The sequence below is a fragment of the Aythya ferina genome (genome assembly GCF_964211825.1).
Source record: "Aythya ferina genome assembly, chromosome: 5".
Taxonomy (NCBI): Eukaryota; Metazoa; Chordata; class Aves; order Anseriformes; family Anatidae; genus Aythya; species Aythya ferina.
The window spans coordinates 32607604-32678334 of record NC_140301.1 but is presented as its reverse complement, the minus strand read 5'-3'; the positions used below and the strand labels follow the sequence as shown (position 1 = coordinate 32678334).

At 47.4% G+C, this 70731-nt stretch overlaps 2 protein-coding genes and 2 long non-coding RNA genes across 5 annotated transcripts; 3 read left to right on the top strand and 1 right to left on the bottom strand.

Annotated features, from left to right (window-relative positions):
* Positions 1-6694: 6694 nt before the first annotated feature.
* LOC311437976 lies at positions 6695-7366 on the top strand. The gene is made up of 2 exons (XR_014693875.1): positions 6695-6745; positions 6876-7366. It is a non-coding gene; the product is annotated as an uncharacterized lncRNA (long non-coding RNA).
* An 18324-nt stretch (positions 7367-25690) lies between these two features.
* On the top strand, positions 25691-37745 carry DLL4 (delta like canonical Notch ligand 4). 2 transcript variants are annotated; one of them, XM_084521383.1, is made up of 11 exons: positions 25697-26439; positions 26580-26843; positions 27088-27145; positions 27888-28157; positions 29225-29285; positions 29405-29535; positions 30907-31076; positions 32131-32350; positions 32804-33512; positions 34270-34378; positions 35869-37745. In XM_084521383.1, exons 1-11 carry the CDS (start codon positions 26386-26388, stop codon positions 35872-35874), a joined length of 2052 nt encoding a protein of 683 aa, XP_084377509.1. In that variant the 5' UTR covers positions 25697-26385; the 3' UTR covers positions 35875-37745. The 2 variants fall into 2 exon arrangements, with proteins under 2 accessions (XP_084377508.1, XP_084377509.1); XM_084521382.1 differs by lacking the exon at positions 35869-37745 and having other exon boundaries at positions 25691-26439; positions 34270-34423.
* Positions 37746-42176: 4431 nt separating this feature from the next.
* LOC311437736 lies at positions 42177-61052 on the bottom strand. The gene is made up of 2 exons (XR_014693666.1): positions 55691-61052; positions 42177-43114 (listed from the first exon to the last, which is right to left on the bottom strand). It is a non-coding gene; the product is annotated as an uncharacterized lncRNA (long non-coding RNA).
* A 451-nt stretch (positions 61053-61503) lies between these two features.
* CHAC1 (ChaC glutathione specific gamma-glutamylcyclotransferase 1) lies at positions 61504-63847 on the top strand. Its single transcript, XM_084519506.1, has 3 exons — positions 61504-61775; positions 61871-61906; positions 62075-63847. Exons 1-3 carry the CDS (start codon positions 61521-61523, stop codon positions 62504-62506), a joined length of 723 nt encoding a protein of 240 aa, XP_084375632.1. The 5' UTR covers positions 61504-61520; the 3' UTR covers positions 62507-63847.
* Positions 63848-70731: the final 6884 nt, after the last annotated feature.

The window sequence follows — 70731 nt, the reverse complement described above, 5'->3', positions numbered from 1 at the left end:
TCCCCAGCATGTTGCTACAGTTCCTCTTCTCCCGACACTATTTTGGGGCCCTGTCTTCACACCAATGAACCATTCCAAAACAGTTTCTCCAATACGTTTGGCACAAACAGGCTTTTCTCTGACATGTCGGTGCAACACCACCTACTGCTCATTGCCAGGGTGTATTTGTACTCAGCCCCGAGGAAACCTGCCTCTCCCTTTCTGCAGGAATGCCTCCAGCGAGGTCGGCTCCCTGCCAGGGTTGGCTGTGCCAGGCTAGGGGGCCCATGTTGGGAAGAGTGCATGCACCTAAATCACCACTCACAACCAGCCTGCAGACTGCCTTGAATCCAGCACTTGGTGCCTCAATTTCCCTTGCTAGAAGATGAAGATGACACTGGACTCCTTTCAGGAGTATTTTGCTGGCTTTGGCTAAAACCAGACTAGATAAGCCTTTGTGAACGAGTGAGGAATGGCACCTGCAGTTTTCTATGACAGGCAAGATGTTGCATACCTGGAGCTTACCACTGCCACAGTAGAAAGTAAAAAAAAAAAAAAAAAAACTTTCTAAAATTGTCCTGGGACAGAGTTTTGTCAACCAGCAGTCCGGAGAAATTCCAACTCATGAAACACAGCTGCAGGGAGACCTCTGCAAACTCCTGTCTGTCAGCTGGCAGGATGGGGACCTCCCCCAGCATACCTGTGCCTGGCACACCCCGTGTCCCATTGTGACACAAGTGTGTAGGAACTACTGCACAAAGAATTATCATTAAGTAAAATCTGTATGATGAGGCTGAAGCCAATCTGGTTGGTTCTGAACTGTGATCTGCACAGAAATGAATGGTGACACACAGAAATTGAGATGAAGGAAGGAGGTCCTGGAGGCAGAAAAAGTTCTTCCTGTAAAACAACTTCAGAAGGACTGGAGGAGCCTATCCACCTTCAACAGCTGCCTCCAACTGAGTCAGAAGCACACCTGTGTATTTCATACCTTTTGTGACCAAAGGACTCAGAGGTAAGTTTACATGCTTCAAAGCTGCAGAGGCCCAAGTTCTGCAGGTGGTGGGTGCAGACCAGCCTCCCAAAACACCCCACCAGGTGGATGATCAGAGTCTCTCCCACCACCGACAAACCTGGCATTAGCAATCCCCTGTTCAAGTCACAACTTGAACGCTCTTTGGGTACATGTAAACAGGCCAGGCACTCGCACAGTGACTCCACATCCTCCGCCAGACCCACACGTACTCCATTTGTCCCAGGACTGTTGCCTGCCAGCTCCTCCATGAGACCCACAGATTCTCCCACTCAATGCAAAAAGGGCAACTGAAATGACAGCACCAGCTACAAGTGATGTGGTGAAGCTCCTCCAGATTTCTGGAGGAAACCCAACACTGCTTTTGGAAGAGTAATACACGAAGGTCTCTCTTCCATCCTCTCATCCTTGCTCCCACAAGAGTCTCACTGTTGGGGTTAGGAAGCGTTTCCAGGGAGGAGAGAAGAAAATGAGATCTTTCAATTCCTTTCACCTCGATTGCAAAAATAAGCTTCCCTACTTTTCCTGTTCGAGGCAGATTTTTCCTGGCCTTTAACCAAGTCTTTTCGGCTGATCTGTGCTCAGATCTATGACGCATGGTCAACATGTTCAGTGAAATCTGCCTTTTGCTGTTAACCAGTGAGTGCTTGGGTGTCAACAGAAACAAGACACGGGTGTCAATAGAAAGCAAGATCCAGATTTTCCAAAGTGTCAGAAATTGATTTCCTTTGACATTAGCTGCCCAAACACCTTTGCTGGTTGGGAACTGTTTTCTCCAGGAAAGTCTAAGTCCATATTGATAGTGCTCCATGTGCACTCCTAGAGCAGTTTGTACAACATAAGCTCTGCTCAGCAGACGCTCACTGAGGCTGAACAACTTCACTGATTCTGAACAACCCAGTCCTCCAGATTCTGCGTGATGCTTGGGATGGTCAGAGGCTTTTCCCATAACCTCCCCTTGGGAAAACAGCACTCAACAGAGGTAGTGGGAAGCAAAAGAGCTAATGTGGACAAGTAGAGGCATTGGTGACTGGAGATGTCCTGTCCTTCACATGTTTAAAGCAGGCCCATAACGGATGACTGTCACTTCCCAGCTTGGTTACGCACACAGACTCCAAACTGCACCATCACATGGAGCTTTCCCACCTGATGTTTATGGAGAATAATTGTCATGAGGCAGAGAAGAAAGTTAAAAGAATGAACATACGAATGAAACACGGGTACCAAAAAAATGGTGAAAACTTATGAGATCATCTCGTCCTTCCCCCTCTTTTAGTCAATACTGGATTGTTCCCTGCCGGACTCCAGAACAATGCCACTTAACCTAGATGCAATCATGCTGCAGGAACTGCCAAACACAATGCAATGAAGAGCTGAGAATGAGCTCATATGTGTTAATCCGATTCCTGCAATAAAACAATCCAGAGCTCTGGTCTCCGTCCTGCAACATTCTCCTGAGCCAACCCTTCTGTACTTATGTGCTGACACTTAAACAAAAGCTGCAGCCTCCAGTGGGCTGCTGGCATAACCCAGAGCCAGGAAAATGCAGCACAACAATATTGATTAATGTTCTCGCTACTAAAAACATTGCTTTGTTTAGGTGGAATCCATAAACCTTGTTGTTCACAGACATTTGGGGAGCAAAGCTTTATTTCCAAGAATGCTCATGGAAAGGAAATCCATTGTATAGGCCAACATGAATAGACCCTTGCATGTGCAGTCTGTATGGGAAGCACCCAGGTGGCTAGTGAGAAAATAGCTTCTTATCAAATACAGTTATGCATTACGAACAGCCACAGATGATTCACAAACATTTAGAAGGCATCCCCATCTGTGAGGCGCATGCCACCCAAACGGGAGCCCGAAACAATGCCGCATAGCAAGCATCCTGCAGGAACAGCCAGCCACAATGCAACAAGCACTCTCCGTGGACCACAAAATCCACCACTGGCCAAAGCATTCAATTCACTGATTGCAAAACATGTCCAGAGCAACCACTGCACACTCAGAGGGTGGAAAGGAACATCCCAAATATTCCTTGGGCTGATATCTTACATTCCTTCTATATAAGAGACCTTAAAGCAAAGGGTTAAAAAGCCTGTCCAGGGCCCATCAAAACACTTTCCCAGAACTGGCCTGGGTAGCAAACGCATCTCCTCCTCCTTCTTAAAATCATATAGCTGATAAAAAGCAGAGAGGCTTTCATCACTATTCTGTATGCATAATTAGGTTTAATTTACGGAGCAATGAGTCCTTAGTAAGTGCGCGCACACACACACAGCTTCTTCATTTATGTGACTGATATCCAGAAACACAGCTCCTCAGCCAGAGTTTGGGCAGCAAACGCAAAAATGTATTTTGATACTAGAATGCAACAGCACACACAAAAATACGTCCACCAAGTGCAACATATTGTAAACAGGAGCATAAGTAAAATAAACAAATACATGTCATTTCATCTGGGTCACAAGTTGACTCAACATGACATTTCCTTTTGTAGTGAAGAACGTTTGGGGAAAATAAAGCCTATTTATACATACTGGAATATATTAGGATGGATTTTTTTTCCTAGCTCTCGTGGCTATTTTTGCAGTTAGCTGGTCTCAGAGTTCAGAGGCTTTTTCCCTTTTCAAGGTCAAGATTTTCTTTCTGCTTGATTTCACAGGATCACAAGTCATAATCCTGCATCCTTGAAAGATTCATTGCTGTACAGCTGTGATCAGTGACCTCAGCCACCTGATTTTGCCACAAAATCAGAGAGGACTGTGCAGCCTGGGAACAGTAGCTCTGTGTTCAATAATACCAGATTTTTAAAGGCATCAGAGACAACCTCCATTTCTCCCATGCTTTCTCCTCCTGAATGATGCTTTACAGCTGTGTCTTCTCCAGCAGAGAGGCAGCAAGGACTCCCTGGGGAGCCCATTTACACTGCTGCTCTTGAATAGCTAAAGTGGGAACACGCGTCCCGCGTCTCTAGACGCACATGCTTGTGCACACAGCACTCTGAAACCCGGTGGGTGGTTTTCATGGAAGAGAAAATTTTGGCTGTTGCTTCTCTTGCTCTGCCTGCCTCATGCAGAACAAATGCACCACTGGACTCAGATGTGTCCCTCGTGCTCCCTGAGCTGCTCACCTCCTCATGCAGGTGTCTATCCAGAGCACACCCAGCACTGTACACAGGGCATACAACCAGAGGGAGGTATACGGAGGACAAGAGACTGACCCCATGGTCCAGCAGGCCAGACCAAGAGGTGTCTGGCTTCCTGGTTTTGAGCACCAGGTCTTCAGAGCCCTTGGCTACCTGTTACCATTCTCAGCTATCATCTGCATGACACGGCCCCAGGGCTTCCTCCTGTGCCCCTGATGAGGGGCTCCTCGGGATCACAGCTCACCGTGGCTGCAAGGTTGGCAGGAAAGGCTGACCTAACCCTGCACCAAGCTGGCCCTCAGACCCATTGTCTTGAAATCAGGGTAATGATGGATGCCTAGGATGTTTCATCATTTCCCAGCACTGTTACAAGGTCCACATTTAAACCTCATCAAAAACTTTTTGGTTTCCTTTCTGATTTTTATGTGCCTGGAGTACTGACTATGCCTCCCCCAACCTTTGTTCTCCTGTTATTAAATGAGTGGTCCGTTTTTCTGAGGATGAGCAGTACTGTCGTGCAAACCCATTAGTTAGCTGCCTGCATTAGCGGTGAGAGCCAAGTGAGGGGTTTGCTGCCTGAGACGTGTTCTTCACATCCTCTCCCCCCATCCACCCAGGCTCCATCACTCCCTTCTCAGCTTTTTCCCACACTTGCCACAGGGCCAAATAAACCAAAGGCTGGGTGAGTCAGCCATAGAAAACAGAAATGAGTTTCCAAATGAGTTTGACATATAGATTAAGAGGGGGAGGTTAAGAGCCTCTCCTCCCAGGACATCTCCTTCAGTCAGTCCTCCATGTGTGAGGGCAGCATGGATCTGTGTGCACACATATACATGATGCCATTTTGGCATTTTCCCCTCTATAATTCCTTTCTGCTAGTATTTTCCTGCACCTTTCTGCAGGAATTAATACCCTAGGCTGCCAGTCTTGACCAGGACTTCTCCATCACTGCTGCAATAAGAGCATGTAAAAATTGTAGTAGCCATACCACCATAATTTGGAAAAGTGATCGTGTGCAGCAACTCGCATGTTTCAGTGGCGAACATAATAATGAGGCAATAATATCCCTGCATTGGGCCTGATCCAGCTGTTTGTCCAAGAGGTCCCTGGGTGCAGCTGTTCTCACCACCAGCTCCAGATCCTTTTAGTTACAGCTGTAACGGTGCTATATTCCTGCTCACAGATTTTGTTTTCCTTCTTTGAAAGCACCTGCTCTCTGCACTGCCACTTCTGTCGTTAGATAGCCAGGAAGGGTGAAGCTGAGTTCTGCCTTCAGGTATTTCAGGGAGCAAGGTGCTCCCTCATTTTGAAAGCCTCCTTTCTGCAAGCTCTTAACATAAGCTTGATGCTAACCCAGAGCCATCCCAGAGACAAGAGCAGCCTGGCCTTTCCTCCAAAGGGTGAGGAAACGACCCGCGGCCGCTGGTGGAGGCAGTTCACTGGGGTCAGGTGGCACGTGCAAGCCTCTAGCATCGCGGGTCCTGGTGCCAAGAAAAACACCAGCGCTGCGCTTCCTGCGTGCCGTCAGTGGGCAGGACAGCCCCGGGTGTTTCCTCCAGGCGGGTGGGTAAAGGGACGAGTGGGGATGTTTGTTGTGCTTGGATCCAGACACTCATCCATCTATCAGAGCACAGCATCTACGGCAGTAGGCTGAGCAGCAACAGTGATGAGGAGACACCAAGCCCACCCTGCCCCTCGGGACCAGCAGGTTCCTCTGCACCCACCACCACCTGTCCTTGCTTGCTGGAGGATCATCCTCACCCACTAGCCCCCTGGCATCAGCAGGGACCAGCTAGCCATTGCATGGTTCCAGCTCCTTCATCCTACTGCGCTGTAGCTGCTAAGAAAGAGAACCCAGCAGCTCCTTCTCACCTGCCCAGCAACTGGAGCTTTCACCTGTAGACTTCACACTAAAGCCTTGCACAGAGGCTGCTCATCCTTTTTAGCTGGTGGGAAGAAGATTAAAGCCCAGAAACCTGATGTCCTATTGTCCTGCTTGCATCAATACAGGCATAAAATATGCCGCCGGAGGAATAATTGGATTTCTTCAAAGCCACCAGATAAAGTAGACCCCTCTCAAAAGCTGCGCTCCTTGTCCAGCAGCATCGATGTGCTGCAAAGAAAACTCCGTCATGTGCCACAGCCTCACAAAAGCATGAAAACAGGCTTGCAGCCTGCTCTTAGATAAGCCCCAAACAAATCAGAAACAACAAGCGAAAACTTGATTCAAGGTTTACTCCAGGATGGACGTCTTGCTACGATAAATTAAGGTGTTTTTCATTATTAAAAATAAACAAAGCAATGAAAGTGAACCATGTCACCATTCATACACTTAAAAAACATCTTTAATCTGCTTGGGAAAATCTTTTTTTCTCCGTAACAGGAAAAAATATTAGTTGTCCAGATAACAAGCAAAACAAAATCAACCAAAGGGCATCAAGAGACTTCCTGAAATTGAAAAAACAATGTTTTGTATAACAAGTTTAAAAAAAAAAACAACACACAACATACACAGCAAGCAGAATGATTCCTCCAGTTTCTTCAGGTCGTTCTTAGTTTCAGGAACACAAGGAAAAACTACACAAGTAGGTGAATGTTTTATTTAACCTTGCAGCCTTTTACAGCTGTCCTATTCCTCTTCCCTTCTCCCTCCTCTCTCCCCCCACCCCCCCCCCCCGGAAACCATTTGTCTTTCTAGTGCCTTATTTTTAACAGCTCAGCCCAGCCCCGAAGGGACGTGTGTAAAAACAACGAAAGAACTTAATCTGGCAACTTTGGGGCTCCCGGGACTGAAATAGCAAGCCCAATGCAAATCAGCATCGCACCGGTTCACAAGAGGGAACGACGCCTCCCGTCGTACGAGGAGGGGATGGAAGGAGCATCACGGGCAGCTCTGGTGGGTGATGCTGATGGGGAGGCCCGGGAACCCATTCATCCTGCAGTAAATAAGCCCCTGGAGATGTGGGGGGAAGTTTGCACAATGTCTGCCCCAACGCCGCCTGGATCTCCGCCAGGCCCGCGAGGCTTTCATTCTCAGGAGTTCACAGGTCCCACCTAGGAGCGCCCGACAAAAACAATACTGGATGAAGCCTGGCCTTCTCCCCCACGTCTGCCTCTCAGCCTCTGCACCATAGAGGCCTCAGGAAATCATTAGCTGTGCCTGCTAGGAGCTCCAGGATCCTAAATAATTATTCACATTTGATGTATTCAGAGGTTGTGTTGTGTTTTTTTTGTTGTTGTTGTTGATGGTGGTGGTTTTTAAGGCTATTTATGGTTTCCACAGGTTCTTTTGTTATCTTGATTTATACATTTTCTTATGTTTGGTCCTGTAGATTAATCATTGCAACGTAGGGTTCGAAGACCTCCTGTTACAGTTACTCCAGCCTTCAGTAACCCAGCTGGTTGCAGTCAGGCAGTTAAATCATGAAATTATATCTGCTCCCTAATAAATACACACAACGGCAGGCCCAGCCCTAACACCCTTACAAGCCAGTTTCAAAAGTGGCCTCCAGGATGCTGGAACACACATTCTGTGAATATTTATGGCTGCAGAAGTCAGGCCATTGCATGTTTGTGAAGAGTAATCCCTAGACAGGTGTAGTACCAGCCAAAGCAAATTGATTTAGAAATGTCAACATATATTCATAGATTATTTGCCAAGCTCAAGCACTTATAGTAAATGTCAACAGATCTAAGAATAGAGTTCAGGTACCAGTAAGGAAACCTCCAGCCTTGCAACACGCACATACTGCAACGGGAAAGCAACACAAATCTACCAGCCAAAGGAAATCCCCCCGAAGAGGGTGCCAGGAGAGGAAATCCACTCAAATCCATATCCATGCTTTCTGGGGACACTCCACCAACAGAAGCCGTCAGCCTGCAGCACTCCCAGCACATCTGATCCCCCCAGGCAGCCCAAGGTCCCCACGTTCAGCAGGGTGGCTCCCAGCAGACCAGAGGGCAGGCTCCTAGGCAGTCACCAGCCCAAATGAGGTGCCCCTTTGGCAAGGTGATGTTGTCCCACCTCTCCTCTTCCACCAGAAGCAGCACTTGCCCATGTTTCACCAGCTGACTGACTCATCACCAGGCTGCTGGCCAGGAGAAAGAAAGCCTTTAATGGTAACTTAAGCGTGGAGCCTGGGCATACGCTGAGGCGGGTCCTTCTTAAATACCCTCCATCCCCAGAAGTATCAAAGAGACATGTGGACATGGAGCTTAGGGATGTGGTTCAGTGGTGGACTTGGTAGTGTTTGGTTAATTGTTGGACTTGGTGATCCTAAGGGTCTTTTCCAGCTGAAATGATTCCATGAGGACTTCGCACAAAGTCACCAGGCCCATCCTGAGTCAACACACACTCACCAAGCCACACCATATCCTGACAGGATATCAGCAGTAAACAGTAGGCAAATACTCACGCTTTATCATCGGCTGGTATTTGTTGTTTTTAGAGACCTGCACTAAAATTCCCACTGAAAAAATGCATACAACAAAAGTAGCTTCTATTTTCTGCCCACAGCAGAGCTGTGCGAAGAAAACCATTTCCTTCATTATTATTCTGCACACAAAAATGGTTTGATGATGTCTTTTTTTTGCCTTTTTTTTTTTTTTTTTTTTTTACATCTATTTGCTTAACTCTTGGGAAAAGATTTGTTTACAAGTTTATTTTACAGATCCATAAAAATCTGTCTCCGCTGCCTGCAAGCATTTGCCTTTCATGATGTGTGCCTTACCAGGGCACAGCGGGATGAGTCAGAAAGTCCCACCACCACCACCACCGGGCAGAGCAGGCACCCACCTCAGGCACAAGGATGGATCACGCACATTTGGTTTTGGCAAATGATCATGCATGGCCTTCACATGCAAGCTTTCTGCAAAAAGCACATTCCTGTAAAACCGGAGGCATAAACCTGGAAAGAAAGCAAACCCTCACAGCAGCACTAGCATGACTAAAGCATAAACAGCTATTTGCTGGAAATCGCTGGCAACATTTGCTCAGCAAAGGTTATTGTTAGAAAATATAATTGATATTGATGTCTGGGGCTATCACATCTGATTGTATCAGCAAAATATGCTATCACTCGCTAATTACTTTTAACGTGATTTTCGTGGCTGAGCAACTGATGCTGGAGAACAGAGTTGTCTTTTTAAGCACAGCAAAATCCTGCCTAATTACAAATTAAGCTCCAGACCGAGGCAAGCTAGTTGCTGCGGCATCGAGTTTGAGAAAGCAGTGCTTTCCCATTTAACTTTGGATGATTCTCATCATCATTTCTCCATGGAAGTAACACTTTTCTGAGAAAATAACGCTGTTAGCCTGCAGAACATTGCCACAGTACAATAGCTGCCTGCTTGGGGCTCACTCGCCACCTGCTTTTCCTTGTTTTGTTTTCTAGCCTCTAATTACTGAGCAGAGTCAATTCCTAATGAGGCAGTTTGATTTCCTGTTTTTCATACTTCTTGAGCCACTTAAAGAGCCAGTCCAACATAAAAGGAACCCTTTTCTAAACAGATTTTAAATTAATTATAATAACCTTGGTGGTTGTTGTTGTTGTTGCTCTGCGTGTGTGTGCGCATCTGACTTTTCCATGGCTGTGTTTCTCATTTAATGTTTCCACACGAAACAACCTTTTTTTCATGTGTGTGTATGTGTTTCCCCCCCCCAACAATGTGAACTGGAAACTCTTGTCCAGGAAATTGTAGCCACAGAAACACTGTGTCTGGGGCTGAGGAGGAAAAGCTGATGATGTCATGAATAATTGGGCTGTGAGAAAAGATGGAGCATGAATAAGGAGGGAAATATTCTGACGTCTGTCTTTAAAGCTAGAAGATAAACACTTGTTGTGAATGGTACACACTGGCTTCCAAAAGGGCTGGTAGGAAGAACAGTATTGCATGACCACTCAGGAATACATGAATGATGCTAGGGAGGGCTTTCAGCCCACTGCACACATGTAATGCCTCTCAGGTCACATCTCAGGGCTTCCTATGTGGATACCGGTGGCACTGGAAAGCTGCGGCGGTTCCTGGGATTTAGGGAGGGTCTTAGTCGTCCTCCTCCTTCCTCTGCTGCCTCCTCCCTCTGTCCCCGCTCCCAAGCCACCAGCCCTGCTCCCCTGCCCCAGTCTCCCGGTGGCGCTGACTGAGGCCACTCGCAGAGGATACCTTAGGACCTCACCACAGCGATGGTTCCCCTGTCACCCTGCTTCCTCCATCCTTCCAGGGCAGCCAGTCCAGCTCAGGACTGTCCTGCTGGGCTGCCCAACAAGTGCACAGGAGAGGCAGCAGCTTTGGGAGCTAAATCAGTGTGGTCGTGCCAAGCAATCCCTGGAGTTGTTATACCAGCAAGTGCTGGAGTTTCGCCTTAGAAACTGCATATAAAGTTCATTAGGAGAAAAAAAAAATGCAACCTGCTGCTAGAAACAGAGAAAAATCAGCCTATGCTACAGCTCTAAAAATTAAATTGTACTCAGCCGGGGAGGGCTGCATTCCAACCCCACCCAAATCAGAAAGCTGAGAAAACTTCAATGGGCTCTAGCTTCTGGATTATTATTATTATTATGACAGGGTTTTCCTCTCAGGATTCAGACTCTCTCTAAATGGTGGGAAAAAGGGTTTTATACAACCTCCAGTCTCCACATGACAAAGTGACTGCCTATTCCTACAGTCGTCTGAACAGAATAGACGGAATAAGCTATTGTCTGTGCTCAGAAGTCAGCTCCTGCACCGGCACTTGATTGGTCCAGGATGTAGAGGAACAAAAAGGTCATTGAATAAAAGAAGAACAATACTTTTCATGAAACAAATGAGCTTTTGCTAATTTATAACATGTTTGGTTTGGGTATCATATACATCAAAATGATGTAATTAGTAAATGTCATTTTCTGGAGAGAGAGAGCTCCACAAACCCTTAATGATGGGAATTTCCTGCCCCAGGCTGGAGTCTCTGGACTACCGGGGCATCATAAAGATGCTGTATTTCACCAATAATTACAGTGGGTGCAAAGTGGAACCCAACTGTGCAACAAGGGGAAAAGGAAAAAGTTCACCTATGGCAGAGGTTAGTTGCACCAAAGCGTTAATGAGAGAAACGTAATGGAGCAAAGGCTGATTAAAATGGGCACAGTCAGAAGCTCAGCTCTCAGAGCACCTCGGTCCAAGGGACACTCGGACATGGACAGAAGCTTTGCAGGCTGTGCAGCACTCTGCTGAACGCATCCCATTGCAAGGGTAGTTTTCAAATAAGAGACCTCAATACACTCAACAGAAACACAGTCACACTCACAGCAGAGGTGCTCATGCCAGAGGCTATGTTTTCTAGATCTGAGAGGAAAAGCTGCTCTCACATCGCTCTTCCCTCAAAGAAGAGTCAGAAGTACTGGAGATCTCATGTAAGATACTTCCCTTACTGTTGTTCCAGATTGCACAGGGCCACCTGTACCAGGAGTCTCAAGACTCCTGATATTCACAAACCTATTGCCTCACTGCAAGACATGAGTCATCTAGCAACATAAGGAACCTTCTTGCTAGTAAAACAGTATTTTGCACTTTTTTTCTTTTTAATTTGGCTTGAAACTAAGCTGGGTGTAGGTTTATCCAAAACCACCAGAAAGAGCAACTGGCTACAGCCTTTAAGGCCAAAATACCTGAAAACCTTCTTCAGATACACATCTGCCCTCTTCTAATAAGCATATCAGCCACATCTGGGAGACTACCCAAAAACCTCCTTATTTCACTTCCTCCAGGTCCTTAAGGCAGTCCCAAGTTGAATGTTGTTATAATGACAGTGGAAGGGGAAAAAGGGGGGGGGGGGGTGAGGGGGAGGGGGAAAAGTGTCTCCTTGCACTGTAAGGGATGGAGAGACATAGCAAATAGCTAGGGGTCTATGAGATTTGAAGAGCCTACCAAAAGCGCCATGCCCTGACGTAGCTGCTCAGACTCAGGAGATTACCACAGAGACCCAGTGTTTTGCTTTCATTTCAGATGTTTCTGACCCTTTCTCTGCAGAAGTGTTGCATCATTTTCACCCCCTTGGACCAAGGCTCCTGCAGGAGCATGAAGATGCTCAGGCTGTCTCAAGAGCAGCGTGGTGCTCTCTTCTCCCCAAGGGCTTGCTGCAGCTCAGCTGCTCCCAGGAGTGGGCAAGGTGGTGGTGAACCAAGCCACAACCTAGAAAACCTTTTCTCATGCGAAAATCCAGTAGGCAGCCTTATGAGGAGAAACCTCCTCTGGCAATGGCCACAACATTCTCTGAGCTGTGTGATAAATATGTTATATTAGTTCATGTTTCCTTCTTCACAGGAATTACTCAGGCACACGTGAAACAATAACACAATCTGGAAAAAGCTTCTTTCATCGTTTGTAGTGCAACTTTGTTCTTCATGGCAAGTTAGATGTATGTGGGAACTAAAACCGAAGCCCAAAGGGCTAGTGAATGCTAATCACCAAGTCTCTTCTGCCAGTAATGGGCATGTCTGAGCTGGAAATGTTTAACTGCTAGGGATTTTCACCTCTCTTAGCAAAGGAAGGACACCTCTAAATGTGACATTCTTCTCCCCAGGAAATGCCCCTACATTCTCTGCTGGTCAGAAAGGAAAACACTCCAGTGCAAATAATTTACTTCACACCCGCTTCTTTCCTCCCCTTTAATTTGCTTTTTCAAAAATTCCTTCTGCTGCCAACTTTTCTATCTTTTATGAAGATTAACCCAGCAATTCCCACTTTTGTGAGCAGCTCCAACGGAAATCTGCTAAAAGAATAATCTCGAGTCAACAAAAGTGCACTCTGATGGGCCCCAGCTGAGCCAGCTGTGTTTCTGCAGGTCTGCAAGAAAAAAAAAGGAAAAGCTTGAGTGTCCTCCTTGCAGGTAGAGCTAAGGTGGTACAGCAGAATAGGTGACCGCACATCAGCTGATCAGCTGCTCCTCTGTTCATACATCATTGTTTCTGGGCTCCTGGGCACCAGAAGGCAATGTCAGCAGAACGCACCATGCCCTGCAATGCTGCTGTGTGCAGTCCTGGAGGTGAGCACTGCAGCCAGCTGAGGGGCAGGAGACGTGTTTGGGTGCTGCCCTGCCTGCTGACAGTTCCCTGGGGCCCCCAGGTAGAAGGGAAAGCAGTGGGAGAAGACCCATAGGTGTCCATGTGTGGAGTCACCTGCTTTTACCCCGACAGGGAAGAAGTCTGCAGCCCTTCCCGCACAGCCAGGCAGCCACCAGCATGTGACACATCACCCTCAAGGAACCAGGGCAGCAGGTAAAAGGGCTGACTCACAGACCATCCACCTTTTTCAGCAAGCTTCTCACTTACCATAAACGAATGTCTGCAGCACACTTTCAATTCCTCTAAATCACACTCCAGCCTAGCCCTGCATTATCAGATGCCAAGAGCTTGACTGTGACCTCAAGGTAATACCGCTGCCCACAGCTACTGTAATGCCATGGGCACAATGCAGTGGTCATGTTAACAGACTGAGAAGCTTTGTAGGTGGTGAGGGGAGGAGAACTTGTGAAGATGAGCAGCCTACAGCTGCATGTGGTTAGAGAAATGTGGGTGGTGATGCACCAAAGAAATGGGCGGTGCTTGTTTATTCCAGTGGTTTCCTGCATTATCATATATGTCTGGACAGAGAGAAGCAATAAAGGTGTAATTCAGGTTAAATATTTATTTACTGCCTACTTAGAAAATGTCACTGAGCTAACCGAATAGTCTCTTCTCATCACAGCAGTCCAAGGTCATACATTACCAGTAACTGCAATTTCCCAAGTCTCATCTTTGGCAGAGCCTGTTCTCACAAGTGCCTCACCCAGTCACTGCAGTAGGTGGCATGGAGGAGGAAGAAAAAGTGAATAACAGCAAGGCAGCAGGAAGGAAAAGTCTGTAAAAGGCATGGGGAAAGAAGATGGGGCAGTGTAAGAGCAACTGAAAGAGTTAGTCAAGTACATGCACTTACTGGACTAGAACAAGAAGTGAATTGGAAAAAAAAAAAAAAAAAAAAAACACACCAGCAACCTAAATGCAACAACTGCACTGAGGCACTATTGCTTTTATAGATTCATCCCCCTTCCTGGGACAAGCTCTGCTCAGTAGAATGCAACAGCCAAATGCACTGCTTGTGGATGGGGAGAAGCAGAAGCCAGCATGGGGCCAAAAACCCCAGCACTTCAAAATCTCTGCACCATGAAGACCAATCCAGGTACACAGAGTTGTCTCTGTTTTTGATGTGGAGATTAATATCAGGACAGGGTCTGAGGTTCCCAGTAGCTGAGCTCTCCAAAAGCAAGACTGGGGATCCAAGGGCAAAGTGCTACACAAGAACACTAAAACATTCAGAGTACAAACCCCCTCAGTATGTTTCTTTAATTTTACAGCTTATATAATAACCTGATTTGGCCTTTGACCTTTTTGCTTGCTCAGCCTGGAAAGAGAAAGTAGCCACAGATTCAGATTGAGCAACTACCAGAACCCAACAGGACAGGATGGCAACCCTTCTGGGCACAGCTCTGTTCTGTGGAGGCGTCTCTCATTCCTTCCTCTGCTGCCACATGCCAGAGGACACAGCCGTGATGATCCCAAGGGCTCAACTCAAAGCTTCCAGTCCTCAGAGAGCACTGGCTCATACTCCAAAGAGACCTCTCCATCCCCAGAGACACACTTGCCCTGCTGAGGTGAGGACAAGCCCCTGGGGAGATCTCACACACTGCATCAGCTGGAAAGCTTGCTGCAAAATCAGCAAGGAGAAAACAGGCATGGGAAGGTGAAGTAGGAAACAAGACAAACCTAAGAGGAGCTGTTTGGTTTTTTGTTTGTTTGTTTTAATCCATTTAAGAGTGTGGCACCTGTAACAGCATATTGCCATAAGTTCCAAATTGTAATCACACTTATTAAACAGACAAAAAAACTACTTGTTTTAGAATCAACAGCTAGTAATCTCATTTTGTTCTTCCACATTCTCAAGCTACAAGAAATATTAAGTCATTCCTAAAACGAAGAAAGCAGGGCAGGGTACCCCTCACATGCCCCTCTGACAGCTGCTTCCCTCCTCTGCTTAGTGCCTCCTCACACAGCCACTGTCCCACATCCCCAGCTCTTTTGTGGCCCTTTCCTGTCCCTTTTCTACAGATGGAGCAGGGTTTCAGACAGCAGTATTACAGAACCAGATTGCAGGCAGTTCAGTTTCATCCCTAGTCCCTGTCCTAAAAGGCTGATGACATTTTACCTGCCTATTTGCAAAGGGAGGCATGAACATGACAGCAAACACAAGAGAGCTTGGTCTGTAGACAGATTCAGTGGGCAGAAACTACCAACTCCTGCATAGAAGGGACATCAAATATCAACTGTTATTCAGAGCAGGCTTGTGACACCAAGCCCCACTGTTTGTCCCTGTTAAACTACTTTGGTAAGCAGCTACAACTTCTTTGAAGGCCTCTATCTCCCAGAAAAAAAAAAAAATAAAGTGAGTTTTCCATGTGAAAATCCATATGGCATCAGCATGGCAAGGGTCTCTGTATGCACTCAGAGCAAGAGGTACTGAGCATTAGGTGTTATCCCCCCCACTCACAACCCATTAAAGCAACTTTCAGAATCATGTTTAATCAAGAATTAATGCATGTTTAATCAAGAAGCCTCACCTGAACACTATCACATACGCTGGCTCAGAGAATTGGATATGACTTGTGGCATCTTTCCAGGTCATCACCCAACATGTGCTGACCAAAAGTCACTGCCATCTATGATATCACCCATCATGATTATGACAGCTCTGTTGGCTTCTGCCTTGCTGCCAATGACTATTGATCCATACACAAGGACTGCCTGCATCTTTTTTGATGGGTTTAGTAGAAACACACTGCTAACTACACCTCCACATGAAGGAACATGAGAAGAGCAGCATATAATACTGCTGCTGCTTGGGCTGTAGTGGGTCCTTTAGCAATAGGAGATACCAATCTTTAAAGCTATGCATCCAAAAACACCTCCAAGCAACACCAAATTCAAGGAGAATAAGCTTGAGGCCACAGGAACCTGATCTGAATAGTCACCCACTGATGGAGAATTCAGTGGTCCCTTCTATGGGTTTAACAGCATCTGATAAAGTTATAGGCAGCACATTTCTAGCCTAGCTAAACTCTACATAAAGCACCACTGAAAAAAGCACCACCATAAAGTGCCACATATCTACAGAATGTGTAGTTGGAGGTGCTTTGGAGTCTGCAGCAGTATGAGACTTGGACCCTACAGTAGATCTCTAAATGACAAAAACTCATCAATTCCTGTTATTTTAGGAGCAAACTGGAGTCACTTCGGTGTTTCTACACCATAAGCCTCAACTATACTGTGTTCATTACTATATTTTGCTAAGCCAGGCCCTGTTCTCTAAGTATTTTGTTTGTACAGCAGCTTTTGTTGGTATTTCCTCATTCAGGCTGCAGTCACTCAGAGTATGAGTATTTGTATGAATCATTCCTCTAATCACCCTTGCTGGCTGCCTCTGAATGACTGCTCAGTTAGAAGAAACGTGAATGAAAGTAGTGTGGGTAGCAATTTTAAGACTGAGCTTGATTTCCCCAACTTGTATACGAGGTAAATAAGAAAAGAAACAAGAGCCAGCACTAAGACCTGTTCTAAAAACCAGTGCCAACCAAAGCACAAAGACATCTGCATGCAGCTTCTTCTCCCCCACCCCACCACTTCAAACCATTGCCTTCAGAAGAGCAGATGTACCCACATTTGGGATATCACACACCTGCATGCTAAAACAGGGTCCCAAGAGCCAGTCTCCTACCTTCTGCATCACCTTCTCTATGTCTTCTTTTCAGATACCATTTTTCAGCTTTCCTTCACTCTTTATGTTGAGATCTTCACTCTCCCCTTAAACACCCAGCACATCTCACTGACCTCAGTGGGGAGCTCCAAGCAGAGCTGTAGAACAGGCAAAGAAACCTCCTTTCTTCCCAACCCACCACTTTTATCCTGCCACAGTGCTGACTGATGACAGAACTCAGGTCAGCACAGTGCTATCAGGAAGAGCACATCATGAGGAACACCTGCATCTGGGTTTGCCCAGGGCTTCCTAGCAAGGCTGCCTTGCCTCAGGTGAGCGTAATGATGCCACCCTCATTGAGAGCACCATGGGGACCACAAAAACACATTTCCAGGTGGATATATATTTTATCTTTAACCACTTGCCCACTGTTTGTAGTGTGAAGAAATGGTTCAAAACAGGTCTGCCACAGAGGATATTCTGTGGGATTATACAGCTGCTGTGCCACCAGCCCCAAGCGAACTGGCCAGAAGAGCAGGCAGAGAGAGCCAGCAGGACTTGCATGAGCAGTTGTATCCCTACCCGTCTCCTATCCCCCTACATCTTCTGCCATTGTTCCCTGCTGCAGCCCTGCCGGTGGCAGTCACTGCTGGAGAGCTAACGCAGGGGAAACTGTCCCTGGTGACTTTTCTGCCCTGTCATCTGCACTTGACCTGATACAAAGCAGATATCTGGTGGGTAGAAATCAAGGCAATGGGATGTAGACTGCCCTCCAGTTCCAGCTCCTGCTACCAAGTCTGACGGAGAACAAGGCTTACAGAGGCCTTGCCAAAACTCTTAAATATAAAAGCTCCATCTAGGAATACTTTAAAGCTGGAAGTGGTCTTTGCAAATGATTGTTCACTGTTTTCATCAGTTTGAAGAGTTAGCAAGAATTAATCAGTTGTGAATTGTTTCTAAAATGAGACAAGAAGCAGCACTCATCCACAGGGGACTGCAGCAGGCATGAAATGAAACAGAACATGAAAATATGGCCAAAACTTTTAAATGGGAAAACAAGCAGACACCAAAATAAGCAGTTGTACAATATGTTGTGTAAAGTGCCTTCGCTGGGCAATTCATCATTAACAGAATAAAACGTTTCCCAGTACATGAGATAAAGCATCTTGGTTTGGTGATATTCTTCAAAGGCTTCAGCTGCCACTGTGTAAATTTCAAGACTGAAGGCTAACGCCTGTGCTAGATCCTAGGTAATAAACACACTGGGTATCTAAATTGTCATATGTCTTGGCATATGACCAGCAAAATGCATGTGGAAAACAGTATGCCAGTAAATCTGCCTTCTGCTTTTAAGCTGATTATTCAAGGGTTAAATATGAGATCCTCTAATGAATTAATAAAATATAGATATATTTTAAAAGCTATTAATTCATCACAATATCTATTTTGGAGCATTATGAATGTATAAGAGATAAGATGAAAATGCTTTGTAGCCTACAAAGAGTTCATTAGTGGTGGTATCCATCATTTGAAATCTCCCTTCATCTACACTCACTACAACACCCCTGATTTTATTGAGTGAACCTAAAACAGAATCTTGCCTTAGACTCTCCTTCTCTGAGGTTAAAAGGGTGCTCAAAACCCAGACCCCAGTGTGAAACCTGATTGTACAAGTTATTCCATTCAGCATCACAATTGTGGTGCAGATCCCCAGCTTCATCCAGGTACCTCAGCTTGCACCCTGTCTGGGTTGGATCGATGCCATTTGCTCCTTTGTCTTGCTGTGACATGAGGAAGGTTTCACTGAAAAGAGCATCAAATTGCAAGCCATCTATGAGTCTGTATTTCTTTATATCTAGTAGCTAGTTCTGCAAATTCTGTCACGAGGATTGTGCTCTCACCAGGACTGGGACACCCCCATCCTAAGCTCGATATCCCAAGCAGTGGATGCTCAGAGGTCACCCTTTGCTCCCAGCTCTGCCACAGGCTTCTGCACATCTTGAAAAACCACATCATCCCTGCTCTTTTTCCCCTCTCCTGGCTTCTGACTGACTTGTCCATTCAAACACCAAGGAAGGAATTAATCTCACCTTGCTTTAGCTTCCTAAAAATGAGGGGCCTGATCTAGACATTCAGGATCTTCTAGAGTTAATGGAGAGAGAAGGGTTTCTGTAGATGGTTCACCTGGTCTAATGCAGATTGCCCTCTCAGGGTGGGCGATATGGTCCCATGTCACAGTGCTGTCTCCAGAGGAAATGTGGGTGCTTAACGTGGCCCATATATCTGTTACACAGCTAAAGTAAGGTGGGACAACTCCCACCCTAAGCTGGGTCTCCCACTCTGGGTTTGTGTGTGTGTGTGTACACAGAACCATACACAGAGGTCCCATGTCTCACCCTAAACTTTTAAACAAGATAGTGCCTCAGCCTCACCCTTCTGTTTCATCCCTTCATCACAACAGCTACATCCCCTCCAGGGTGGGGCGGATCTCTGCTCTCTGCCCTTCCACAGGTGGGAAGACAGGCCCAGTGGAGGGAGGAACATCTCCATGGCATCCCAGGGCTGCAGAAGACACTGCCACCATGGGACAAGAGCAGGAGGAAGGAGTTGGGTACCCCATGCCCTCAGTATCCCATTGTTGTGCGTCATTTAGCACTGGAGATGAAGCATGTATTGCACACTCGTTCAGGGCATGCTACGTGGTCAAGCACCAACTTTCCTTAGTTTGCTAAATTACCTGATGAAACTTCTGATTTAGAGAATACAGCCGGGAGCCTGGGCAAGCACAGCTTTTGCCATCCAAATAGATCTGCTGTCACATATGACTGACAAGATATTTATGCTGATGGGTCAACAGACAGACAGACAGATTCATTAATTTTCTTCTCCCTTGTCCCATTATCTAAGCCCCTGTGCCATCCGCAGCCACTGGAGTGAATGTTCATTTCTATTCCATTGTCATACTAACTACTGCTCTAGTTTAAGTATTCTTTTGAACCCCAAGAACAATGTGCGCAAGGCGCAAATCCATCCCACTCCTCCATGGCTAAGTAGGGCCATTAGACAGGAGAAACAATAGAAACGCAGCGGGTGCTCTGTGTTTGCTCCCTGCATGGCCGCACACAAAGACAAAAAGCGAGGAGGGCTGGATGGGCCAGGGATGGGTGTTGGATACCCCGATGCACTCATTTTCCCAGCATCCCCAGATCACAAAGAAAAAGAGGTTTTGCATGGGCCTGCAGAGGCTACATCAGTCACTGGGCACAGGACCTCATTGTTTGGTTTGTTTTGTTTCCCTGAACAATATGTCACATATTTACTTTCCTCTTGGAGGGCTGATGCTAGCATAAAATCATCACCACGTTATGTCAAAATGTCAGCATGCCACATCGCCACAGCTCCACATGAGGCTGCCTCATGGGCCCCCACTAGGATTTCTGCATCCAATCATTTCCCATAAGCAGTGTTCACAGGATGTGAGATCTTCTTAAAATAGGACAAACCCAGAAATCCTGGAGCCGGTGGCAGCCCTTGTTCATGTCTCTGTCTTGAGTGACTCCATCTGGACAATCTAGGATCACTTTTGATGGGCTGTGGGAGCAGCTGCTCCTGGTTAAAATCTTTTTTACTAGAAATAAATAAAAATGCTATGAATAAAATGTCAGGATGGTCTTTCTCTTTCTTCGGTCATTAGCAGGTTTTACCTCTAGCGCAGGGATTTTAAAAGGTATTTTCTCACTTAGGTGTCCAGCTGTGTTTTAAACACCCTTGGCTTTTACCAGTCTGCAGCTTTGAGAAAATACAACTGCCTTGAATCAACTAATCCTGGTGCTCAAGCAGGTGCAGCTCCACCGAATGCCAAGTAGACCTCTCCTCCTGCTATTACAACACTGGCCTCCAAATCTGACCCAAAATTCAGTCCTGGGCATCCAGCAGCCCCTGCCTAATGCTGGGCTCTGAGGGCAGCGAGGAAAGCAGGAGAGCTCAGCAGGAACCTGGTGTGGCCACCACGAACCCCTGCGGGGGACCAGCCCACAGGAGGTGGATGCCACCAGGGTAATGGTGTGTCACGGACCTCTGCTGGGTGCAGGGCTGGAGGCCACGAGCCTTGTCTGCCCCAGAAGGGCTCCCCTATGCCCCGATGCCTTGTTCTTGTTCCTGCCCCAGTGGAACAGCCTGCATGGGGAAAGGGTTAAAACTGCCTCTTACCCGCTTTCTGTGACAGATCCCTTCACTCGGTGCTATATAATGTAGCCCCAAACATATTCTAAGCAGCCAAGGGCAGCCCAACCATCTGCTGGAAGACACAGACCTTCTGATGCAGGAGTTCCCAAAGCCTGGCCCATGGGATATTTACTAAGGAGCAGGCAAAGGAAATTTGCCCCTTTAACCAGAGCCAGCCTGCACTTACTTTGTTAAGTTGCTTCAGGCAGTGTCCCATCCATGACTGTTGACCCATACAGTGCCTTTTGTATGAACAAAGACTTGGGAACCTCTGGTCCCAGTGAGGCACATCCAGCCTCTCCGCTCCACCCTGCCAATCCCACCCATGGCTCTAAGGTTCAAAAAATGACCCAGATTTGGGCATCTCCCAAGTACCTCCTCTCCCAGGTACCTCCTCTCAGGTCTAGTCGTAGTTTCCAGGGGTGCTTTTTATGAGAAATCCCAATTCTGTCCAGCCATCTCAGGTAAAAGTGCCAAATGACTGCGTAGACTTCTTGCTGGCTTCCAAAGGCAATTGGGCTCCCACAGCCAGGTGCATTGAAAGTGGTACCCACAGCCTGCACTGAATTAATTAAGAAAGAAACAGAGCCACATAACTGAAATACATACATATGTATAATTTTTTTATTTATTCAGATTCAGCTGCCTTTGAAAGGCACAATAGCACAATAAATTAAGCAATAAGCGTGGTCACACAAGATCCCAGAAATACTAAAATCGCCTCTGGAGGAGGAAATTGGTCAGCCCGGTGCTGCTCCCTCCCTCTATGAGGAAACTGCCCGGTGAAACCTCCCCATGCCACATTACTCACTCCACTTTCTCATCTCCCCAGTGACGCTGTTTTCTCTCCCCTGAGACCTGCAGGGAGACACCTGGAGAGGTTCCACCCTGCTCCCCCAGCTCAGCTCGGCACAGCACACCTCAGCCCCGACACCCACAGAAGGATGGGGTCGGGTCCCCTGTCCCACAAGGTCCCCGTGCAGGGGTCCCAAGCTAGCCTCACCCCAGCATTAAGATAACACAGCGTTAAGGAAGGTGGGATCGGTGACTTTAGTGCTCGACACAAATAAGAAAGAATAAACAAAAGGCACTTTTTAATGTTTTGTGTCTTTCCCAGCTCCGGTCCGTGCCCTGGCAGAGAGTTTCAGCCGAGGCGAAGCCCCGGGCTGGGCGGCTGTGCCGGTGGGGCGCTGGGCTGGGGTAGGGCTTGGGAGCTGCTGTGGCATCTGGCATGAAAAAATGTCCCGGGAAGCTGTTACATTAAATGGCCAAATCGATTTATTGAATGGCAGGTGTTAGCTACAAACAGATGGAGAACATAAAGGCATAAGCAGGCATTTGTATGGAAAAGAAGCCATCGATTTGGAGCTGAGAGGCTCAATAGTGATCGTTATACCCTTTAATAGAAATGTTCTTATTTTTATGGGCTCAGCTCCGAGCAACAATGGGCACACACACCGCCGCGCTGTCCCGGAGCCCGGCCAGGGCCGGGGGGGTCGCTCCGAGCCGAGCCGAGCCGAGCCGAGCCGAGCCGGGCCGGGCCGGGCGGTACCGAGCCGGGCCGGGCGGTGCGGAGCGGTGCGGGGCCGGGCGGTGCGGGGCGGAGGGGGGATGCAGAGCCGTGCCGAGCTGTGCCGAGCAGAGCCGTGCAGAGCCGTGCCGAGCTGTGCCGAGCAGAGCCGTGCAGAGCCGTGCAGAGCCGTGCCGAGCCGAGCCGAGCCGTGCCGAGCCGCGCTGTCCCAGTTGGCACGCGGCGTGCCCGGCCGGCCCGTGGCAGCGCCCCGCGGCAGATGAGGCACGCGCCGGCCTCATTACAATGAGAATGGGCAGGCTGGAGGAGCCATGTGGCAGCAACAGTTTGCAAATCCCCCCTCCTTCTGTGCGAATCGGGAAACATTTCCAAACATTTGTACCCCAAATCGACCACATTAACACCCCTCGGAGCGGCTCTCCCTGGAGAGATGCTCCGCGCTATGGACATTTAGGCAGAAACAAAACAAGCAAGGGGGATTTTTCTTTTCTTTTCGCCCTTTCTTAGGCTCTCTGGGTGTGTGTCAGCGCTGAATCGATGCGCAACTTTCTAGCTAAGGGGTTTAAAAGCCATCGGGGAATCCGGCTCACGGAGTGGGGCCGTGCACATGGCAGGGGCTGCGGGCGGGGAACAGACGGGCAAGCTCCAGGCTCGGGTGCCCGGTAAAGCACCCCTCAGGTCCCGATAAAGCACCCCTCAGTTCCTGGTAAAGCACCCCTCGGTTCCCGGTAAAGCACCCCTCAGGTCTTGGCAAAGCATCCCTCGGGTGCCCGGTAGAGCATCTCTCGGGCAGGCGCTGGGGCAGACCGGGACCCCTGCCGAGCAGGGCAGTGGGCAGATGAGGAACCCCCCCGAGTGTCCCCGAAATCGCGTGGGGGCTGCAGCCGAGCCTCTTGCTCCTGTCCCTATAGGAGCCGCGGCCCCACTGCCACGGGTGGGGCGGGCACCCCCCGAGACGCCTGCAGGGCACCGAGCTGCGGGCGTGCTGCTCCCAAAATAAACGCAGGGAAAGGCTCACGCGTGTCCCCTTCCAAAAAAAAGCCGGGTGCCAGCACTTTGTGGCTGAAGCCCCGGCTCTGGGGTGTCCCCCCGGCCTGGCACCCCACGCGAGGTGCTGGCCCTACACGCCACACTCCGGTGGATCCCCTAAGTAACGGCTGCACTTTCAGGCTCAGCTGTCCGATGCTGTTAACGCAACTTTTTTTTTTTTTTTCCATCTGAAGCCTGTGTGCGTGTGTCAACATGCAGCAGGTGGTTTATTATATTCCCCGGTTATTATTTTATTAGGGCTCTCTTTATAGCCGCAATCACAATGATGCCCTGGAGTTTCGAGGAGGATTTTACATCTCTTTCGCACCACTCGCTCCGGCTTCTGGAAATATTTGTTTTGTGGGGACACGTGGGGAGCTGCAGCGACTTGTGGAGCCCGGGCAGAGCATGCAAACTGGGTGCAAAGCTCAGGGCGGCAGCCACCGGGCCTTGGGAAGGTGGTGGCACCCGCCTAGGTGCGCAGCCAGGGGATTGCAGCGAGGTTTGGCGGAGCTGTGAAAAGCAGAGATCAGCTTGTCTTGCTTTAACCTACATTAGCTCCGGGTCCATATGGTAGATGCTGCCTGTGGATCTCCAGCACCAAAGCGGGGCCTATTCTTGCACGCCGCCCTGCTTGTGCCAGATGGTGCCTGGACCAAGTGGCCATGCGTGGGGTGGCTCTGGTTAGCCTAATAAACGTCCAATACAAGTCAAAAATCAAAACACACACATACTAACATCTGCTAGAGCCTGCAGTACCCAGCTAGCCTTTCAATACTGAATTAAAGAGCCCCACAGCCCTTCTGTTCCCCTAGGTTAGACACTCATTACCATTTATCAAGCACTGATGTTATCTGGCCTCTCATTTTATTTAGTACCGAAGCTATTAGCATCAGATTTGATTTTGACAGTTGACGCTGCTGCTGGTAAAGCCGGGATCTGGCCGGGCGGATCGCCGCAAAATTCCGAGTCCATCAGCGGCGACACATTCCTCCTCCCGCCTTGTTTACGAGGCCGAGACAAAAGAGCTCCCCTCGGGTGCCTCTACCCGCGCCTCGACTCCCCCGCAGCCCCCGCACTGTGCCCGCGGTGCCCCCCCATCCCCATCCCCATCCCCATCCCCATCCCCATCCCCATCCCCATCCCCATCCCCATCCCCATCCCCATCCCCATCCCCATCCCCATCCCCATCCCCATCCCCATTCCCTTCCCCATCCCCATCCCCTTCCCCACCCCGGGACCGGCTCCGCGGGGAGGCGCGGCCGGGGGGCGCCGCTTCGTGCTGCCGCGGCCGGGACCCGGCTTTTTCCTCCCCTTTTTCTCCCCCCTGGTCCCAAAAGAGCCCGGGCTGGGGAACGGCAGCGGCAGCCCCGAGGCCCCAGGGCGGCTCCCCAGGTGCCCACGCCGCCAAGGTTCGCAGCCTTGCGAGCGCGGCGCTGGCATAAAGGTGGCAAGACCTCATTACCATACAGCTGAAGGTTTATCTCTCCCTCCCCAACCCCCCCCCTACCCCCCCGCCTCCCTCCGGCCTCCCATCCATTTAACAAGCTGAACTAAACAGCCACATGAAAGGCCTTCTCTGTGCTTGGCTTTAATGAGGGACACGCGACCCGACAATAAGCGCCCGCTGCAATCAGGCCGACGCTCGGCTGGCACACGCCGCCCCACAGCCCCCATTGCCCCCCCCAGCCCCAAGCCCGGCTCCCCGGGGGGGTCCCCACCGCTCCTCGCCCCCAGCCCCGGCCGGGCTGCGGTGCCCCGACGCGTCCCGGAGGCGGTGGCGGGGCCGTCCCGTGCCTTGCCGAGCTGTGCCGTGCCGAGCCGTGCCGGTCGGTGCCGTGCGAGCGCCCCTTTTGCTTTTGCTTTCTGGGTCCGGCGGGGCAAGGGCGGGGAGCGGCGGGGACGGGACGGGACGGGACGGGACGGGACGGGACGGGACGGGACGGGACGGGACCGGCGGCTGTCGGGGACCGAGCGGGGCGGCGAGGCGGGCAGGACGGGTGCTTTGCAACGCTTCGGCCCCTATTGTTCGGCCGCCCCGGGAGGCTGCTCCTCGGAGAGGCGTCCGCTTTTCCAGGGAGCTCTCCCTCCCCGCGCTGTAAATATCTCAACAGATGCTCGGCTCGCTCCTAATCAGCTCGGCTCCTCGGCGGCCAGCGCGGCGGCAGCGGCAGCGGAGCGGCAGCAGGGAATTAGCGCCGGTTCTGCGGGCTCCCCGCAACATTTGGCTCCTTTTTCCAGAAAGGAAAGATGGAAAAGGGGAGGGATCGCCCGTGAGGCTGACTGACGGTTTACATAATGAGCTTGCGAGGATGCGAGGCAACTATATAAACAGCTCGGAGGGAAGCGAGTTTTCCATTTACCGAGCGCTGTTCGCACCAGTCCAAGGAGGAGCGGTCCAACACTAAGCACTCCCCTTCGCGTCTCTCCCCAAACCCACCCGGCTTTGGAGTTTACAAAGGCGCCAGGAGCGGTCGGAGCTCGGGGGTTGGCTGCAGGATTTCATTCCCAGCAGGGGACGGTCTCACCCCACACCTGGATTTTTACCTCCCGCTTTCTGCCGCTGCTCGGGGAATACTGGCGAGGGCGGGTCGCGCTGCGAGGGGCGCCCACCCGGACCCTTTGAGGAATACAGGAGGAAAGCTAAACCCTGGGAGAGCTGGAAGCGCCGCTTCCACGAGGATGACAGCCTTGCGCAGCTTTGGCTTGACGTTTCTGTTAATGGTTTTGCAGCAGGTAATCACGCAGCGAGCTAACTAAGCGCATACGTGGAAGGGGTTCGCGGAGCGCAGAGCGGGTGACGGACGCCAGCTCGCGTGGCGGAGCCCGGGTAAGGTGTGATTTGGGTTTTTTGTGTGTGTCTCCCCTTTGTGCAGGGGGTGGCCGGCTCCGGCGTCTTCCAGCTGGAGCTGCACGAGTTCGTCAACAGCCACGGGTCGCTGGCCAGCGGCAAGCCCTGCGCCCCGCACTGCAGGACCTTCTTTCGCGTGTGCCTCAAGCACTTCCAGGCGGTGGTCTCCCCGGGGCCCTGCACTTTCGGCAGCATCATCACCCCGGTTCTGGGGACGAACTCCTTCAGCGTCAAGGACACGGAGAAATTTGACAGCCCCATCAAGCTGCCCTTTAACTTCACGTGGCCGGTGAGACTCCGCTCGGAGCGCCGAGCGCGGCCGCGGGGCAAGGAGGGCGGCAGGGAAAGGCTGAGCTGGCGCGGAGCAAACCGCTCCCGCCGGTAGACTTCTTGCCAGAGCTTCCTTTAAGGAAAAAAAAAAAAAAAAAGAGAGAAAAAAAAAGGAAAAAAAAAGAGGGGTGGGGGGTGAGGGATAACACGACCCGGCGGCACGGGGCGCGGGGCCGTGCTGACGCTGCTCTCTCCGCCCGCAGGGAACCTTCTCGCTCATCATCCAGGCCTGGCACGCTCCCGCCAACTACCTGCCGCAAGGTGAGCGCGCCGCGCGCCGCCGGCAGGGGGCGCGCCCCACTCGCTGCGCGCTCCCGACACCCCCCCCCCTCCCCACCTCCAACCCCGGTCCCGGTCCCAGCCCCGGTCCCGGTCCCAGCCCCCCCCCCCGCTCCCCCGACCCCCCCGGCTCAGCTGTTTATCCGATAATTTCACGGCCGGCTTTATCCGACCATCAGCAGCCCGGTCCCCCAACGATATCCATCAGGGGCCGCTTTGATTCTGTCCCGACCCAATCTCCAACACAATTGCGTTTCCTCCGGTTTATTTTTGGCGTGGGAAAGAAAGGAGCTCTGCGGTGAGAAAGCTGCGAGGCTGCCAAAGAGCCCCGGCCGCCTTTTCCTGTATTTTACACCTTTCTCGAATTCCGCCCTTTGGAAAGGAATAATGGCTTTGGGATGTTTTTCTGACAAGAGAGGAAAAAGGATATTCCAGCAGCACAGCAGCCCTCGCTTTGAAAGGCCTCTCTCCGCAGAGCCCCCGCAGCCTGGGTTAACGCTCACCAAAACCGGGGGCACCAAATTAATGCTCCAACCCTCCTCAGTGGGGCCACTGCACACACACATTTGGGACAGGGGTTCCTGGGGCAGACAGTGGTGGCGGTGGTGATGGAGGTAGTGATGATGGTGGTGATGGCTTTGATGGTGGTGGTGGTGATGGGGATGATGGTGGTGGTGATGGTGGTGGTGGTAGCAGGCTGCTGACACCGTCCGTTGTCCCCCAGGCTCACAGCTGCCGTCCGAGGACTGGCTCATCAGCCAGATGGCGATCCAGCGGTCGCTGGCGGTGGGCGAGGACTGGTCGCAGGACGTGCAGAAGGGCCCGCTGACCCAGCTGCGCTACTCCTACCGTGTGGTCTGCAGCGAGAACTACTACGGGGACAGCTGCTCGCGCCTCTGCAAACGCCGCGACGACCGCTTCGGCCACTACGTCTGCGAGGCCGATGGCAGCCTGGCCTGCCTTCCCGGCTGGACCGGAGAGTACTGCACCGAGCGTAAGTGCCAGGCTGTGACAGACATCGGGTGTGTGAGGGGCCGGGCACGAGGGCTGCTGCACGAGCCCCGTGAGCTGCCCAGGCCTCACAGCCGGCCGTGTGGCATCGCCCCTCTCCACAGGGTGCTGGCAGCCAGCTGCAGCCTCCTCGCCTAGGTTGGGGTGAGGGACTCCCAGTGAAAGGCTGTGCCACCTCCCAGCCTGTGCACTGGGCAGGTCTCTAAAGCTAGCAGGTGTCTCAGAGTATTAAAATATATCACCTGCGCCAGCTTTCTTAGGCTCTGTGCTAAACCAAGAGTTGCACTGGGACAGGAATGTAGTTGAAGAGGCCTTCAAGGAAAGGCAACCCCCTAAAGCATCAGGAAACTGTTCGGTGAAGGCACCCCAATCCCAAAACTTGAAGTGCGGCAGTGGTGTTTGCTTGTGGCTGCAACGGCGCTGCTGCAAAACATCGTGCACCTGGCAGAGCTCGGGGCTGTGTTTTCCTGCTGACCTTTCCCCTCTGTGGAAAGCGGCACGCTGAGGACTTTGCTCCCCCCGTTGCTGCAGCTGCTAATGCTGCGCTGCACCTCTGTGAGCAGTGAAGAAAGCAGAGAAGGGCTCTTGGCTATTATCACTGAGTCAGTTGTACCTATTCTGAGTTAACATGCTCACAGCTTGCCCACAGAGGCTTACACCATTTCTGCTGCCAGAGGAGATGGGGCAGGTGTTGCGCTGTCGTAGCAGGAATCTTTACTGTGGGCTCAGGGTCCCGCTGGATTTTTGCAGTCTTCTGTTAGCACAGGCAGAGCCACCACTTGCTCCTTTTCTATGAGAGCTGCAAGAGTTCATGTTTGTTGTGTAAGCAGAAAAATAAAGGACAACTTGTCAGATGTCGGCTCTCCTTGTTCACTTCCTCCTGCTCCAGAACTCCTCGTACTAAGAATTTTTAAAACAAAGCTTTGAAAGTGCAAAACCGGTTTTCGAAGCATATTTTTAAAAGCAGACATTCTCCCTTTTAAAAGTGTATTCTGTAGTGGCATATGTATTTACCTAAACATTTCTGCTTTTTTTATGTTCTCTTTACAGCCATCTGTCTGTCTGGATGTACTGAACAGAATGGATATTGCAACAAGCCAGGAGAGTGCATGTGAGTAGATGGCAATTGCAATCCGAACTTCAGTTAAAACAGAATAGTAATAGAAACTTGTAACAGAAACTTAAACTCTTTTCCATGTCATTAATGTTTTAATTTGACTTTTCTTTTAGCTGTCGTCCTGGCTGGCAAGGCCGCTACTGCGATGAATGCATTCCCCACATAGGCTGCCGCCACGGGACTTGTAAAACACAGTGGCAGTGCATTTGTGACGAAGGATGGGGTGGCCTCTTCTGTGATCAAGGTTAGTTCCGAATGTTGTGCTTCTGGGTCTAGATTGGGTATTCCTCAGTACGGGACTAGGGAATCTGACCCATCAGATCTAGAATTAAGCTTCAGTAAGGTACACGTTGAGAGGCATCAATTTGTACCAAGGCTGTCTCAGACACTAATACTTAACTTGTAGTAGTCTGCACTGAAAACAAGCAAGCCTTTTTGGTAGGTGTTGAAAAACAACACCACCTGGATGAGTTTTGACAAGGCAAGTTTTCTGTCTTCTCAAGCTAAGTTTAATGTATTCCCTGTACAACTATAACAATTTACTAAACAGTTTCCAGCAGCAGTAAACACCATAATTTGGGCCTTCCTTATTTTGCATACAAGGAAGTTAACTCATGTGATAAGTCTGGAGCATGAGAGAAAAATCATGTAAGCAAGAATGAAAAGTACAGGTTCCATTTTAAGGTACACCAGACCACTTCCACCTATTCAACCCATTGAATCACTGAACTGTAGCCAGCTGAGCAGTCATGTCCTCAAGGCCATATATGCACTGCTGGCACTGAGATCATTAAGTACTCACAGCAAGTTAAGTGTTTTCAAGACATTTATAGGATTAAGATGGGGAAGTCTGAATTAAGCAGGAAAAGTAAAGTTGCAGATTTTTTTCTTTTCTGTTTGTAGTTACCTATTAACCAGTTGTATTCCAATTAGTCTTTGGTATTTATAGTGCTTATAAAGATTTTCTACTTGCGTCCTATGAACTTGTGTGCTTAACCTCTGTCTCAGATCTAAGTGAAAATAAAAAGGGCCATCAAGGCTGGCAGAGCATTTAGACAGTTTAAACTACTAACATTCATAACAAGAGAGCATGGTAAATAAACAATAAAAGATTTCTAATGTTTGTTTAAATCTCCAAGCCTAAACATTTTTATTTCCTTCCTGCCTTCCCAGAACGTGCCTTGGAGCACACCTTTTAAAGATGGGGCTAATTCTTTTAGTATGTGACATGTTGTGCACAGACTATCTGTCCACTATGCCTTGGAGAGTCTTTCTGAGAATACACACAAAGTACATTTTGGCATCCACATCCCATTACAGCTAACAGGTTTACACACACACAAAAAAGGAGAGTATACCAAAGCATTAAGAAAGATAAGATTCCCAAAATTCAGAGCTCAGGTGATAGATGGAGAGCAATATGTAAAATTCATAACAATCTGAAACATCTATTACTGATAATAATCTGAATAATAACCTCCAATATTCCTATTAATAACAAAATGGAAGACTTTTTAAAATTGAAAATTCTTTACCGTTGACTATGGTGTTTTTGTATGAATGCCTTTTTCCAGCAGTCAGAGATTCTTTTCTCTAACACCTGGTATCTTTGCAGATCTGAACTACTGTACTCACCACAGACCGTGCAAAAATGGAGCAACTTGCATGAACACTGGCCAGGGCAGCTATACGTGTTCATGCAAACCTGGCTTTACCGGCGTTGACTGCGAACATGAGATCAGCGAGTGTGACAGCAATCCCTGTAGGAACGGCGGTAGTTGCACGGTAAGGGCATTTTAAATGTAAAGTCTTTGTGTGAAGCAAGCCCCAGTATACTTTTTCAGAAATGGTTTTGTAACAACATAATGGGAATTTGATAGTACACAGGTTCATTACTGACGCTCACAACTATCATACTGAACCCTTCCCTGGACGTGTCAGGGGAGGAAGTCTGTTACAGGAGGAGATGTATCATCTAGATTAGAACTAGTCAACTGATCCTTAGGTTTCTGTGGCAGCCATTACGAGATCTTGGCAAGATTCAAGGTTTGTGAGGGAGCAGATCTTTAAAAAAATAAGCTCCCAAATGAAGGTTCATACAAAAATGTGCCAAGTCTGTATTTTAATAATAAATAAAATGTCTGCTTTCTGTTATGGAGTGTAGTGCCAGTTGGTACAAGGAAAAACAGATGAAACACTTTCTGCAAAACAGAGTTCTTCACTTTTAGTTTTCTGCAGTCTTGTGTTTCAATGTATTTTCAGAGCCAGTCAATGATTGATCCTACCTGTTGATAACGACTGATGGCTTACAAATATCAGATGTAATCCAATGCATGTTTTGATTAAAGCTAATGCTGCAAGACCCGACTCCCTTCTCCCAAGACCTTGGACATACATTACTTTCAAAAAAGAGATGAGTTTTTTTGTTATCTAAGTGGTGGGACTTCTCAATAGCAAAGCAAAATAACCCCCTTTTTTATTAAAAAAAAAAAAAAAAAAAAAAAAAAAAAGGCTCTCATGCAGAGGATAAATGTCCTTATCACAGCTGTGTAGTGGTGTTAGTCATGTTTTTGCCTAGTTGCCTCTAGGCTCCCTACAACTGCGTCTGCTCAGCTTGTGTAGTTGCACGATTACTCCTGCACGACGAATAAACCAGTTCTCAGCTCTATCCCTCACAGACCAGCCTGCAGTTATTTACTCTGCAAATGTCACTTTTGCCACAGTCAAAAGTTCAGTTCTGTCTTTTGGGACAGAACAGCACACGCTGACCAAAAAGAAACACGCAAGCAGCTATCCTTTGGTGGCATCAAATTACAATGGCCAATGTTGTGTTTTGCAGGATCTGGAGAATGGTTACCACTGCCTCTGCCCCCCTGGCTACTACGGAACTCACTGTGAGCACAGCGCTTTGACGTGTATCGATTCTCCATGCTTTAATGGTGGCACCTGCTTGGAAAAAGAACAAGGGGCCAGCTACACTTGCGTTTGCCCTTTCGGCTTCACGGGGTCGAACTGCGAAAAAAAAGTAGACAGGTGCACAAGCAACCCATGTGCAAATGGTGAGTCTTTTTATCAAAAACTCTCACGTCCCCTTGATTTGTTTGTGCTTTTCAGTGCAGAAGTGATAGAAATCCAATCTGACCTCTACTCTTCCCCTAATATATTAGTCTCTCCCTCACTGTATTCCACATCTACCCTAATTTTGGCCTCTTGGGGGGAGGACTTTCACTGGCATTTTCTATGCAGGAAAAAAATGCACAAGTTTTACCATGGGATGAGATAGATGGCAGAACTATGCACATTAAATTAACTTTACTACCTATTTAGAAGGGGCATATTTTTAAAGGGAGATGGGTAAGCTAGAGGGAACTTTTCATGTGTGGTTGTTTTATAAAATAATCTCCCTCTTCTTGAGGTAGTATAAAATGCTTACGGACAGAGCTTTATATTTCCAAGTGAAGTACATTGGAGACTGATTTATTTTTTTCTTTTATTTTACTTTTTTTCCTCAGATGGTAATTGCTTTTACCTTGGTCAGATTCGCGTGTGTCGTTGTCGGCCTGGTTTCTCTGGTAAGAAATGTGAGATAAACATCAATGACTGTGCCAGGAACCCATGTTCCAATGGGGGAACTTGTCACGACCTGATCAACGATTACACCTGCACATGTTTGCCAGGCTATAGTGGCAGGAACTGTGACATCAAAACCAGAGATGAATGTGCTTCTGGGCCATGTGAGAATGGAGGCACATGCTACAGTGGACTTTATAGTGCCAACTTTGTCTGCTACTGTCCTTCTGGCTTCATGGGCAGCCGCTGTGAATTACCAGTTTATTCAGTGCCCATTACACTTCCTCCTAAACCAGTCCCCTGGATTGCCATATCCATGGGAGTGGGGCTGGTGGCTTTGCTCATACTGTTCTGCATGATAGCAATGGTCATCAGGCAGATGAGGATGCACCCAGAGCAGGACTTGGAGACGATGAACAACCTGTCTGACTTCCAGAAGGACAATCTCATTCCAGCTTCCCAGCTCAAAAACACCAACAAAAATAAAGACCTCGAAGTGGACTGTGGGCTGGAGAAGTCAAACTACAAACCCAAGAATCATAAATTGGACTACAATCTGGTAAAAGACCTAACAAGTAGAGGGACACAGGAAGATAAATATTACAAAAGTGAAAAGTGTTTAGGAGAAAAGTCTCCACTTCGACTACATAGGTGAGAATGCAGTCTTCCTTGTAGTCTTTCTTCAGCCCCCCCTCACCTTCATACCCATGTAGAAGCAGATGAGAAAACATGGAAAAAAAAAAAAAAAAAAACTCGGGGAGATAGCATACAAAATAAACCAGAGCAAAGCCATGAATCTTGAAATAATGTATGTGTGTAGTGGCCAAGTGGTATCCATAGCTAAATGAATTAAATTGAGAGCTTCTGCAGGGTGCTGGTAGTATGGGTGCTGTGAAGGGAAATGGGAGTGACTAGTCTACTGATGAAAGTAAGAAGTATCTGTTCTTCCTCAATAGATCTTGGAGAAAGAACAGTACAGCATATAACGATTAAAATAAGTATATTGGTTATTAAGAAGGTAAAATGATCTGCTTACTGAAAAGAAGGTTAGAGTAATAATAATTTTTTCAAAAAAAGAAAATGGCAACTATTCACTAGGTCATCAGTATTCTTGTACACATACTGAAAGCCTTGCCTGGGTCCTGCTTGTGACAGGTGCACTGAGGGATCTGAGGAGTACGTAGCTAAATTGGACATGGCAGAAATCTAGCAAGACAGTAGCTATTCCTGACTTCCACCTCCCTCGCTTACTGTCCTGCCATCATATAGAACACGTGAAACTTCATCCTCTGCCCTTCCCTCCCACACCTCCTTGGCTATCTCATTCCAACCCTCCATATTCATTGAATTTTTAGAGATAGGAGTGTTAGTAGTCAACTAACGCCCTTTTCTCTCTGCCCTGCCTTAGTGAAAAGCCGGAATGTAGGATATCAGCGATATGCTCTCCAAGGGATTCAATGTACCAGTCCGTCTTTGTGATAACAGAAGAAAGGAATGAGTGCATCATAGCCACAGAGGTAAGTAAGTACGCGGGTGAACAAGCATAAATTCACAAAGTAAAACAGGCAAATTATCCTTTAGAATTGGATCTGAGAAGGTTACTCAATTTCCAGGGATCCCCACATACACCCCTTCTGTTCTGTGGCTGACAGGAGTGCCCAAGCAAACTGAACGTACAACGGGGAAAAAAAATAATATATATACATTTATATATACATATATATATATATATACATATATATATATATATATATATGTATATATATATATATATATATATAAAACACAGAAATTAGCAGCTCTAAAACCAGAGATTCTGGGTTTAGATAAGGAGATGAAAGCACCAAACATCAACCCATAAACATTCAGTACATCATAGGATTATTTCCTCTTAAATAAGTAGTCAGCAAAAAAAATGAAATAATAATAGTTCATAAATCCACTGATGTAAAACCATGTTTTTCTTCCCATCACTACTATGGGTAATCCATGTTCTGTGGAAACAGGCAAAGCTATAGATTTCCAACAGAAGATGGGAGGCAACTGAATGTGCTAAGTGGATAGGCATAAAAGACATTTAAAAAGTCTGTAGTAAGACATGGATGGAAATTTCACTTCTTGGCATTTAAGCTGTAGCTATATGTTCATGGCTGCAGCAATTTAATGCTGTTTCTTAAGTCACTGATAAACATATCTAAATTTTGACATTATTTTGAAAAGCTCGAGAACAGTATACAAAAAAGAGGTGCCTAGCAATGAATAATCTTAAGACTTCAAAAAAGCATCTACCGAAGATCCAAACAGTTCCCAAAGAATTATCAACAATTAATACCTGTCCTTTTCAGTGAAGTCAGTCACTTTTAGGACTAGTTTCAGGTAGTTCCAGACTCCAAGAAAGAGAGCTTGCTGTGCCATGTAGCAGCGATCTGTGAAGACAGACCTGCAGATTTCTGTCTCCCTTGCCAGGGCGGATATCAGATTTCAGCTCGAAGGCAAGCCGGAATACAAGTCAACCAGTAATATTAAAAGTTCAACTGAAAGGATTTTCAAAGATACAAATGTCAGTTAGACACTTCATTGCCACTAACAGACCTAAATATTGTATCTTCCTTGGAAGATCTTGCTGACCAAAGCTGGATTTACGTAAGGCAAGCCCCAAAGTACTTGTATGTTCAGAACGACAGGACCCTGAAACTTCTCTCCCTGGCACACAAGCTATCGCGTTATACCAGATGCCTTTCACAGAGACTTAATGTTAAGCACCCAGATTTGTAAGGTTTATCCTAGGCATTTTCTCCCTCACTCCAGGTAGGGAGGCTTCTTGTCTTATAGTTGAGTTGTTTGCTGAATATTCTCTCTCTCCGGATCCAGCCAAAACCATTGAATGCTTGTAGTTAAGCTGTAGTAATATCTGGCTTAAATTACTTTGGCTTGAATTACAATTTGTTAGTTCTGCTGTACTCTGTGCTTCCTTCTCATTTGTTGTGTTACTTTTATGCCCTGACAGGTATAAGACTGAAGATCAGCCCATTTGCACCTCAGATTTGGTAATGCCAGTAGATGGACGTTCCTGCTGCATTGTTTACAATTCAGAACTGGATTGGACTGTTTTTAATTACATGCAACTTGCTGCTCTCAGGCGGAGGATGGAACTGGGTGAACTGGACAGACTGTGAATTTACTGAAAGATGCAATACACCTTTTTGTTCTTACTGCCCTTGTTTGAAGTTTGATACCAGAAATCTCACTGGCTATAGAAGAAGGGAGGCAGAGGGAAGAGAGAGGGGTTAAAATGCTTATGTTTTGACTTGCTTTTAAAAGATATCGAGGCCAGTTCCTCATGGACAGACCTGTGGCTTTCCAGAACTCTGGTTATGGGAGGTGCTGGTAGAGGAGGAGGCACTTAACTATCACAGACGTTGCCACGGAAGGTGTGAAGAAAGACACATTGCTATGCAGATAATGGATACAGTATAAGTGAGGTCTCCATTTTTTTTCCGGGTTTAAAAGTGCCTAAAATGTGTCAAGAGAATCTAACAAGCCCAAACAGAGACTTGACTGCTCTTTCTGCAGTTACCTGAACAGTATTGGGCAGGGGTGATTGACACTTCTTGCTACACGTCATTTTGCGTCTCCTCTCTCCTGCTGCATGTACTGGAGACAGTTTAAGGGGCAAGAGGAGGAAGGAAAGAGGGATACTGAATTTACGTCATCTCATTTGGTGATGCTTTGGAGAACTGATTGACCCAAGCCACAATATGGGACGGGATTTTCATGGATTTAAGCATCCAAGAAGGGAAAGTTGTGATAAGGAATGTCTACTGCCTGTTCCCTATTGATAATGAGGAGAGACATTATCCCAGTTCTATTTAAAGCCTTACAAATGCGTTTTAAATCAATCAGCTCCTAGAACCTAAACATGCTGAGCTGTCTCAGCTGTTTTCATGCCCTTTGCACTACCAGTGATTGTGAATAGACATTATTTTTTTTCTTCTCCTTCCTCATTCTCTCCCCCACCCCCTTATTCTGACACAAATTTGGGGGTTTATAGCGTGTTTCTGAATTAGGTGCCACCTACTGCAAATAGTCTCAAAGTTGCAGCTGTTACTTTCTGAAGGAGGAGCAGCAGTGTCATCCCTGTATTTCTCTGTCTGGTTGCAGATCTCTGCTTCTGTCCCTCACCCTGGTTCCAAATGCCCAATAGCAAAGCACCCACTGAGAGGCCCTCTGCCAAGACGGGTGGAGGTTAGAGTTAGAAGGTCCTAGGCTAGTCCTGTTCCTTTCTCACCCCCCACTTCTACAGGGAAAAGAGGAAGCTAGCCCCTGGAAAACAGAGGCCTGAAGAAACTCTTATCTACACATTTACAGCAATAATATTGGGCACCCCTGTGGAAAGTGCCGTGACAGTAATGAAATGAGACTGTGAGGTGGGGCGGAATGAGGAGGGAGGAAACAAAATCTCTTCAAAGAAACCTGGACCGTGCTATCTCTCGGACAGCAATGTTCCTGCCCTTGTAAAGCCTGTTGTTGGACTAGCCCATCTAATGCCTTGACCTGTGCAGACAAGACTCTTCATAATGTCCACTACTGACCTTCTGCTCTGACTGTGTAGGACCATTTTGAAGATGACCTTCAGAAATCAATAATATGGGTTTTAGTTTGTCTGTTTGTAGTTTATTTTGAAGACTAGTATTTCAGTAATTTAAAAAAAAATCAGAAGCACTGAACTTTCTACGTTTTATAACATTATTTTGTATATAATGTATATTTATAATCAAAACAGAAGTGTAAATATGTTTATTACTTCTCATGTAATGTTTTTAATGTGATGACAAAGTTTGAATTTTATTTTTTTTTTCAAGCAATGAAAATACTTTCCTGCTACTATGAAGTTCATTGTGGTTTGTCCTTTTACACTTCAGGTTCCATGATTTCGTGTCAGCCAAGGTTACTTGAAGCCCCAGAAGTAAGCTTGTCTGCCTGTTCCCTGCAGTCAGCCCCACATTTCATTTTGCACACCAACTGCTGTAGGCTGCTTTTATGACTATTACCTGATGTCAACAAAGTTGTTCAGCTGAAGAGCATTCATCTGACAGAAATTTTATTTATGTTGTGACACATAATATTTAAATTATATATATATATTCTCTTGCTATGGAATGGGATTGAACCATCAAGAAATTTGTTTTCATGAATGCTTCCCTCTTCTGTGGCAACTTGTGGCATGGAAGATTCAGATTTTAAACCATTTCAAGGTGGCTGTACAGACCTGGAGTTCACTTACAGAACAAGATATGATTTCTAATTGATTTTAATCCCATGTCTTTAAGTATTTCAGTATGACACAAATCTTGCCCTACTTCTACACTTGCAAAGCTGTATCTCTGTTTGAGTGGGATGGGTGGGATTTGTCTTCTGCTCAGAGGACTAGAAGGAGTTTCAGGCCTTCTCCCTTCCCCATGCTACACCAAGAGCAGTGTCCTCCCAGGGCATCCCAGAGTCATTATCCTCCCCAGCCCTTTAGGAGGATGTTTCCACGGAAAAAGTGCAATAAACATGCTTGTATAAAACACTCCCTGCAGGTTTAGTAGCCTTTGAAATGCACACATTTACAGACAATTAGATCTCCCGCTAGATCAGCTAGGTGCGATACAGCCAACATCTGAATGCACAAAAGCAAGAACTATAAGAACAGGAAACCACTGCTGCTCTATTTTAAAACCAGGCACTTTTTTTTTTTTCTTTCTGGTGTTGACAAAATGCCAAAAAAGCATCTTAGTGTTGGATGCCTTTCATATCTTTCCCAAAACAAAATCTAATCAAAACTTGCTAGTTTAAATATATATATAAATAAATTAAAATGAAACAACAACAAAAACACAGACATTAACAGAAGAACCGTAACAAATTTGTTTTATTTCTTCGTTAAAATACGACAAATAATGGTTCATAAGAGTCCTTCTGAGTGTATTGCTAAGGTTACATAAATGCTATTTACTTTGGATGGTTTTGTTTCTCCCTCTTCAGTTCTTTTCTTAGCGAAATTAACTTTCAAATGCCAATCAATTTCCTTGGCTACCATAAAAATAAACTTCAGATGAAACTCAGAAATAAAGCGCCACCTCCCCCTCCCCAAACATTCACCCTGTAGAGCAAATTATGAAAAACAAGCCATTGACAAAAAGCCGAGCAGATGCTCCCTGCTTGCAGTCCTTCCTCGGCAATGTGAAATAAACCCAACAGATGCCTCTCTTAATTGAGCACATGGATTACATACACACATGCACTCTGTCCTGCTTAAAACAAAACACACAAAAATCAAACAGGAAAATAGCCAGAGAACTCTTCCCAAAGCCCAGGCAAGTGGGAATGCTAAGACCAAAAAAGACTCAGCTCTTCCTGCTCAAAACAAGACAGGAAACCGCATCTATAGACTGAAGGGAGTTGAAATCCATTAAAAACCGTGGACCTGATTATGTAGATCCCACAGGGTAAAGCAGGTACAACACATGCCTTTGTGTATCCACACAGGAGAGAGGAAAAAAAATAATGCATCAGCTTACAAGGAAATCTGTGAATATTTACTGGAGGCAGCACTGCACTATGCAGCTACCAGAATAGATCACAGATCCTACACAGGAAAAACAGGAGCTGTGCCTGCTTCCACACAGGAGGAGATGGAAAGCATATGTGTATCTACGCACGTGTGCACATCCCCAAGTCCTTGCCAAAGAAATTACAAGCAAATTAGCTGAATACATATTATGACCTGGGTTTAACCCACACCTTCAGCCAGAAGTTTCCTTGCCTGGGACTGCCGTGCGCTGCCTGCTCACCAGCCTGCCCCGAGCTGAGCGCATCTCACAGTGCATAAACTCACTAGGAGGAGCTCTGGGATCCTTCTAGGCTGCACAGGCTCACCTGAATTTCAGAAATTTCCCTCGAGGACCACTGACGATGCCGGGACTGTAAATGTACTGACAAATAATGCCACTGAACAAGCTTATCGGAGTTCTCAGACCCAGCTGTGGACTCACTTCTCTTAGCACCATTTGTCCCAGCTATGGCAAGCTGCACCAAAACCTGGCTTTCAGTTATAAAGACCACACAAATTCGTTAAAAAAAAATGTGAAAAAGCGCCAATTACAAGAATGGACTCCTGACTACAAGAAATTGGTGTTTGTTCACATTAGTACTCAATACAAACTATTCCACAGCTACTCATTGGACTGAGTGATGGGGTGCTGCTCCATGCAGCACTCTGCTTGAGTTGTTCAGCTCCAGCCCTTCATCCTTTACCTCTTTAAACAGTTCACTTATTAGGGGAAACAGACACCGGGATATACCCGTAACTATAGCACCCACTGGTGCCGAGACAACACGCAGCAGCACCGCGCTGATTCAAACGCAGCACAGGGCATGGAGTTTAGTTAGTGAGTGTAGAAAAGGAATGCTTGTAGAAACTGTGCTTGCTACAGGACCTGGCTAAAATAGGATAAAATACAAAATGCGTTTTGTCATGCACAGTGCTTGTCCAGCAACAGCTCTCAGCCTTGGGAGAGCTGCTGAGAGAGCCCGCATTAGCTAGAGTGCAACTGCAAACATTCAATCCAACAGATGGAACCACCTCTGTAAAAACGCATTTCAAACACTTGCATTGCTCCTCTGGCGTTTTTCATTCGCTCACAGCAAAATGAGGAAGGCATAGCAAGCCACCAACAAGCTTGTACTGTAGCAGCTGAAGTGAAAGTTATGTGTCTGTGTCTGCCTTATCTCACATGCCTGATCCATGAATACATACTGATTTTATGCAATTGATAAGACACGCCCAGCACATTTTGCTCACAATCCAAATTCCAGTTGTGGAGAATTGACATAACCCAGTGGCCCTCTGCCACGCTTCACTGTTTTCATAACTTGCATTTTATGGCCTCGCTGGAGAGTCAACACCAAGATTCCCCTTCTTCTCCCCAACCCCCACACTCCCTGCTTTAAATTTTGCCAGCTCAGCTCCCAGAGCTTGCATTCAGTGACCTGATACTCTGCTAGCCAGTGACACCCACAGCAGTGAGATTTGTCCCCACGTACTCTCTTGCCTCCTGTAATCCTGCCTACTCTGCTCCCAGACCTTGTCTGGGCAACACCGTGACTCAGCTCCGTGGAACTACCCTCCCTCTATCTCCTCCCTCTGCTGGTGGTGTGCTCTTGGTCTTGTGCAGCTTTGTGGCGTATTTCTGTAGCACTGTGGTCTATCATGCTGCAGGATTGGGACAAGACTCCTTCTGATTCACATGCAAATGACTGTGCATAGAGCAATAATTTCAGGTGTTAGATCAATTGTTCCACGCACAACATCTGGTTCTAGGGACCAGCGTGTACTTTTTCTCCTTCCCTTTAAAATCCTGATGGCAAAGCATAACCAGCGCCTGGAGGCACTTTCTTCTCCATGGATAGCTCATCCTTCTCCTCTGATTTGTTGTTCAGCTCTTGGGAGACACCTCTAGGTCTTCTGTGCTTTCTACCATGCTGGTCTCCAGGGGACTGTGTCGTGACACCCTTTGTGCAGCTCTCCAAGACACTGGACTGCACCCCTGGGCAGGAAGAAGTCACGGTAAAGTTTAAAAGTGCAGGGCAGGGAGTTGGCTGGAAAATGAGTTCTGCTCCCAGACCATTGTCCTCCTCTCCACCTGGGTCACTCAGGGCTTGTGACTTAACACATATGTATGAGAGGGGAGACCTGAGAGCTGAGGCAGGTAGAGTGGTCCACATCTGGAGATAACATACCCCTAGATGCTACGTGACCTGCGTAGCACAGGTGATCCCACACTGACTTTCTCTCTTCCATACGCTATAGAATACAAATTTAGTGATGGACTTGCCTCTCACACATGTAGCCGGATAGTGCAGAACCACCACAGAAGGGCTAAATCCTTCTAAATTTCCTCTATGAGCATCATGTCTTTCCTCCTGCTGACTGAAATGGGGACAGTGCTCAGACTGTCTCTATCCCTGCAGCCAGCCTGCTCTGCACGAGGCCCGCATCATTCCCAGGACAGTCCCAAGTTGCAAAACAGCACCTTGTTCACAGCCATGTTTTGCAAATACACAGATAAATGAGGAAAACACGCAGTTTGAGGAGAGGCTGTTGGTGATGGCATCTTTTAACTGTGTTTTATGACTTATTTGTTGAGCTATTGCTGGCTTTACAACGGTTTTGTTGATTACATTTTTAACTAACTGTCTAGGTCACAGAGGCACCATTCTTGTTTTCATAAATTAAATTAAACCAACTTGTATTTAACATCCAAACAGATCTGTTGAGAGTTAGGTTTATAGCTGGAGAGGCCCACACCAGCCAGAACAGGACCTGACCATTCCTGGCATCATGCAGGAGCTCTGACGATCCCTGTACCTGCACACGTGGCTCCCAGAATGGTTTGTGAGTAGGGTTGCTAAGGTCGAAACTATTGGTACGGAAAATGAATCATCATGCTTTTGAAATTAATTTTCTATTGACACCGTTTAATATTTGCCTTACATTTTCGGCTTGGCAAAAAACACCAAAGCATTGCCAAAGCATTTTTGTTTGTGCTCATTTGTTCTCTGGAAAACTGTCAGTGAAGAAACACAAGAGAATCTGAACAAAATGTATTTGGAGGGGAAAAAAAAAAAAGGAATAAAAGCGTGATAACTACAAAAGAAATAGGTATGCTCTAAAACACCTCCTTCAATTCAGATGCCAGGTCCTGGTGCTAGTTCTCCATCAATAGCTTCTCCTACTCCCACATCTCCTCATATCACAGCAGCTCTTTTCTTCCTGCAGACCTGCTCCCTAGTGATAAAATCCCTCAGTGATTTTCACTGTATGTAATGTAATGGTATTTAATTTTTGTCACAAGTTGCTTTAGAGGAGGTTTTAAAACTCTCCAAAACGTTATATGCAATTACACTGCAGGACAGTTTCTGGAGATGTTCACTTACATCCCAGAAAGAGGTAGATATTCCCTTGTACTTTTAATTACAAAAAGATCCTTTTACACTGAGACAGTTAACATGGGTAAGGAGTCCTTACATCAGATATACATTTTTTCATATGCAATTGTTCCACAGCCTGGCATCTTCAGCTGATGCGGATTCATTTGGAGCAGGATTTGCTTCACCTCATGGCAGACATCCAAACGTGAAGCTTCTAGTTCAAGTGCAGGGTTTCTCTAGGGTTCATGCAGAAAGGCAGATGCTTCAAGCGTTCCTCTCTGGAGGATAAAATAAGGGAGAGCAAATTGCTTTCTGGAGGGTGACTCTTGGAAAGGCCAGTACCATTAACTGACACTGCGATGGACTGGGTTGTGTGGGATGTGTCCTTGCGCCTGAATTTTCATCCACACTCATCCCCGACATGTCCTTCAGAAATCTCCCTTTCAACCCCAGTCAGCCCCCCTCTCCTGACATACAAGATGGAGTTAATAATGCCAACGCGCCTCAGGAGGATGTTGTGAGGATTCATTCATATCTTTCAGATTCCTTGGGAAAAGCAGCTGCGGAAGTGCAAATTATCGTTTACCATTCCCATCTTATTGTTTAAATAGCAGCTCAGTGTAAACAGTATCTGGGAAAGCAAAACAGCCGCGCTTGAGTGCGCGGGGGCAGAATCGCTCCCTCCTCCGGCACCCGCGGCGGAGGAGCGCTTTCCTTGAGTTTGGGCCCAAAGCACCCGCATTGTGCTTCCATCATCGCTTCCTGTTTGTTACCTCATGACATCATGTCCTGCTTCCTGACCGATTACAACCGTGCCAACTGTTTTTCCCAAGCCCCAACCAGCTTCCCACCCCCCCCGAGCCCCTCCGGTTTCTTCCCAAGCAGAAACACCACAATAAACACCGGCCTTGGCAGAGCCCCGCCATCCCCGTTAACCTCCCTGCCGCCGCAGGCCTGGCTCCTGCTCATAGCAGCATGGCCGGGGAAGCCAGGCTGTGATGGGGACGGCCACGACATGGCTGGCGATAGCCACGATATGGCTGGCAATGGCCACAACATGGCTGGCAGTGGCCACAACGCCTCCATTGCGGCTGCCCCGCGTGCAGCTACCACAGCACTCACACGCTCGCCCCTCTGGAGCCTGTGCTCGAGGGCGATGGGGCTGGGGGGCGGCTGCATGGCGGCCATCACCCTCCGGGACCCCCGTTTGCAGCCCTGAGCCCCCCGGTGCCGGTGGCTGGGCCGCGGTGCCGGGCAGGGCAGGGGGCGGCAGGGGGCGCCCCGGCAGCGCGGCGGGACGGGACCGGGGACGGAGGGAGCGGGGACCGGGAGGGACAGAGGGCCCGAGGGCTCTCCTGCAGCCACAGCTCGCTGCAGCAGCAACCCACCACGGCTCGATCAGACAATCCTCTATGCAGCACAGTGCCTGCACCAGCCCGTACACGTTACCAGCTTACAGTGCCATCTCACCACCTTTAAAATACGAACACTGAATAGCTATTGCAGATATATACTCCAGAGGCACGTGCCCAGGTCAGCCAGTACAAATGCAATTTCATCCGCTACTACGAAATGGCCAGCCAGGTAGGTCAGGAGCCAGCCCCACTACATGTGGGGCAGATCTTGCCACCTTCCTTAGGTCAAACAACCCTAATGCAGGGAAAGGATGAAGAAGAGACCTATTCAGGTGGCTCCATAGCAAGCAACATGCCGCAGAAGAGCATGAGAAAGTCTGAATCCTGTGTTTGCAGAGGGCTCCGAAGCACCTGGCAGGAAAGTGCTATCTAAAGGTCCCTGAGTAGGACAGGTTTTGTGTCCAGCCCCATGACTCACTTCACAGGCCAGCTGGACGTTCCACCAGTGTCGCTGCATATTCAGTTCTTGTGGTTTGCAATGATTTCTTTATAAGGGCCTTTCACCTAAGTGCCTCATAAGTATACAGTCATGTGGTATTTGCTGCCAATAATTGTTAGCTTTAAGGCGCAGTTTACAAAAAATGCATTAAAGAAGGCAGGCTACATACTGCTAAGCCGAGGTGGTGGTTTGAAAGGCCAAGGTGAAGGGTGAGCTACCTACTGAACAGGGGATGTGTCAGTAGAGGATTTAGCCTGGGAAGATTAGAGAGATGCTGTTGGGGAAGAAATGCTATAGGATGGCAAAGCAAGTGGGAGACCAAGGGATATTGCTTCTGCTCCTGCGACTTCACTTCTGCATGGTACAAAAGTATCTGACTGCTGCTTGGTTATCCATCCGCAGAAAGCCAGTGAGCCTGTCGCTGCCAAAGGTCAGCCTGCACGTGGGATTGCTCAGAACAGCTCAGTGGTCAAGGTGCTGCTGCAAGCTTGAGGAGATGAAGCTTAGCAGAGTGCCAGTGCACTGAATCTGGCTGGCACTTTATTTCCTCACATCTCACCTACAGTAGGAAAAAAGAAAACAAAAAACACAACAACAAAAACCTACTCTGTGCCTTCACCTTTTGCCTGTCTTGTCTAAATGGACTGTAAACTATTTGAGGAAGGAACTGTCCTTTGCTGTGGCTTTCACAATCCTCAGGTGCTTCTGAGCCACAACACACCGCACAGGAAAGACCCTGGACATCCTGAACTCCAGAATGAAGACAGAGTGGCTGTAACTGTTCTACCACAATAATAACAATAATGGAAAAAAAAAAAAAAAAAAAAAAAAGGAATAAAAAAGCTGATTTCCCAAGCTGACACTAAATGAACATGGTACATGCATGTTTTTAATTAGCTGTTTTCTTACTAAAACATCTGGAAATAAGTCTGTGTTGCTATCAGTGATCCCAGAGCAATACAAAGCTTTATGGCTACCCCATTTGTGCATTGTTGTTGGAAATCTGAGCGGGCAATGGTAGCAGGGTATGTTCTGATTATTAACTTTATTGTGGACTGTCCCACCGCATGCTACTGTGGGGCATGTTGCTGAGAACAGGCTGGAAAGGAACAGATCATACCATGCAAATCCAAACTGGCAGCATGTGGGAGTGGGTGAGAGCTCCAGTGCTGAAGGAGCTTTTCATCATGCACCAGTTACCACATGCAGATTTTATCTCTGGATAGCCAAGTAGCTTCATCTGTGCTGGAGGGCAAGGGGAGCAGTGGGAAAGAACAGAAAGTATTTGCAGCAGATCCATAAGCCTCACACATGCACATAGAGTCTTGCAGCCCCTCAAGCACCAGAAAAACAGCATCTCTGGCCTACCCTGTAGAGCTGGTAGAAGCCTACAGAGTGGTCACAGCCTGTGGCTACAGCACTGAGGCTGTGGAGGCTTAGGGTAGGTGGCAGAGATGATTGCCTCTTATGAGAGGCACCTTAATTGAGCAGAGCTGTGGGGTCTCTTGGAACTGAAAATGTAGTCCTCTGCCATGGTGCAATCCCATTAATGGGGAATGGAGCAAATGGGGAATGGACAAAGTCAAATGCCCTGTGCTGCATGGCCACAGGCACGCACTGTTAGTATGAGCAAGTTTTGTGGCCACAAGGATAGCTTACTAATAGTTTGAGTATATAGGTGCATCATTGCAAGGCCATGGGTTGAAGATAGCTGCCCAAAGTGCCTTTAAAAAAAAAAAAAAAAAAAAAAAAAAAAGAGCTTTGCTTAGCTGTGGGACTGCAACAGCAAGGTCACAAGTGACTCAGTAAATAATAAGTCTGTACCGCAATGGGGAATGCACTGAGGCATTACAAAGTGCTGCCTGCAAGGACAGGTGCCAGGTCATTCTCCAGAAAGGCAAAGGCATTCAAGGCACCACTGTGCAACCACACAGGACACCACAGGATAAGGTACTCCCCACCCAAGATCTGCAGAGGTCAGCCATTTCCCAGAAGAATGGGGGATGTCATCCTTTATATTTTGCTAACCAAGATACAAAGCCAGCTTCATACTAGTGTACTTGCACTGACTCCAGCAGAGTTACATGGGTGTGAATCAGGATCACAGGAACTTGGGTGAAGCGTCTATTCCCTCTCTTCTCCCTGCTCCTTCTGTTCAGGCTCTACAGCTGCCCTCTGTGCAGAATTTACCTTCTCTCTCCTCCATTAAGTTTTGTTGCCACTACAGGTTACAGCAGGTGTTTCTACAGTGCTTTGAGACCCTCTCTCAGTGGAGGCTACCTTACCATAGAAGGCAAACACTTCTCCCTGCTCTGCCCTGCACCTTTCTGTCACTGTCACGTTGCAGGATGCACCCATGTTTCTGTAACTGACACAAGCTGAAGGCAGCGCTGAAAAGCCTCCTTTTGGCTGTTCCAAAAACAGGCTGCCAGAGCTGATCCCTTTTCCTTAAGGAGCCTCACCACAGTGCTATACATCCTGTGGGCATTTTATTTGACTTTTTATCAACAAATACCTCATTAGCTCCATGCTTCCTCTCCACATTCCAGGCCAGCAGCTGATGGTGAAGTCTGAGAAGAACTACGAGGGATGAACCTGCTCTTCGGACCACTGAGGAGCTCACTTTCCATCTCTTCAGACGTACCCCCTCGCACTTACTTGTGGAGAAATTCCTGCTAGCTCAGATTGATATTCCTGCCAGACTCTGAATGTCATCATATGGAGATCTGCTCCCACACAGAAGGGTGCAGAAAGGATGATGTGCTAATGAGCTACCTTCTTATCCCTGCTGTCAGATCAGTGACTCTCCCTCCTCCTTTCCCCTTCCCCTGAACTACAAATGCGATTGCTTTCCAGCAGCACTGCAAAGAGCCCAGTCCATCTGCAGCCCTGGAACCCCTCCAGAGGGCAAAGTCTTGGCTTTGAGCTTCAAATTATCTTGTCTTTTCTCTAGAGAAGAAGGAAGGAAATACCAACCAGGGCACTGATGCAGCCAGACCGAGCTATTGAAACGAGGCCAGCATCCCTCTTGCCATCGGACTACCCGGGCTGTCCTCCTGCCAGCGCTCAGCAGGCCAACGTGTGCCTGTTGCCACCGTGTCACTAGTGCTGCTACTCTGCTTGGCAGCACGGCTGGTGTCTGAGCCTGCGCCCCCATGCCTCTCTCGATACATCACCCACCATGGTACCTCACACCCAGTGAGCAATATGAAATCTAATCCCGGATGGATATCTCAACACTTAATTTATCTCCCTTGTTCCATAAAGAACTTTACAATTTCTTCAGTCTCCCCATGATTAGACACCTGTGGTATGTCTACTGGGCCAGATCTAGACAAAATACACTGTTATCTTCAAAATAAGAAGAGTGATATCTCTTGAAAGGTTCATTTGAACCTTTACTTTAGTGCATGGAGCATGAGAAAAGGGTGGTTTAGTGGAACCTGACACGTAACTCTCATGTTTCTTCCTTCTCCCAACAGTGCCATTATAAGGAGAGGTCCAAGCAGCAGCACGAATGCACCTAAGCAGCTGGTGGCCTCCCAGTCCCTCCTACCATGGCAGGGGAAGGCAGGTGCTGGATGAAGCTCCAGCCCCTCATGCACATGGCCTGGGTGCAGACGAGCAGGGTGCTCTGATATCACTCACACCAGCTCCCACTTAGCTTTGGGCAAGCCACTTTCCCTCCTCTGCTCTTCCCAGGTGTAAAGTGGGCTAATACTTACTCACCCACCTCTGAGAGGGATAGTTAGTCCTTACTCACCTGCCTCAATGAGTTAGGCTCAATTAGCCAGTGTAAAAAGAGTTCTGCACATTACCAGAGGATACTGATGCAATGCCCGAGCCTGCTCAGGCAGGAAGCGTGCACAGGTTAGAGGCAACGGATACAGCAAGGTCAAGGCTATGGTTCCATGGTATTTGTGGTCTGTTGAAGGCATAAAATCATCTCAAGATCATTTCAAGTGTCCTGGTTATCAGCATACCTCTTTCACATCATCTCTCCACACACAGATTAGAGCTTGCTGAGAGGGCAGTAGTTCTGCTTAACGCCCTCAGAAGTGAATGAGAATGAGCAGAGTGGAAAAGAACTGATAATAAATAAACTGCTTGGGAGGAGGAACAATCTGCCTGCCCAGAGCTGTTAAGAGGATCCATAGATGCAACATTTGACAATTAACAGCATCTAAGTGTTTCTGTCATACAGAGGTAACATACCAGGAGAGAGATTTATCCATAAAAATTCACAAACAACTAATAACGCTCTCAAATGGTGTTGTTCCCCAGTTCCCTCACTTAAGAAATCTATGCCAGACTTTTTTATTTTTTCTTTTTCAATTTAAAGGGTCATACTCAGAGCTGAATGCTGTTTTCTGTCTTTCCATTGTTTCTCGGTTTCCCCATTTACGGCTGTTTCTTGACTAACCTGGTCACACAGTATGAAGTGATTTGGTTTTAAGTCCAGTGCACCAGGTGTCCAGCAGACACCACGGAAAAGCTGGGGGATTCAGCTTGTAACCATTTTCATCCAATTTCTTCTGGGAAAAGGCACATGTAGCCCCCAGCTGGCCTTCCCCCATGGATTTCTCCTGCTTTAGGGCTCTTTACATGTTCTTTACTGGTAGTGCTTAGCAACCTGATGCAACCTTTGCTACTTATCTCACCAATACCATGACATGCCACAGTGACCTCTCTGCTCAGGGACTGGGTCCTCTCGCCTCACCGTGCATTCCAGCATGAGCAATATGCAAAGCATGCTAGCTATTACACACCCACACCGTGACACCTTTCTTCCATAATCGCCAGCACAGCACCTTTTAACTCATTTTAATTGTTCTCATAATCACCCTCTGCCACATGCATTCTAAAGAACAGCCAAAAATAGCTCAAAGAAAACAGGCAAATTCTGATACAGGAAAGTGGTTGAAGCTTGATGGGGATTATTTCTCAGGCTGGAGGTTTCACAGAGGTTGCTATAGAGCCTGTTTTTGACTCTCCTTTGGTGCAGAATTCATCATCATGCAAGAATTAGAAGAGCTCACACCTGCTGATGTTTGAAAGAAGATGCATGGCAGAATTAAATTTACATTCAGCATACAGCAAGTCACCCTGACTTGAAGGGAGGAAGAGAAACTGTTCTTGGCTTAGATTTTCTCTTATTTATACTGCTTGACTGCAAGAAACGCAGCCCTTAGGCTTTGCATTAGGTGAAAAGAGCCCTCCTCAGCTACATCCATCCCCATTGCAGGCCAATCCATCACACTGCAGTGAAATCTCAATCCTTGCACTTAACCTGCCTATGCAGTTATCCATCCACAATTTACTCATTCACAAGCAAAAGCTGTCTGCTCACCCATGGAAATCCAGCAGCTAAGAAATCCAAGGGCTCTGCTGTGCTGCTTTGCATAATATGGCAATGCAAACTTGGAAAGCCTGTTTAATGAGAGCTAAAGGGAAAGAAGAATACTGGGAAGTGGATGTGCACTCAAGCTGCTGTGCCAGCAGATATTAGCTTAACCTGTTGCATAGCAGTTTGTGTACCCTGCTCATTTAAGCTAAAATGTGTACTACACAGTTCTGCCAGCAGGTCTGGAGGGGCAGTGAAAGAAGCAGACCATGTGTGGGAAGCTTCCCCACCAGCTGGATCTAGCAGAGAATCCCACAGCATCAGTACGAGGAGATCTCATAGCATAGGCTCCGATTTCAGCACAGGAGGTAATGAAGTGGGGGACAGGCGAGGAACAGGTGGCCAATAATTCAACTAGAGATGAGTTATTAAACAGTTCCTGGACAACAGCCTGATTCCCTCAGCCTTCTCCAGGATTGAAGAGAAAAGACACGGGCAGATTTCTAGGGATCCTTCATACCTTTGACTCTGAAGGCATCTGTTATGCACAAACTCACACTCAAATTAAAGGAATTACTAACTGCTTAATCTTAAGCACATGATTAAATGCAGCATCAAGGTATTTAAACACATTTTTAACTCAACAGTCTTCACACAGGATCCTCTGCTAATTTTGATCCAGTCCTGCTTTGCAAAGATCCTTATTTCTTGTGCAAACAGAACGTGGTCTGATCATAACATTACACACAGAGATGTCAGCTGACAACTGGGCAGCACCGTGACTGACTGTACTTTGCTGTTTGAAGCAGTGGAATTTAGAATAAAGCTACAGATGTTGGCATTAGCCTCCAGTACCAGACTTTAGGAATAAGCTTCGACCAACCAACAACACAGAGAGCAGGATACAACTGGCTTCTTCCCCCTCATCCACCTCTGCTTTAAGCCCCTCTTCCCCAGACAGTGCCCATGGGCTCCAGCTCACATTGCAAGCTTGCTGGGGTCTTAGCAGGTTGCAGCCAAGCACTATAGGAGTGGATTCTGTGAGATTAGAGGGTGAGTTAAAAGGAAGAAAAACAAAAATATTATCCTGAAGAGTTATTAGCCTCTTAAAGGGTGATAAGGCAACAGCCCTCTTGTTTTAGCTGGCACAGATCTTCTGAAGTGGCAGTTCTACTGGAGACAAGACTAAAATATATGGGAAAGCTCCCAGTATAGTGCAGCACGACATGTGTGTATCCCACAAAAGAAGGGGCTCTGCACCTCCCAGCCCTGCAGAGAGCAGGTGCACGTTCATCAGAAGCTGGAACACACACAGTTTTACAGCAATTTTGTTATAATGGGCTGGGGACTATGGGGTTAGAGCTTATTTATTTTCTTACAGGTGAGGTGGAGTCAAAGGATTGGTTTCTACCTGATACACACACACAAGAGGACAGAGAGTCTTTCCTCGATACTGCAGCCTGTACCAGGGTGGATTTCACACATCTTCGAAGGCCTAAAGTACACATGTTAGCAGTGAGTTGTGAAATCTTATACCGATGCCACCATCGTGGGAACGTTTCAGGGCTTTTCCATGAAATAAGAGGAAGAAAATACCTATCAAAAAAAGCTGACTGTCAGCTGTTGTCCTGGCACCAGTCTAGTTATTCCCACCTCACAAAAATCTGGCTGTGCTCTCCCTAGCCTGATGTAACCTCGGGCTATGTGTAGCACCAGCATTAGTAAACAGCTGGTGACGAGGCCTCTGCGTGAGTGCAGCATTCCAGTTTAATCATTACATCATGTACCAATCACTTGGGTTATGACTTCGATATTCCACTGACACACCAGTCACCAGCCTCTAGCATTTGTGCGACCAGGGCATACGCAGCTCTAGGGGAAGACTCCCCGCAGCCCGTACTGTACAGCTCACTGCCAGAGCTCATGCTGGCCAGTAGCAGGGAGGGTGCCCTGGTAAAACCTCGATACAGATTGCCCCCAAACTATGCCACACTTCATTTGGCACTGTCACAGCCAGCTGGGTGTCTCTGGCAGATGAGTGCTACGGGTGAGGTACAAGGATGCAGGTGGAGTGCAGATCAGATTAATTTGATTATTTGTAAAAAAGTAAGTAAGCCACCTCAACCTCACTTCTCCACCTCTCCCCAAGAAGTCTCATCATTTTTCAGGGCCACAACGGCCCCAGATAACTATAGCTTTACACTATCCTTTACTCCAGCCAAAGCAACTGCGCTTCCATTCTGAGCTGGTGGCTTTTTCACTGCCACCATGCACAAATATAAACAACTAGACAGCATATTTGGCATTGGAAAGTTTTCACAGCACCTCAAGCTATCAAAGAGCTGCTGAGAGGTGATACTGGGGGAGGCGGGGGGAGCTGGAGTCACAAGGAAAACTTTGGCCTTGGTATAGATACATGGAGTTATTGGATTCAGCATGGCTAAGTTTAGCGTGTGCTCTTAGGTCAGTTCCTATTTAGCTTGTGCTCTTAGGTCAGTTCCTAAAAGCTCAGCATGTAGCAGGGGCTGAGATGTAACAAAGCTAGAAACAGGAGAAGAGTTAAAATCCACAACGGAATGATGTCACAGCGGAGCTGGGGAAGGTTGGTGCCAGGTCAGGATCGATAGCAGAACCAGAGCAGACAGGGGAAAAACAATCTCATAGGGCATACAGATAGGTCAGAGTCAGCCAAGAGAGAAACATCAGGACATGGTCAGCGAGTGCACGAACAAGTTCAGGTGCCGCTGCAGCTACACACACAGAGGAGCTACCCAAGCAGACACAAGAACAGGGCAACAGGAATCATCTTGTTCTGCCAACACCGGGTGCTAGTTTAGGACACGCAAATTATAACACAGGCTCTCGATGACAGCTCTCGATGGAGCAGGGCTTTCTCTGCTGATGCCAACAGGTCATGGACAGCTGAGGAACTCTAAAGCGTAGCTCAAATGCCTTCGCAAGTGATCTTAACCAGACAAGAGCTCAGGCGCTGCCAGCCTGCATCGTTTTGCAGTCCATCTGACAGCTACTGTGTGGCCCTGCACCCGTCCCTCGAGTCACTGTGTCCCCTGCACAGAAGTGGATGCAATGCCACGTGAGTCACTTTCCTGTTGCCTCCCAGTTAAGACCAAGGACCACAGCACTGTGCTGTTACCACTGCCCACACGCGGTGAGGAAGCACACCTGGAACATCTCTGCACCTTGCAAAATCTCCTCTTACTGTGCATTTGATCTAAAGGCTGGCGGCAGCCTTTTCACCTCATGTTTGCGCTGGAAGCAGGGAAGCTGCAGGCAATTCATGGACTGGCTGCACAGTGCCCCAAGAGCCCAGCTTGTTCAGGCACTCAACCACAGCAGAGCAACACAGCCAGAATTTCGTGCAAAATGCACCTGCGCCTCATCACATCCAGGGAAGAGAAGCAAAGGATGCAGCCTCTGGGCAGTGACTTCTTGCTTCTGCCTGGTGCCTCCAGGTGCGGTCTTGATGACACAAAGCTAGGGCAGAAATGCTGATGAGCACGGTAAGCCCAGCTGCTGCATCCACGCAGTCGGAGGCTGCCCTTCCCACAGACAGCAGCATGAGTCACGGGCAGCAAGGTGCAGCAGCCCAGCGGCTCCCGGTCTTTGTACGTGCCTGGAGTCATGTTCCCCAAATCACACCCCCTCGCACAGTGCAGCCACAAGGAATTCACCCCACTTTACGCTACTGCTCTGACTCACCCCGGGGATCTTCAGGGCCAGTACAGCAGCAGCCTGGACCAGGCAGCCAGTGCCTAAAGCCTGGGCACTATGGTTCTTCCTTCCTATCTGCTTCTTGTTACCAGCACAGCCTGAGACTTGACATAACACACCCCACCCAGCCTTGTCTCCATCGTCATGCAGGACAGCACAACTGTTCTGCCACATGGCTCAGATTTTGCATATGGGATAGAAAGGAAACTTGAAAAAAATAAATAATAAAAAGCAGTAAAACACACGTATGTCTGTTTTTGTTTTACAAGCCAAACAACCAGAGTCACTGCCAGTCTGGTGACAGACCACCAAAATCATTACTTCTCTTAAAAAGAGGCTGTTCCATTTCACCAGAAAAATTCAGTTCCACATGATGGAAGTGATAACACCAAGCTTTCAAATGCTGCTACAAAAACTCAAAGGCTGCAAAGCGTGGAAGGCACCAGGACCACCCATGGAGGGGTCACAGCCACCGCACACAGCAGCTCTGGCCAGGCAGGTGCTTTTCTCTTCTGATCTTGCGCATGGTCAAGCATAGGAACACAGTGCCCATTACCAGCAAGACACAAAGTCCAACAGCCACTGAGTCCTGTTGAGTACTCTCAGCTGCCCAGCCCTGCAAGTTCTCGCTGTCCCCACACACAAGAAGGTGGCAGGCATAAGGCTCCACAGAGCAGCTTGACCAGCACCCAGGCGGGAGCATCTGTGACTGTGGAGAGATGCTCAAGACGAGACCTCTGGCCCATAGCATGGAAAGGACGTGCTGACAGGCTGCTGGGCAACACGTTACTCATGCCTTTGTGTTCCCGGCTGAATGAGTGTTTCCGCAGAACCTGTGCACATGCAAGTCCTCCCTGCCTGCTGTCCTGGCACTCGGCTTTGTCTTCTGGGGCCTCACACAGAGACAGCCTGATCTGACACACAGATGCTCTCTCTGAATTAAAGAGCTGGCAGAACTTGCTTATCATATTTGCCAGGGCACCACAAGGCAGACAGGCATCGCTTAGCAGGTGTGCAAGTCATTTCTTGGCTTATTAAGTGTTTTTTTCCATAACATTTTGTTCTAAATAAATATCATTGTGCTATAAGGTGGTGATCATTAGTGTGTTCTGCTCCTCATCTTGAGTAATTAGTAAAGGACAGATATTCAGGTCTGCTGAACTAATCATGGCAAGGCTTAGCAAGGGAAATGGCATACCTAGGTTATCAAACTACAGGGAGAAGAAAGCAGGCTTTTATTTTGAGACGGCCGAGAACTAACTAACCAGCTTAAGTGGACATGATTTCAAAAATCACAAAATGAGTAGAGTTACTCTTAAGCCAGAATCTCTCCTATTAGTACCAGAAAACCAAACACATTGGCTCACATACAACACATCTACAGCTATTTTTAAGTATCAAAGCAGTTCTCAATACCAGAGGTACTACAGTACCTCAGTACCAATACTACAGTACCTTAGTACCAGAGGTACTGCAATATAAATACACAGATTTTCAGCTGCTTGCTAGAGGAACTCTCTCCAGGAATCAAAGTTCTCCTCAGGCAGAGACATAGTCTTAACAAACATTTTTTTTTTTTTTTCTTTCCCAGCATAGCCATGTTTAAAGCAAAGTCTGCCAATATTTGTCACTAGCAAAAGGATCTGCTTGGTATGATCTACCTCTCAGGGTGATTTCTTAGATGACAGCAACCAGACTTTTTAGCAATTTCAGGAAAAAATAAATCACATTTTCTTATATAACAGCATGAAACATTTTGTTTTCCTCTGCATTAGGCATCACGTTTGGTAGCTCCTTCACTCACAGCAACACTTAAACATTCAAAACAGTGAAATGCAATGTGAGATATACTTATACATAATGAAAACTGTAATAGAGGAAGAACCCAATGAAGAAGGAGCTTCCTATCAACATAGCTGCTCACCTTTTTTTCTCCACACAGATCCCACACGGCGAGTGGCCGATTAATTGCTTTGAGTGGAAGGCCAGCATACACATCTTCCTGCCCTAGAGCAACCAAGAACCTAAACATAACCACCACTAGCCTCCTTTTTGCCTTGTTAAGGATTTGGATGAGTTGAGCAGTAGCTGGAGCCCCTTTCTTTCTCAGATGAAGACTATTAGTAACAGCTGCAGGTGCAACGCCCTGCCCTTGGCCACAGCAAGGAGCAGCAGTGCTGCTGGGGAGCTGGCCACTCGCCCTGCAGTAGTGCACACTGGGCTCTCCGAGCTGGCTGGCAGAGGGAGGAGGTGGTTCCTGTTTGTGCTGCGTGGTCCTATTCCAAACTTCACCCCTATGAAGCTTCTTGCGCTGTCATTACTTTTGGGAACCTGCTGTTCCCCATCTTCAGAAAGCAATCCAGCTGGTTCTGGTCCTTTCTTAAAGTTTGGTTGCAGACCTTGTTGTAGCTCACTTCTTTGCTGACAAGTAGGATGTGAATTTCAGCCCGCTCCCCACCCCTCCCTTCTAAACTCCAGACAATACTCTAACACCATCTGGTTTGGGGTTTCTCAAGCAGGTGAGGTGGTGCTTCAGGGTCTGCATATGTTCTGCAACTCTTGCTTTGCTGTTAGTACATCAGTCGGATGCTTCCTGACGCTAAGTTTGGGCCTGCTGGAGGATTTGTGGTCATCCTCTTGCTAGCAGTGTCTAGGCTTTAGCAGAAAGGAATCTATAACATCTAGGCCTCAAATAAACAATGCAAACAGTGTTTGTTATGGACACCCTGTGATGATGTGGGCAAGAACAGCTGCAAGCAAGTCAGGTCAAAACTTCATCACTGTAAACTAATGAAGCTTTTCTGACACCACAAATCTCCAAAAATTCTGGAGCTTGGTTCCAACTGACTGAAGCTGTACTCGGGCTATTTCCTGTCATGACGGAAACTTTCTGTTCTTCAAATGCATTGTCTTTCATTTTCTATGTTGCGTTTCATTTTTCATGTCTCAAATATGGGCACTACTTTCTGTTTTCCAGTCATGTGGTGCCTGCCCCATTTTGATATATTTACATTCCTTACTTATGAACTCTTGCTGCGTCTGTTCTTTCACCTCCCTTGACACGAGCACAGGAGCTCTTAGATCTGCGCTTTTGTTTCAGATATGGATTATTATTTATTTATTTTTAACAGTCATAACAATCACCATCCTGTTTGTTATTGGTTTGCATCTAAGCCATCTTGATGCTTATATCACTGCTTGGAGTCTCAGTTCTTTCTTGATCCATTTTTTTATTTGACTAGAAGGCTTCTTACTGAGTTTTTAATCTAAAAAATTCTCTAAGCTCCTGCAACAATCCTCCACACTGTCTCCTCAGTCTCTGCGTACTATGTCTGCCTTTAACCAAGATAAAATCCAGTCTGAAACTGAAGTTCTGATTCCTTATGGAGAAATTCTTTATGGACCAGCGCTGGGGAACCTCAGCAATCAGTCAGCAATAAGGAATGTGACAGAGGCAGGATGACCAGAGCCACCGAGGCCAGCCCCTGCCAGCAGGGTCAAAACTGCCCACAAGCTCAAAGTGGAGCTGGGTTCTAACCAACTGAAGCTATACTCAGGCTATTTCATGCGATGCTCCTGAACTGGAAACTTTATGTTCTTCAAATGCATTGGATGGAAAGGTACAGGAGGTAATAGGTACAATTGATAGACATCGCATGAGCTCTGTTGCAGTTAAACCCAGATAAAGTGGTTCCTTTGCTGTTGCTGGTTCAAAAGTGGAAGTAAGGGTGCAATATAAAAAATTTGCTGCTCCAAAGGTTAGGATGTTCTTGTCAACATCTAGACTGTGCTACTCATGTCCATCTAATGCTCATGTACTTCTGTGCCAATTCAATTTGAACAACAGCTCCCTTCTTTCTCTTCCTCCCTCAGTCACCAGGATAAACCCCATGATGTAAAATAGTCCCATTCCCATTTACACACACTCAAAGTGAGAATGAAAGGGCAAGTTGGCAAAAACCATACTGCAGAAGATCACTTCTGTATATAAGACCAAAAAGCCAAAACGATGATACGGGGTTTTCATCAGAGGACTTCTCAGTAAACTACCAGGCCACTGGGAACTGACAGCACAGGAAAATGCTCTTTGGATCAATGGATTACTTTTTTCTTTTTTCCCCACATGTAACTAGTTCAAATACTAATCAAGTCTGTCATGACTTAAAACCCATTCCTACCAGTAATCTTTAGGATATGAATTGGGCACACTGCAAAAACAACCATTACAACTGATAATGGTCAGAACTGAATCAGCCACAGTGGTGAAGTGGACCAGCAGCAGCAGCTGAAGTTCTGTCCATCAGAAGAATCCTCCAGACTGCTAAACTTTTCTTACTGTTGATATGCAAACCATCTAAACATGGAGATTTGTTTCACTGCCTTGTTTATCACCTGTACAGGTCCTTTGTATACAATTTCTTCATTGTCCTGTATACAGAGACTTCTATTTTTTAGCCTGGTGTCTCTTTATTACTGTATCTCTCAGAGTTTAGGGTTGTTCTCTTTAAAGTACTGGTAAGTCCTTTGCCATTTGTTCTTTTTGCTCAGGACTGCATTTACCCCCAAGAGTAAAAGCAGTTAGCAATGAAAGTGCATTCCCTTCAGATGCAGCAAACATCCAAACATGCCACTGCCTACTCTTCCATGCATCGTTCCTGATCCCCAAGCTCTTGTCTGGAAGCTCTGACAATGCCACTTCTGTATTTGCATGTGTTTGAAATAAGGACATCTGTGTATTGATACGTGATATGTTCCTATCTGAAGGCCTGTAAATGCTGTAAGAATTGGATTCAACAAAGAAATAATGGTGATGCACATCAATATGGCAATGTGCATATCAGAGGAATAGTATTGATTTACATCACTTGAAAATGTTTGTGGCATTGTTTGAACTTCACCTCCAACCACAATAGCTGTAATATTTACTGAAGCCTCACGGAAAAGAGACATACTTGTTTTTTAGAATCTCATCTGCTCATTGGAGAGAGAGGAAAGCGGTGCCAGGCTGATGGAGGAAGATGTGGTATTTGAAAACAAAGCAGCAGTCCTCCTGTCCCCAGTCAGTACTTTCTGAATAGAACAACTTTTGGGAAAACCCAGTGCGTGTCCTCAGCATATTAAATCAAATAACAGCCCGAAATGCAAGATGAAGCTAATGACGGTTTCAATCCACTGCTATGTGTCATGCCAGCCCTGTTGTTGGTTACTCCGGCTCTGTGGTGATTCATTGTTATCCTGAAAAACAGGCAGCTCTGGCACTCTGTTAGTCACCTGGCACTAACATGGAGAAGTGCTCTGGGGAAGCACAGCACACACTGCTGAAGAGAAACTAGGCCTTCGTTTTCCTGCAACCTAGGAAAAACAGTTTCAGGATGCAACAAGTAAAGCTACAGCTGGCTTTTCCTCCTTCCTAAAGGTTACCAAGCCAAAATAATAACAATTGCTTAACGGCAGGGAGAATTTTACATATATTTTTTTTTTTGATAATTAACAGACTACGACCATTATCTTCCATTCATTTTTCCCTTTGTCACTTTTAAACTGAAGTCTGTTCCTTTTTTTCCCATCTCCTTTTGTTTCTCTCCTGAACCTACATCTTCTTCCTTAACAGTTAACTCCATTGCTGCGCCACGTCCTCCCTCATACCTATTTGAGCATTCCTGTGGTTTAGTTTGGCAGGCTGTTCTCCGTGCCTTACAAATGCAAGCTCCAACACTAACAGAAACTAAATCTTCTCCTTAGCATCCACCTGCTCTCCTTAGCTCCTACATGTATGTGCTTTACTCACATAGCCACATCTCCACCATCTGCAAGATACCTCTTCTTCTCAGCCCCAGCAAAGATGAAAGCTTGAAACCAATAAAATTCTTAAAGTCTTGCTGCATATGCCACAATTTCAAAAATAGTCTTTCCTCAGGCGGTGCTCCTAATGATAGAGCAATATCCCGAAGTCTTTACACAAGAAAATCAGGGACTTGACTTCAAAAGGAGTTTCTGACCTCATACCTAATTGATCTGGGTGTAGCAGCACTGAAGGGAGCAGAAACCTGTAGCGTTCAACTGGCGTGGGTTCTGAATCAGGTCCCTAAGGGTTTTAGCTTTAGGCATTGGCTCTAGACTGCAGATGTGGGCTGGCTATGCAGCAGAGTCTTTTAGAAATACCATTAAGAATGCACTGCAATGGAAAAGAGCTATTTTTCTCCCTTAGTCAGCAAGCATGCAGTCACTTCCCAGTAGTGTATTTTTTATTTCTTTATGCAATTTTCCTTAGCTGTACTAACAGATCAGATATTTGTTGCTTCACTTGGAAGACTGGTGTATACTCTGGCTCATTTTTCAGATGGATAAAATTCAAATCCTTGGGAAAGTTGAAGAGGCAAGACTTTTTTTTTACTGTTATCACTAAGAACAGAACCTAGCAAGAGCTTCTTCACTTTATCTTTTAGGCTCTGATTTGTCTGTCACTGTTTGTGCTTTTGCCTGATAAAGGCAATGCAGCTACAGCCAAACATTTCAATACTTTTATTAACTATGTACTCGGTGCTTTGCTAAATTGCCTTGATGTAAGCAGGAAAAAAAATCAGAACTAAATATGAAAAATATACACTTGATGCAATGGGATGCAGAGGACTGACTGAATGCACTGATGAAACTGGTTTAATTTGATTGAAAAAACACAAATACGTAACTGCGTGGGTATGCGGTGTGGAGGGCTGGGAGGACTCAGAGTTGCCCCCATACCTGTGAGCCTGAATAAGATAGGGAAGGTGACCAAGCAAAGCACAAATTGAGAGAGTGGGAGAGGAAAATTAAGGAGCTTTAGGCTCTGTTAAGATTGACCTTGTGAGGGGTCATCCAAGGTAAATCAGAGCCCATCGTGCAGGGCAGGGGAGAAGGGCATGCGACATACGGCATGGGAGGCCAGACGTGGCAGCCACGCAGTCGATGGCACCCACAGTGAACGTGGCAGGCACAGGGAGCACCCACCGCAGACCGTGTGTTCCACCCTGTTATGTGGAACGGGAAGGTGGGTAATGGTTGGAGGGGATCCAACAGGAAACTAAAGAAAAGACTGCATCTAATCGTTCCATGCACTCTATTTACAAAGGACAAACACAGCAGCGAGAAATACTTCTATATTGCCTCCACCCCCAAAACGAACAACTCTGCGATTTGTGCCCACCTCCTGAGCCACCAGGACCTGCCCGAGGCCGGTTTGCAGCTGGGTGTCCGGGACACGACCCGCACAGGGCAGAGAGCCCTGGGCCCATCCCCAAAAACACACAGCACCTACCCCAAGCCCCCGCTCCAGCCTGGCTGCAGCACCAGGGGAAACGCACTCGGTTTGCCATGTTCTGCACCACCTCCTTGAATTTATGTGGATTTTATCGCGCCGATGCCCACCCGTGCACCTGACCCTCGGCTCCCTCGATGCCAGGAGCCGCTGCTTCACCCGTTTAGCGCCGGCCCCATGGCGGAGCCGTGCCCCCCTCACCGGCAGCTAACGGCCGCCGCCGCTCCCCGCCTGACGCAACCCGCGCCCCGCTTTGCCCCATGCGCGGCGAAACACCCCGCCCGCCTTGCATCACCCGCGGGGCAGCCCGGCCGGGATGAGCCGAGCCGAGCCGAGCCGAGCCGGGCTGGCCCCGGCCGCCAACCGGGGCCGTGCGGGGCGGGGCGGGGCGGGCTCGGCTCCCTCCGGCCTTTAAAGCCCGGCGGCGGCGTGTGCCGCCTCAGCAGCGCCCGGCGCCGCCATGAAGCGCGACCCGCAGCGCCCTCAGGAGTGCCCCGGCCGGCCCCAGGGGCAGCCCGAGCCCCCCTCTCCTCCTCCTCCTCCTTCATCCTCCTCCTCCTCCTCCTCCCCGGAGCCGCCGCTGTGGATCTTCGGGTACGGCTCGCTGGTGTGGAGGCCGGGCTTCGAGTTCACGTCGCGCAAGGTGGGCTTCATCCGCGGCTACAGCCGGCGCTTCTGGCAGGGGGACACCTTCCACCGCGGCAGCGAGAAGGCGGTGAGGCAGGGGGCGGCCCCCGGGGGGCGGCTGTGGGGCGGGGGGGCTCGGCCGGGCTCGGCTGCTGACGGCTCTCCCTCTGCTCTGTCCCGCAGCCCGGCCGGGTGGTGACGCTGATGGAGGATGGCGGGGTGAGTACGGTGCTGGATGGGGGCTGCCGGGTGGGCTCGGCCACCACATCCCTCCCCTTGGTGCCCTGGGTTCGTGGGGACCCCTGGGTGAGGTGGGTTGGGGGCTGCTGGATGTGCCCCCTTCCATCACCGCCCCAAACTGACCTCCCTGCTCTGTCTTCGTTGCAGGCGTGCACGTGGGGTGTCGCCTACGAGGTGTGCGGGGAGCAGATCGCTGCGTCGCTGCAGTACCTGAACATGCGAGAGGCCGTCCTGGGGGGCTATGACACCAAGCTGGTCAAGTTCCACCCGCAGGACAAGGATGCAGAGGAGCCCATCCAGGCTCTGGTTTACATTGCCACCCCCCAGAACCCCTCCTACCTCGGCCCAGCGTCTGAAGAAGACATCGCAGCGCAAATCATGGCCTCAAGCGGTTGTGCTGGACACAACATAGAGTACTTGCTGAGACTGGCAGACTTCATGCGCTACTTCTGTCCTCAAGCAGAGGATAAACATCTCTTCTCCATCGAAGAGGCTCTCATTTCTATCCTCCCCTGCATGTGCCACACAGAGGAGACCCTAGAAGAAACTTCAGGTGTCCCTCAGAAGACCAAGAGCTGAAATGAAAGCATCTTGCAGGGCTTCAGTGAAAGGGATGTAAGGGGAAAAAAAAACAATAGGGACAGTCTTAACTCTGAAAAATATACTAGACTGAGTGAATGAAGGGAAAGCTAGCAAATGGGTGGGGAGGGAGGAAGTGGAGGGGCTGTAAAATGTGTTTGCTGTAGGACTTGCAATTAGGACCTGTTACACTCCTTACTTGTAGCACCAAGACAGTCATCACGGCTTTCCAGGTGGGAAGCAGGGGTCTTGGTTGGAACTTTGCTCTAAGACTTGCTTTTGGGGGTCAAACCTGAAGCATTCATCTTCTTAAGAGGGGAAAGAGGCTCATTGACTTTGCACTTTTTTTTTTTAACTTTGAAGACTAGTTGAGCAGGACTTGACTGGGTTTTAGCAGTATATATGCAATTCTACCTCAGGCAAAAAGCTGTTTGTGTCGTGGTGACTTGGGCAGGTTCTGCCAAATTTCCCCCTTTTTCCCTCCCCACCCCCCCCATACCAACTCCAGTGCAATATTAAGTGAACCTTGCCTTAAGTGGCCTCTGTAGGCTCTTGTGAATCCTACTTCCTTATGTTGTAAAGGATCACACTAATGCATTTATTTTTCTAAACTGTTGTGTTGTATTTATTTATACTGCATATCCCCCCCTTAGGAGATATGTCTGAACTGCCTGCTTATGTGCCACTGTGTGTGTAGCCCACATTCAACCTTGCAATTGTGCCTTTGAGTTTTAGATCAGTTTTCTGAGGAGCTATGCCTGCTTTAATGACAGAAGCTGTTCTCCAAGCTTCACTGACCTTGTGCTGCTACAAACTTTACTGACTTCATAAGAAATGGTCCTGTCTGTGTAGGAACTCTGTACTATCTGGAAGAAAGCTGCCTGGATGCAGCAGCACTTTAACTAGCCCTTTATTAGATAAGCCTCTTCTGCTTCAGGGTAACACAGGTTTCTGGTGAAGCATTTGAGGGTTCTAGTTCCACACCTAGGACTGAGTCTGTCAGGTGCATTTTTACTTGACTGCAAAGGACCGTCACTGAGCATACTTGCAAGTTTAGGAGTTCCTGAAATGCCTGCTCTATCACGTGAAGCATAGGTACTGCTGCAAGCTCAGGCTTCTCAGCTTTAAACATACTCACAGCTTTAAAATCCATAGTATTTTGAAAGAAAACTGCTGCTGCTACTACAACCAGCAAGAGAGCTGTTGAGAGCTGACCTCTGGGATGTTTGACTCCTCCCAAATACTATGTTTTTTTTAATAAAAATAGGGAATGTTTATATTACTGTGGCTTATATGTATGAACTGATGCTGTGCCCAGTAATAAACTGACAAAATAAATGACTTTTTTGTACTTTTTTCAATTAGTGACTTCAAATTGATACTGATTTTTTAATGTGCTTGGCTTTTTTGTTTTGTCTTTGTTTTTTAAACTTTGCTGGTAATGCTGCTGTAGCCCCCCCCCCCCCCCCCCCTTTTTTTTTTTTGTCTTATTTCTGAGCAGCTTCCCTCAGCTGGACCTACTGGAAGATGTACATTTGAATCTTTCCCTTTAAGAAAAGTGGGTTCAGTCATTTTCTCAGCTTCCAGCTCTTGTTGACTCTGGAGTACTAGTGCTGACAACAAACAAGCCAGCCCTCCTGACTGTACAGAGCAGGCACGGAAATGTAATGCTCCCTTGGCAGGACAAGGGCCTTTTGCCTGAGTTGAACTTACCCTTGCTGCTTCCAAGAAGTAATAGTGCAATGACAAGAATCTGCCACCCCCAGCTGGCTCTGCTGACTGCAGTGGAGGAGAGGTGTTTTTTTTTTTTTTTTTCCTTGTTTTGTGCACAGTTGCTGCATACAGGGGTGATGGGCAGCTGCCCTTCTGCCTGATTTCTCTTGTGACCAGCTGCTTCAGCACACAGATTACAGTATATACCTGTACTGTCCATCTCAAGATAGGAGGGAGGGAGTGAAAACTAACTGAAACAACTTAATTTACCACTAATTAAAGGCAGGTGCATGTTTCAGAGGGGTAATAGTCTAGAGAAAACTACACTTTCCCTGTTCCACGGAGGCTCTCACTTCAACTGAGCAGCTGCATCTCCCCTCCTGGGGTGCAGCTGCAGAAGAGCAGAGTCAGGCTTCAGCTGAACGTAGGCAGCAGAAAGCCTGCTCTCACCTCTGCTTCTGCCAGCAGTGCCCTTATTATGTGCCCTTGCTGCTTTGAGCAACATCCTCTGTTTGGGACCATAAGACAGCTTTGCAATAACTCACAATGCCTTTCTGGAGATGCTTACGTGTACAGCTGGAGATGTCCTGTGAGAGAAAGTGGTACTGCAGCCACTGGCTATTTTTATTTTTAAGTCACTGCTTTGGGGAGAAATCCCCCTGTTCTCACTCCCAGCTGCAATCTTCCTGGCTCTTAATTGCTTTGGTCCTCACCAGGATGGTCTGAAAGCTTATTGCTTCCCTGGCTTTTCAGCCTCTCTGGTTTGCTAGTATCTGCCAGCTGGAAAATTAAAGTGTTAAAGGAATTAACTTAATTAGCAGGGAAACACTCCCATATTAGTACAAGATTGAGGTTAGATATCAAAATATCTCCACCTAAAACAAAACAAAACAAAAAAACATCTTCACCCCTTTCAAATTTTCAGATGCAAAATCATTGCAGACAGGAATTAATAGCAGATGTGCAATAAGCACCCAGCATTACTGTTTCACATGGAGAGATGCTTTGTTCCGCCTGTGGCAGGCAGCAAGTGCTTGTGAGCAACCGCATCAGTGCTGGGAACGTTCCTTCAGCTCCTGTTTCTTCTTCCCTTGAAAAGTTAAGTATTTAAAGCACAGATGTAATTCTCCACCAACCTACCCTTTCACTACAGGGGCAGCAGGGTGTGATTCAGCTGGAAACAGCCCCAATTCCTGACAGCTCTGCCACAGGTCTGGGGAAAAGCACTTCACCTTATCAGTGGGTGATACAACTGCCCGCAGCTGCAAAATGCTGCCGGACATCCCTGGAGGTGCTTCCATATTGAGTGGCTTCCTTGCTCGTCCGCAGTTTCCTCTTCTCTGCATTCCCTACAGCAAGTTCATGCCTATTGGGTCCCCTCACATAATAAACCAACTTTCCCAGTTGCAGTAAAAACATGTTTACAAGCACTGTCACATACTTCCCAAGTCTAAAACCAGTACAATTCACATGATTTCAGTCCTTTCTTCAACCTTTTCCATTCTTTTGCCCAGGAGCTCCCACAGAGCCCTGGAACACAGGCCTGAGTCATCATTTCCTTGAGTACAGCAGGACCAACTCAGCTGTTTCACAACGGCACAGCCAGCTAAGTAAAGTAGACAACAACTGTTAATCCAGCCCTTCGTGTGTATGAAACACTCCTCAGGGCACACAGTCCTTCGTGGAACAGGACAGAGAAACTCAGAAACATTAAAAGCATTCAGAGAAGGCAAAAACACAAGAAAAACTCACTGTTTCTCTAGAGCCAGTTCCCTGCACAGCATCACCAAGCTGTAAACCTACCTCTGCTCCATACACACTCCGAAGCACAGGCTTCGAAGACCACCAAAGAGATGATGTGGGCTCTCAGTGCCAGAAGGAAGAAAGAGGGGCTGTTGAGTCGGTAAGGCTGACTTTGCATAAACCAGCCTGAATCATTCAACACAAAACACGCAGATACACCCGTGTATTTTGAAGCTTCTCCTTGTAACACGTTCCTTGTAGCTCGGTGCCAGAATGGTAGCACTGCCCATGGCCAAAACCCACAAGTCAACCTAAGCCTGGAAAGTCCGTCACGGAACTTGAAGCTCGTTTATATCATGTTCAGCTCAATGAGCAGAGCTTGGCTGGGAGACCTCCCCCCAGTCAGACTCCTCATTTTGGCACTGCCAGAGTTCACAAAAGCACATAGGTCAGCAGCACCAGACCCAAAGGGTTGCTCAGAGCTGACAGACAGGCGTACAGAAGGGCAGCCCCAAATACAAGCGGGCATTGATGTACCAGCAGCATGCAGCCCAGCTCAGCACCACGTGCTCCCCTGGGCACAGGAGGAACAGGAAGGGACAAGAAACATATTTACAGTTAGGCTGTGAAAAAACTATGCTTTGCTCGCAGCAAAAGCAGCAACCACCCAGCAGGCTTGGAATTTCCTATTAACAAGTTGCCTTGGCTTGAGCAGAAGCCTCCCCAGTTCACGTGCTGTATTAAAGTTATTAGAGAAGTCCCACATGTCTTTAAAACAGCATCAGGAGCAGGAGCACAGGGAGGGAGGAGGGAAGTGGGCATTCTGGACAGCCCTGTGGAAGCTCTACATGCTGTGTTTACAAACCCCGTGTACTTTTTGTTTGTCTTTTGGATGTGTTTTATTCTTTCCCAGCTCCCTTTTCATCTTACAGTAGTGCCAGCCAAACTGATGAGTGTTTATGCTTTTGAATTCCTGAAGCACAGCCAGTACCTTGAACTCCAGAGAATGAGACTGAAATAACGTGGAAGGTCAGGGAAGTTCAGAGACACAGAGGTGCTGTTTTCCTAGCTGGGGACACCACACTGTTCCCAAGCCATACTGAGCTAGCTGCTCTGGGGACACACGAACAAAGACTGCTCTCTTACGTCCTCCTGTTTATGCTGCTTTTTGCCTCCCTCATCTCACTTTTAATGGGGCACATGTCCACGAATCTTCAGTTAAAACCCCTGGAGATCAGCTTGGCCCAAGGCTGACAGCTGAAGAGAGACCTGATAGCTGCTGGTAGTTGAAGCCCACCACCAAGAATATCAGGGAAGGGGAAGGTTTTATCCCAACTCTCACGCTCCACTGGCTCACAGGGCAGGAACGAGCCGCAGAGCGCTGCTTTGTCCACAAACAGATAGCAGCTATTGCAGCACACAGAGATCTGTAACCGCTTCACCCACGGGAAGAAAAGTCAGAGGATGACTTTAGGAGAGGTTTCATTTGCTGGTTAGCAAGCTCAACCTTCAGAGACATGACTAATGCTCGCCTGGGCACATGCTGGGTACATGCAGGTCAGCTCTGCCGTGCAGTTTGGGTAGCGTGCAGAGCATCCACAGATGGCCTCTAGCTTATCGGACACCTCATGCCTTCTGCACAAAGCTGTTGCTCGTACATGACACAAGGTGCTCGCTGACTCTGCCTCGAGCTGGAGCTATGGACCTACTGACAATGGCAGCATAGACGACATTGAAATCATTTCACAAACTCGTATCCAGCCCGCTTACAGCAATTATAACCTCGTCTACAAACAGCCTCAGGGGCAACCACAACCAGCTTGCTGATATTAAACTCCGTCTACACAAAGCATATGTGACATTTGAAAACATTCGGAAAACAAGCCGAAAAAGCAGCCTTTTATCCTCTCCTTGTCTAGACGGTACACCCGCGTTTCCAAACTCCAAGTCACCAACAGAGCACGTGATGCCCAGAGTGGCGAGGAGAGGCAGGGGCTGCTGGGGATGTGCTTACATTACCTCTGCTCACCCTGCGGGTACTGCACCAGGACGGTGTTGCTGGGTGCACTTTCACATTTTGGCAGGACAGCCGGGGCTGGAAGCGACCTCCCAGGACCGTGGCTGGCACGCTGTGACCGCTGGTGGTACTTGGGGTGGGAGATACTGTTACAGGCAGCGGGGGTCAGCAGCTTCATCCTCAGGATGCTTCTACTGACATCATGAGATGAAATCTTGTTATTTATTTTTTCTTCAGTGAGGTATACCCATTCCTTTAAAAACAACTGACCCCAAAGTGTATTTCAAACAGCTGGCAGGTTTTTAGATCATATATACATTCATTCTTTTGGTCTGCTTTATAAGAGTGTGTTCTTCTCCTTGGCATTCTTCTTTGCCAACACACAATCCCATTTTTAGAGAAGGAAAAGAACAGGAATGCTCAGCTCTCCATGACAGACACTGCTTTTTATCTTCCCTCTGACATCGAATATTAGAGACTCTATTACTTAGGCAGGAGCCAGATGAAATCATGTCTCTTGTTGCTAAACAGCACAGTAAATTCTGGCAGCATTGGCATCTCTAAACTACATATATATCATATCTATTCCTGGAAATGCATTCTATAATTTCAGGACCCACGAGTTCAGGACAGAGGATAGAAACTAATTATGGGACCAGCCTCATTTAGAATCAATACCCATGATTTTTTTTCCAGAAGATCCATGCCTCATTTCATTTGATCCAAGGATGCTAAAATAAGCAGCAACTCAGTTCCTTTTTCTCCTGTATGGTTCTGCATTTATTTATGCAGACCTTACTCCAAATGTGAGGAAACTGCTCTCCATTTTCACTTTTCTCTGAGAATTCACTACCTGCAAACTTTGAGCCATCTTCACACCACCTTTGTGAGGAGGTGGTATTTCTATTTTACAGGTGGAGAATTGAGACATTGAGAATCTGATTTCCGAAGTGTACACTGACTGCACAATGTGAAACACTGAGGGATGATGTTTTTTCTTGGAACTGTACATTAGGTATTCAGAGATAACCCTGTGGGAAAAAGATAATATGTGCTCACATCATCAGCACTCAATTATGAAGCAAACATACAAAAGTCATCTGAAATTTTCATGGGTCCCTTTATGTTTGCCATTGTCCGATTAGAATCCATGCTTCTGCAAGTTTACTAATTCACTGTTAGGTACATAAAGTTTTAAAGAATACTAAGTTTGTGTAATATTTATTTGCCATCTAAAAATGAACCTTGAGGGTTTAGGGGGTTCAGGGAAACATTCATATTTTATACATATATATATATATGTATGTACACACACTTAATGTTTGTCTTACACACATCACTCAAATTTGCTGCAGTCCCTCAAGCTTTTTTAGCTAATGGCTTAGGCTCGCAGTTGCTGTCAGTTCCAAACTTCTCACATGTTTATTCCTGTAACATCTCAGACACAGGCTCTGTTTTGAATTACGAATTTAAACCTCATTACTTCTCTCATTTGCTATCAATTATATCACTGCAAAGAAGAGCTGGGCTCTCTAATCTGTCTGCGAATACTCTACCAGGCCAACACTTGCTTTTAGCATTTAGTTATTTGATTCCAGACAGACACAAAGAAACATAGCAAACTGCCCTGTAACCAAATTACGTTCATTACGCAATACATACCTCTGATTGCATATGGCAAGAGCAAGTTATCAAAGCCAGGGAAGCAAATCTCCTTCGGCAGAGCTCATGATATGTTTCAAAAACACACAAATCACTTGGGGATTAGCAGACCACAGAAATCATTGTGATTTCCAGTCCCAAATCAACACTGTGTTTAGAAACCTATTGCGCTTCCCAGATTCAGCATTACATCAGTAGGTTTTCAGCTAGTCAATAGGAATTGAGCTGAGTGACAAATAACTAAAAAACTAGACAGTAATTATTTTTTCCATGTTAACCAAACTAAATATATCACATTATACTCTGACTAAGAGTAGATACAGTAACCTCTTTCAAACTCTGAACAGAATGATGTAAGACTGCAATCACCTAGATGAACAGGTATCATGGAGCTGAATTACTGCTTCAAAAGCACTTAAAAAACAGAGGTTTAAGTTGTACCCTTATTCTTCTTTAGATCTAGTTCAAGTGTTACATCATGCCAAGTGTTATGTCAAAGCAATATTGTAATGCTATGGATATAAATGAGATTAAATCAAAGAAAAACATGGGTTCAAAGTTAAAATAGAGGTCTGTAGGAATGCAGGAGCTGCCTACACAAACAGGCACTCAAGACTCTACAGAAGGAGCAGGAGGAGGCAGAAGGACCAAGACACTGACGATCTGTCACCTCAGCCCCTATCAGATGCACAGAGTAACCAAAAATAGGAGAATTGGACATGAGCTTTCAGGATTCTCACACAGCCCAGGTTGTCCAGCTACCAGAGGCTGAACACCTCTTCTGTTTCCTCTGCTTGCCGAGGAAAACCACGGAGCTCTGTCACGGGCAATGAAGTGGCACGCAGGGGTGTGTCGAGGCACGTGCCATCTCACTGACTCGCCGGCAGCACGCAGCTAATGGCAGGCAGTCACGTGGCGACGGCTTAATGCGGTTTACAGAAAAAAAATAATAGAAAGCAACCCTGAGCCAACTAAGTGCAAAAATTGCTGACTCTTCCCTGGATGAAAAACAAACAAAAACTCTCCAATAACACAAACAAAACAACAGAAAACCAAACAAAACAACAACAGAACAAAGAACCAAGATCCT

Excerpts from the sequence above, each read along its gene's own strand:
- DLL4 (XM_084521382.1), top strand. The coding sequence starts at position 26,386 with ATGACAGCCTTGCGCAGCTTTGGCTTGACGTTTCTGTTAATGGTTTTG. Across the intron at positions 26,844-27,087 it reads CCTTTAACTTCACGTGGCCG|GGAACCTTCTCGCTCATCAT; the intron begins GTGAGACTCCGC and ends CTCCGCCCGCAG. Across the intron at positions 29,286-29,404 it reads AACAAGCCAGGAGAGTGCAT|CTGTCGTCCTGGCTGGCAAG; the intron begins GTGAGTAGATGG and ends CTTTTCTTTTAG.
- CHAC1 (XM_084519506.1), top strand. The coding sequence starts at position 61,521 with ATGAAGCGCGACCCGCAGCGCCCTCAGGAGTGCCCCGGCCGGCCCCAG. Across the intron at positions 61,776-61,870 it reads ACCGCGGCAGCGAGAAGGCG|CCCGGCCGGGTGGTGACGCT; the intron begins GTGAGGCAGGGG and ends TCTGTCCCGCAG. Across the intron at positions 61,907-62,074 it reads CGCTGATGGAGGATGGCGGG|GCGTGCACGTGGGGTGTCGC; the intron begins GTGAGTACGGTG and ends TCTTCGTTGCAG.